Source organism: Lolium rigidum, chromosome 3 (genome assembly GCF_022539505.1).
Source record: "Lolium rigidum isolate FL_2022 chromosome 3, APGP_CSIRO_Lrig_0.1, whole genome shotgun sequence".
NCBI lineage: Eukaryota > Viridiplantae > Streptophyta > Magnoliopsida > Poales > Poaceae > Lolium > Lolium rigidum.
The window spans coordinates 213,376,166-213,448,254 of record NC_061510.1 but is presented as its reverse complement, the minus strand read 5'-3'; the positions used below and the strand labels follow the sequence as shown (position 1 = coordinate 213,448,254).

The 72,089-nt window shown below is 44.5% G+C and overlaps 2 protein-coding genes, 2 non-coding genes and 2 pseudogenes across 4 annotated transcripts; 4 read left to right on the top strand and 2 right to left on the bottom strand.

Annotated features, from left to right (window-relative positions):
* Nucleotides 1–18,896: 18,896 nt before the first annotated feature.
* Nucleotides 18,897–21,621, top strand: LOC124702972 (60S ribosomal protein L5-1-like). The gene is made up of 9 exons (XM_047235157.1): nucleotides 18,897–18,992; nucleotides 19,453–19,522; nucleotides 19,625–19,716; nucleotides 19,882–20,008; nucleotides 20,102–20,181; nucleotides 20,275–20,391; nucleotides 20,751–20,885; nucleotides 21,026–21,195; nucleotides 21,291–21,621. The coding sequence occupies exons 1-9, from the start codon at nucleotides 18,990–18,992 to the stop codon at nucleotides 21,403–21,405; spliced, it is 909 nt and encodes a 302-aa protein (XP_047091113.1). The 5' UTR covers nucleotides 18,897–18,989; the 3' UTR covers nucleotides 21,406–21,621.
* An 8,140-nt stretch (nucleotides 21,622–29,761) lies between these two features.
* On the top strand, nucleotides 29,762–29,833 carry TRNAP-AGG. Its single transcript has one exon. It is a non-coding gene; the product is annotated as a tRNA-Pro (tRNA).
* Nucleotides 29,834–29,999: 166 nt separating this feature from the next.
* TRNAP-AGG lies at nucleotides 30,000–30,071 on the top strand. The gene has a single exon. It is a non-coding gene; the product is annotated as a tRNA-Pro (tRNA).
* Nucleotides 30,072–46,927: 16,856 nt separating this feature from the next.
* On the bottom strand, nucleotides 46,928–47,277 carry LOC124696038 (annotated as a pseudogene).
* A 470-nt stretch (nucleotides 47,278–47,747) lies between these two features.
* LOC124696037 (BTB/POZ and MATH domain-containing protein 2-like) lies at nucleotides 47,748–48,812 on the top strand. The gene has a single exon (XM_047228824.1). It carries the CDS (start codon nucleotides 47,748–47,750, stop codon nucleotides 48,810–48,812), a length of 1,065 nt encoding a protein of 354 aa, XP_047084780.1.
* Nucleotides 48,813–56,376: 7,564 nt separating this feature from the next.
* LOC124696036 lies at nucleotides 56,377–57,465 on the bottom strand (annotated as a pseudogene).
* Between the last annotated feature and the right edge of the window lie 14,624 nt (nucleotides 57,466–72,089).

The window sequence follows — 72,089 nt, the reverse complement described above, 5'->3', positions numbered from 1 at the left end:
TATTGAAAGTGGTACCATACACAGAGAAATCATCCATAAATACTGCCATAATCTTTTCGATATAATCATAAAATATAGCATCCATGCATCTTTGAAATGAAGCAGGAGCATTGCATAAACCAAATGGCATTCTTCTATAAGCAAAAGTAACAAAGGGAGAAGTAAAAGTAGTCTTTTCTTGATCATCTTTGTGCACAGGAATTTGAGAGAAACCAAGATAACCATCAAGATAGCAAAAATGTGTATGCTTAGATAATCTTTCTAGCATTTGATCAATGAATGGCAAAGGATAATGATCTTTACGAGTAGCTTTATTTAACTTTCTAAAATCAATGCACATTCTATTACGTTGACCTACAAGTTCATTTTCCTCATTTGGAAGCACACCGATTCCTCCTTTCTTAGGTACACAAGGACTTACCCATTTTACTATCAGCTATAGGATAAATAATACCGGCTTGAATGAGTTTAATTACCTCTTTTCTTACCACTTATTTCATTTTTTGATGAAGGCGACGTTGGTAATCAACAAAGGGCTTTGCATCTTCCTCCAAATTAATCTAATGCATCCATAAAGCAGGATTTATACCTTTTAGATCATCAAGAGAATAGCCAATAGCTGGCCTATGAGCACATAACACTTCAAGTAATTTTGTTTCTTCATCTCCTGAAAGATTAGCACTAATAATAACAGGATATATATTCTTCTCATCAAGGAAAGCATATTTTATATCTTCATGTAAAGGTTTTAATTCAAAGCTAGGATCCTCTTTAGGTGGTGGTAGAACTCCTAGATTATCAAGTGGAATATGCAATTGCAATTGTGCTGGTTGTTGAGATAATATTTGTTCTAGTGCTTCTCTTTCTTCATTATTAAATGGCTCCTCTTGATAAAGTACATATCGTTCCACCGCGTCCGATGAATCAACTGCCACAGAAGCAAGAGTTTCCATTATATCTTTTTGAAACTTTTATTTTTCTAAATGCTTATTAGTAAACTTTGAAAAAATAAATTCTAACATTTATCCAGCAGATTTAATAAACACTTTCTCTCTTGCTAAACTAATTTCAGCACCAACAGTATGTAAGAAAGTTCTACCAAATATAATAGTACAAAAATTTGTTCTGAGGAGTTTCCATTACATCACAGTACATATTTCTTACAGTCACTTCGCTATTGCTCATTTGTTCTTCGTGGCACTCCTCATCCTCCAACATTGAGGATTCATGTATCTCATTAGTAGCATCGCCATATTCATAGAAATATTCCATCTCTAGTTCCTCACCAAAGTTCCCAAAATCATTATCTATGCACAAAGCCTCCTCAAAAAAATTATCATAGGTTTGAATCTTATAGGAATCATTACTAGAGAATGAGACGTCATGAACAAGGATACTATTTGTGTGTGGAAGTTTATTTTCAGAAGTAGGAAATTTAAGTGGGTGATCAAATCGTTCTGCTTTATTCTTGGTAAGGTAATCATCCATTAGCTCAACCATAGTCTTACCTTTTGATTTACCTTCCACTAGAAAAGGGAGTGCAACTTCTAGTGACACATTTTCATTACCAATGTATTCTGGTGGTTTAGGTGGAGGTTCTTCAGGTGGAGCTTCCACCTCATTCTCCTTTTGAGCATCCTTTGACTCCTCCATTACAAGTTTCATCTATTCAAAGATAGTCATCTCAGAAGACATGATTAGTGACAAAAGTTTTATAAATTTTTAGTTTTGTAATTTTTTTGTTCTTTTCAAATAAGTAAAAGCGATAAGATAAAAAATAGTAATAACTTGAATCTAGTAAACTAATAACTAAAGACAAAGACCTAAAATGGTTAGCTCCCTAGAAAAGGCACTAGAAAATAGCTTGATGTCTGCAAGTGCAGAGACTAATTGTAGCTAGTTTCGAAGTAAGAGTATCGAACCACGGAGAACTATTGGTATAGGTATTTATGCCCCTCGCTACTATTATCTAGAGAGTACTTGCAAGTTATTCTAATTCCAAGCTAGTGTATATAAATGTTGTTTGGTGTTTGAGAACAAAAGTAGAACAAAGAAATAAACTAATGTAACCGAGAGCAGTGAGAATGCTTGCGGGAACGACAATATGGCTAAGGTGTTCTCGGGGAGCGTAGGATACACCACTAGCATTGCTAGTAAGTATGGGCAATATAATCTATGTCTTTGGTTATGTTATGTATTGGGAGATCTTGGTAATAAGATGTACTAGTACATCTCCTGATAACCACTGAAATGACCTTCAGCAAACCACATGTTGATCCATCGCGATTAAGGGTTTCCCCATGGTTATCGATGCAAGCATAAAAAGTCCCTCCTTATGCCCTCTTCCATATGATAGTGTGTCAAATCACGCCGTACACAATATAATAGTTCAAGGGGTAGTTCCATCTCTTGTCCCGGAGGCAAATATTACGTGGTGCACTTCACATAACATCAAGAGAGAGAACTAACACATAATCATAGTACAAAGTTATAGATCACCTCTACTTCATATCATAATATAGCTAGGGTTTCTCCATCTCTCCACAAAAAACAAAGAGACTACCCACACATGAAGGGAATCAACATTATCTCAAATATATGAACGGAATACGTAGTACAATTGAATGCAAGATGAGATCCACACTAAGGTTTGGATTACAACCAAGTAAACAAAGGGAATCGGTGTTGGAGACGATGTTGATGATGAGGATGTTATAGATCGGCATTGAACCCTTCAAGATTCAAGTCCCTTCTCCTTTACTATGGTGGTGATAGTGGAGATCTTGTGGAGTCGGCGGTTATGGAGTGTGCAAGGCGGCAGGGCTCCGTCGTGGAGGTATGTGGTGATGTATCTCCTCTTCCTTGGATCCTCCCCTCTTTATATAGGTCTAGAGGGTCTCCAATAGTCCCTCCCACATTTCTTATGACCTAAGGAAGGTCTAGGAATAAACGAGGACGGATTCTGTGAAGAAACGTGTCCAGAAAGACATTTTTCGCGTGTCTAGTCCCGTGGTACGGGCGGATCCGCCTGTACCGTTGGTCACTATTTGTTATGTATGCTTTCGTATTTTGGCCGCTACTTCCTTATACGAAGTCCGATTTGAGTGTTCTTGGGCTCGTTGGACTTGTATGGACGAGAGCTACGACACCATGGTCTTAGATCTTTACTCTGAGATGATGGAAAATATCACATTTTTCACTCCTGAAATGACTAGGTCTAGTGCTCTTACAGATTTCCCTCTCTTGATCCTTTTGCCTTGATTTATCCATAGTTGTCCATAACACCTACATGCATGTAAAAGACAAAGTAAAAGCAATAAAGTCCTACTAAAACTAATAAATATGCAAAGCTTGAATGAAAGTGAACAAGACCTCGTAAGTACGCAAAATAGGCATAGTTGTAGCTAGATGGAGCATGAAATGAGTGACAATATGAGTAATTGTATACTTAAAAATCTCAGTAGAAAGTGTTAAAATTTGGAGCTATCAATGGCTCATCATACCAAGAAACCGACTCCTCATGTAAACTCACAAAGTTTCCGCAAGAATGAGCCGCTTGATTAGCCTCGTGGCGGATATGAAAAATGCTAAAAGAAACAAAAGATAAACCTAGCTCACTAATCTCATCTAAAACTAGTTTGATCACAGAATAATCTCCCAGTCTTCCCTGCCAAAAATAAACTAACTCTGCACAATCTATCTCAAAAACCACACTCGTAAAACCCATTTGCACACAAATACATCTCACGGTGCCAATGCTTCAACAGTAAAGGGCCCCACAATTCCATTGTAGGGCTTGCCCATGGCTCGCTGGAAGCCAGTAATATCTCGAGCAACAATTCCACACACCGCAATGTTCCGATCCATATCCAACGCATCATCTAAATTGATCTTCACTACCCCCTCGGGTGGCTTTTTTTCCATTTGCAACTACGACGACCTAGCTTAGGCTGATCCTTGTTCCAAGGCAATTCAAGAGTCTACAAGTTATCTTTAACAATCTTCATGGACTTGGATAGATTGTATCCCACCTCACCATGTGTTAAATTGTTCCTTCAAGTCTAAATAGAGTACATAACGGTAGGGATAACTGCTCCGTCTTTCAAATTAATCAATGGAGCACATAGAATATCATGCGCCCATGTCAAAGGATGTAATCTTGGTAGTTTAACTAGTAGTATTTTCTTAGCCGCCTCCCAAAACAACTTTGCATGACTACAATCAATAAGAGCAGACAAAAGGGTTTTAGATCCCGCTTTGCATATTCCATATGTACTGCTTTCCTTTATATGTCGCCCTGACAGAGTCCCGTAATCTAGTAATATACCCCGAACAACTCGCCACCAAAACACACGTACCTTAGGAACAACTAGAAGTTTCCAAAGACGCTTCCACATCTAGCCATCATTATCAAAAGATGAAAGAACATCGGCAGAACTAGCACATTCTTCCTCGTGTTTCTTTAATACTAGAGCTCTATAAGTTGACCGAACAAAATAATTTCCTGACTAATTCTTTGTCTAGCAAGCCAATCATCGCTTGTTGTATGTTGAAGAGGTATACATAAGATTGCATAAATATCAAGATCAAAGAAAATGATGCGAATCAGTGGCACATTCCGCTCATGATTCACTGTCAACAGTTCACTAACTTTAACCGGGCTTGTATCCTTCAAACGACCCATGGCCCATGGGATGCAATGTTCCATAGTTTGGGAGCCATCATCCCAGATGTTGATGGACTCTCCCGAGTCCACTCTCTTTATCAACCAAAATTTCAAGGCATCTCTACCTGCCAAAACTGCTCTCCATGTCCTTGAAGCTTCTTTTGGTGCTGAGACCGACATAATATCTTGATTATATATGTAAATATCTAGAGCTTAGAACCTGAGAGCAAAGTGAGTTTGGGCTCATCATAATCATCCAAATTTGTTTCCCCACCAAAGCCACATTGAAAGCTTACATGTCTCGGAAGCCCATCCCACATTGGCTTTTTGGAAAGGGTTTGACCTAGACCTGAAATTCGAGCCGAGCCAACTTAGCTTGGAACACTAAAGTTTGGTCAACTATCGAGTTAGCTTGACTTGACTCGTTAAGCAATTGAGTTTAGTTGTAAATCGCGGCTCGACTCGCTAAGCTCGCGAGTAACTCTTTTAAAACAATCAAAATGAACATGTATAATGTATGATGCATTTTCTTAACTATTTGGTAATACGTGATACAGAACAATCATTAGAAATATGGCACCACAAAATACAGCTGATAAAACACAACAATCAATAATTATATCACACGAATAATATTTACGGGTTAGTAGACATGGCATAAACGATATTTACAAGAAACATTGCACGAAAAGTCAACAAACCACAAGTGTACTTGAATTATCAAATAGAAAAAGAGGACCTGAGTCGGCGGGAGTTAGACACTTAGCCACTTGGGTTGGATTAGCTTCTTTAACTAGATTGCACGTCCTAATGTTGATTTTTACCGAGGTAAACGAGATACTCACGAGTAGGTGAATTTGACTCGTTTAACTTGAACTTGTTTAACGACAAAAGTTAAAACTCGGCTCGATTTGTTAATATCGAGTTTGAGTCGAATGGAGTTCGCGAGTTACTTGTTTAACTAGTTTTGAGTTTTAATTGGAGATCTAGTTTGACCACTTGTCCCCCGAGATGTTATGCTGTGTTTGGTTGCATAGAAATTTGGTATGGAATTGAATTGGACTAAGATTCCAAATCTAAGATTTGCTTCTAATTTGATTATGTTTGGATGTGTATGAAAATTGTTATTGGAATCAAAAGGGTGTAACCAATCCCAAATCCTGTTTGGATGAAACTATGAAATTTGATGTTTTGTTAAATTTGACAATTTAAATATGTGTTTTCATGTTGAGTTTATGTCTACACCTAGCACACACATAATAATTTTCTGGGTTTGTTTAGGTAAAAAAGAAATCAAACAATTAAAAAAAAAAGCAATTCACTGCCTCCACGATTTGGAGAGGCAGGGAGCTGATGACCCACAAGTATAGGGGTGTATCGTAGTATCTTTGATAAGTAAGAATGTCGATCCCAACGAGGAGCAGAAGATGTTGACAAGCAGTTTCGATGAAGGATTCACTGTAAATGCTCACAGACAAATATTCAGGGGGTTTTGATGTAACGAGATGAATAAAGTACAAGTAAGTAAAATGCGAGAGAAATAATTGCAGCGAGTGGCCCAATCCTTTTAGCACAAAGGACAAGCCGGTTTGTTTACTTATAATGACCAAACGTTCTTGAGGACACACGGGAATTTAGTCTAGTGCTTTCGCTTCATGTGGCTAAATAATCTTCATTGTTTTGATAAGTGTTATGTGGGTGAACCTATGCTAATGCACCGCCCTTCCTAGGACTAATACATACTTGTGATTATACCCCTTGCAAGCATCCGCAACTACAAGAAAGTAATTAAGATAAATCTAACCACAGCCTTAAACTCTACGATCCCGCAATCCCTCCCGCATCGATATACCAACGGGGCTCGGGTTTCGTCACTCCGGCAACCCCGCAATTGGCAAACGAGTACAAGATGCATTCCCCTAGGCCCATAAAGGTGAAGTGTCATGTAGTCGACGTTCACATGACACCACTAGAAGAATAACACCACAACTTAAATATCATAACATTGAATATTAACCAACCATAGTTCACTACTAACAGTTAGACTTCACCCATGTCCTCAAGAACTAAACGAACTACTCACGAGACATCATATGGAACATGATCAGAGGTGATATGATGATGAATAACAATCTGAACATAAACCTTGGTTCAACGGTTTCACTCAATAGCATCAATAACAAGTAGAAATCAACATCGGGAGAGTTTCCCCTATCAAACAATCAAGATCAAACCCAAATTGCTACAGCGGTGATGAGGTGCTGCGGTGGAGATGGCGGTGATGATGATGATGATGATGATGACGGTGGTGATGGAGATGATGTCCAGCTCGATGACGATGACGATGGCGTCGATTGTCCCCTCCGAGAGGGAATTTCCCCAGCGGATTCCTGCCCGCCGGAGAGCTCTTTTCTCTCTGGTGTTCTCCGCCCCGCAGAGGCGGTTGTGGCTCTTCGCGACGTACCCTCTGGAGCTTAGGTTTTCGGGACGAAGGAGTACGCGAAGAAAAGGAGGCGAGAGGGGGCCGTGGGCCCCCTCCTCACAGGGCGGCGCGGCCAGGGCGGGGCCCGCGCCGGCCGTGAGGGGGCCCATGGCGGCCCTCCTCGGCTCCCCTTCCGGCTCCCTTCGTCATCTGGAAAAATAGGAATTTTCGTGTAATTCCCGTCAATTGTTGATCTTCCGAAATATTGCGTTCCGACGATGCTTTTTCCAGCGGAATCCTCGGCTCCGTGCGCGATCCTCCAATAATCATGAATCATGCAAAATAGATGAAATAACATAAGTATTATCTCCAAATATGAAATATATCAATGAATAACGACAAGTTATGATATAAAATAGTGATGCAAATTGGATGTATCAACTCCCCCAAGCTTAGACTTCGCTTGTCCCCAAGCGAAACCGAACTCGATAAACGGGACCACATGTTTATGGAGTGAAGAGTCGATAAATAAAATACGGACAAGAAGCATCATATTCATTCACACAAGACATTATAGTAAACAACTTCCTCATATAACTCAACTTGAAACAAGTATAAGGTAATCACAAATAAAGGTGCATAGGAAATCATAGTTGGTGATGGCAAACTTCGTTCTTGGTCAGAGAACAATTAACAGGTTATACTTATCTATCGAGCAATGCTCTCATATTAAAATCTATATTGCACAACTTGCATACTCAATCATAATAGTCTCCTCATAATCATTGATAACTTGCAAAGCTATATTCATTCAGATAAAACTTGTACTAAACAAGGAAAAGTAAAAGACATGATGAAGTAAATCACAATATAATGGTTTGATCACAACAACCCAAATGCTTGCTCAAGATGGAGGGAAATAGGTTTACTGACTCAACATAAAGTAAAAGACAGGCCCTTCGCGGAGGGAAGCAGGGATTAAATCATGTGCTAGAGCTTTTTCAGTTTTGAAATCATATAAAGAGAATAAAAGTAAAGTTTTGAGAGGTGTTTGTTGTTGTCAACGACTGGTAGCGGGTACTCTAACCCCCTTGCCAGACAAACCTCCAAAGAGCGGCTCCCATGAAGAACGTTATCTCTACCAGCAAGGTAGATCATCCCTCTTCTCTTTTGTTTACACATGTACTTTAGTTTATTTAAGGATGACACTCCCCCAACCTTTGCTTACACAAGCCATGGCTAACCGAATCCTCGGGTGCCTTCCAACAATCTCATACCATGGAGGAGTGTCTATTGCAAAATTAAGTTGCTTACCGATGAATCAGGGCAAAACATGTGAAGAGAATTATTAATGAAAGTTGATTAACTGGGGCTGGGAACCCCGTTGCCAGCTCTTTTTGCAAAATTATAGGATAAGTGGATGAAGCCTCTAGTCCATTAGTGGAAGCTGCTGATACGTCCAATTTGCATCACTATTTTATATCATAATTTGCTGTTATTCATTGATATATTTCATATTGGGACACAATACTTATGTTATTTCATCTATTTTGCATGTTTCATGATTATTTGGAGATCGCGCACCGGAGCCGGGATTCCGCTGGAAAAAGCACCGTCGGGATGCAATATTTCGGAAGATCAACTGTGGAAGGAAATTATACCAAAAATCCTATTTTTCCGGATGACGGAGAAAGCCGAAGGGGGAGCCGAGAAGACCCAAGGTGGGGGCTGGACCACGGGCCGGCGCGGCCCATGGCCTGGCCGCGCCACCTTGTGGTGTGGGGCCCCACAGCCCCTTTCGCCTCCTTTTCTTCGTGAAACCCTTCGTCCCGAAACCTAAGCTCCGGAGGGTACGTCGCGAAGAGCCACAGCCCGCCTCTGCGGGGCGGAGAACACCGAGAGAGAAAAGAGCTCTCCGGCGGGCGAGGAATCCGCCGGGAAATTCCCTCCCGGAGGGGGAAATCGACGCCATCGTCACCGCCATCGAGCTGGACATCATCTCCATCACCATCACCATCATCTTCATCATCATCACCTCCGTCTCCACCGCAGAACCTCGTCACCGTTGTAGCAATTTGGGTTTGATCTTGATTGTTTGATAGGGGAAACTCTCCCGATGTTGATTTCTACTTGTTATTGATGCTATTGAGTGAAACCGTTGAACCAAGGTTTATGTTCAGATTGTTATTCATTATCATATCACCTCTGATCATGTTCCATATGATGTCTCGTGAGTAGTTCGTTTAGTTCTTGAGGACATGGGTGAAGTCTAAATGTTAGTAGTGAATTATGGTTGAGTAATATTCAATGTTATGATATTTAAGTTGTGGTGTCATTCTTCTAGTGGTGTCGTGTGAACGTCGACTACACGATACTTCACCATTTATGGGCCTAGGGGAATACATCTTGTACTCGTTTGCCAATTGCGGGGTTGCCTGGAGTGACGAAACTCGAGCCCCCGTTGGTATATCGATGCGAGGAGGGATCGCAGGATCTCGCAGTTTAAGGCCGTGGTTAGATTTATCTTAATTACTTTCTTGTAGTTGCGGATGCTTGCAAGGGGTATAATCACAAGTATGTATTAGTCCTAGGAAGGGCGGTACATTAGCATAGGTTCACCCACACAACACTTATCAAAACAATGAAGATTAATCGACCTGTATGTAGCGAAAGCACTAGACTAAAATCCCGTGTGTCCTCAAGAACGTTTGGTCATTATAAGTAAACAAACCGGCTTGTCCTTTGTGCTAAAAAGGATTGGGCCACTCGCTGCAATTATTTCTCTCGCATTTTACTTACTTGTACTTTATTCATCTGTTACATCAAAACCCCCTGAATACTTGTCTGTGAGCATTTACAGTGAATCCTTCATCGAAACTGCTTGTCAACACCTTCCGCTCCTCGTTGGGATCGACATTCTTACTTATCGAAGATACTACGATACACCCCATATACTTGTGGGTCATCAGCTGCCTAACAAGACTGAAAGATAAAACACCACATACTTGCTCATGAGCTATAAAACATTGACACAAATAAGAAGTAATAAATTTTGAATTGTTTAAAGGTAGCACATGAAGTATTTATTTGGAATGGCAGGAAATACCATGCAGTAGGTAGATATGGTGGACACAAATGGCATATGTTTGGGTTCAGGTTTGGATGCACGAGAAGCATTCCCTCTCAGTACAGGTCTTTGGCTAGCAAGGTTAATTAGCAAGCATAAGAGTTGAGGGAAACAAGCAAATATACATGTGATAGACATAATCATGCATCTTTATTGTAAGCACAAACAATTTTAACTTTAGAATAATAAGCTATGAGCTAACAAGAAAGGAAGACAATGAAACAACTATATGTATTTCTCTTTTCTACTTAAACCTCAAAGTCTTGTTGCTATTGACCAATGCTAAGTTTGCCAAAACCAAATAGATTTACTCAATGCTCCCAAAGTGGTACCAATACTAAAATCAAGATCAATCATATAATAGAAATTGCAAACTAAAATAAGGTGTGCAATATGTAAATGATAAGACTTCTCATTAATATTTCATAACGATAACTCACACCAAGGGATACATAGACAAACTAAAGAAGAGATACTTCCATACTGCAACCCATCTTATATGATAACTTCCCTACTCATGATATGACACTACTTGATAGTAAAAAGTAAAAGATAGTGATGATGTGATACCGCGGCACTCCCCCAAGCTTGGAACAAACCAAGGGGATGCCAATACCGATGATGAATTACTCCTTTGGCGGTGGTGGTGATGAACTCCCGTCATCAGACTTCCAAGGAAGAGGCTCTCCATCCAGGAACGACATCTTGGTCTCAGGGATCCCGAAACTAGCAGCACGGCTTATGTATTTAAACCTGTTTTCATACTCACGGTTCGATTACGGACGTCATAGAGTTGTGCTTGGAGTTTGTTGGTGGTGTCGTGAAGTGAGAGGATGTCACTCCATAGCTTTGCAGTTTCCTTCTCGTGTTCAGCAATGAGTTCAGACACAATCTTGTGGAAGATATCCACCTCACGCTCAGCCATCTTCTTGTATTTGAAGACCTCTTGTTCTAGCTTCTCCATCATGTCTTCCAAGCTTCCTTATCCTTTAGGACCTTGAACATCCCTGATCTGCAGTTCTCCCTCGACAAGCATCAACTCCTTTGGGTGCATCCTCAGCTCCTCCATGTACAAGTTACCAACATCCTTGCAAGAGCTGTCCTTCGGAGTTCCCGACGAAGACATGATGGCTCTAGATCTGAAGCAAATCCTGGCAGAAACAGCTCGAAACAAAACACGTCGAGAAAACGATATACAGACCTCCAGGGGTCCGGGGGGTTATATAGCAAAAAATTTCAAGACGAAAGGAAAGTACCAGGTCGAACAAGAGTCGGAGAGGGGCGACGAGGGGCCCAGCTCACAGGGCGGCGCGGCCAGGCTGGGGCCCGCGCCGGCCTGTGGGGGCACGCCCTCATGCGTCTCCTCCACTCCGTTTCGATCTCGTAATTTTTCGTATTTTCCAAAAACAGCAAAAATATTGTTCGGAAAGTAAATTGCGAACTTTTCATTACCAGGACTGTTACCTATTCAAAGTCGAGTTCTGGCGGACTGTCAATTTGTCCTTTGATGAAAGCCTCCGGTGTTTCCACTTGAATAATATCAACATCAACATTATAAGAATCACCCGAGATATAATGCTTGAGTCTTTGTCCATTCACCACTTGCGTAGCATTGCCTTGGAGAGAGCTAATTTTAATTGCTCTCGAACGATACACCTCCTCAACAACATATGGTCCTTCCCATTTCGAGAGTAATTTCCCTGCAAAGAATCTGAGACGAGACCGATACAATAGAACTTTATCCCCAATATTAAACTCTCTTTTGATAATCCTTCTATCATGCCATTTCTTAACTTTCTCTTTAAAGAGTTTAGCATTTTCATAAGCTTCACTTCTCCATTCATCTAAAGAACTTAATTGCAACAACCTCTTATCACCGGGCAAGTTTAGGATCTTTATTTAGTTCTCTAATGACCCAATAAGCTTTGTGCTCTAGTTCTAAAGGTAAATGACAAGCTTTTCCATAAACCATTTTATAAGGTGACATTCCCATGGGATTTTTATAAGCAGTTCTATAAGCCCATAGTGCTTCCTTCAATTTACTAGCCCAATTCTTTCTAGATTTATTAACGGTCTTTCCCAAAATAGATTTAATCTCTCTATTTGATAATTCTACTTGACCACTAGTTTGAGGGTGATAAGCGGAAGCAATTCTATGATTAATACCATACCTAGCAAGAGTTTTTATAAAACCTCCATGAATAAAATGAGAACCTCCATCAGTCATAATATATGTAGGAACTCCAAATCTAGGAAAAATAATATCTAAAAGCATTCTTAAAGAGGTCTCACCATCAGCACTTTTTGTGGGTATAGCTTCTACCCATTTAGTAACATAATCAACAGCGACAAGTATATGAGTGTTACCTTCTGAAGAAGGGAAAGGACCCATGAAGTCGAATCCCCAACAATCAAACGGTTCAATAACAAGAGTATAATTCATAGGCATTTCATTGCGTCTGGAGATATTACCAACCCTTTGACATTCATCACAAGATAAAATAAACTTCCTTGCATCTTTGAAGAGAGTTGGCCAATAAAAACCTGATTGTAGAACCTTTTGCGCGGTTCTATCTCCGGCGTGATGTCCTCCATAAGCACTACCATGACATTTACTCAATATTTCTTGTTGTTCATATTCGGGAACACACCTTCGCAGAATACCATCCACTCCTTCTTTATATAAGTGTGGGTCATCCCAAAAATAATGCCTCAAGTCATAAAAGAATTTCCTCCTTTGCTTGAGCTGAAAAGGTTGAAGGCAAGTACTTGGAAACAATAAAGTTAGAATAATCAGCATACCAAGGACTGTCTCGCGAGTTCACCTTTATTACAGCCAATTGTTCATTTGGAAAACTATCATTAACAGGAACAGGATCATAAGTAATATTTTCCAATCTTTATCAGCAACAGGATTATCAGCACCTTTCCTATCTATAATATGTAAATCAAATTCTTGCAAAAGAAGTACCCATCTAATAAGCCTTGGCTTAGCATCTTTCTTTGTCATAAGATATCTAATTGCAGCATGATCAGTATGAATCGTAACTTTTGAATCAACAATATAGGATCTAAACTTATCACAAGCAAAGACTACGACTAACAATTCTTTTTCGGTAGTAGCATAATTTCTTTGAGCAGACATCAAGAGTTTTACTAGCATAATGAATAACATTTAATTTTTTATCTACTCGTTGTCCAAGAACAGCGCCTACATCAAATCACTAGCATCACACATAATTTCAAATGGTAAGTTCCAATCGGGAGGTTCAACTACGGGAGCGAGTTGTTAAGGCTTTCTTTAGAGTTTCAAAAGCTTCCTTACAATCATCATCAAAAACAAAAGGTACATCTTTTTGAAGAAGATTAGTAAGAGGCTTTGAAATCTTGGAGAAATCTTTAATAAATCTCCTATAAAACCCGACATGACCAAGAACACTACGAATACCTTTAACATCCCTTGGATAGGGCATCTTCTCAATTGCTTCAACTTTAGCTCTATCAACTTCAATACCTCTCTCGGAAATTTTATGTCCCAATACAATTCCTTCATTAACCATAAAGTGGCATTTCTCCCAATTAAGAACAAGGTTAGTTTCTTCACATCTACTGCAAAACTTTATCAAGGTTTCGCAAGCAACTATCAAAAGAATTCCCATAGACGGAAAAATCATCCATGAATACCTCTACAATACTCTCACAAAAGCCATGAAAAATAGCGAGACATGCATCTTTGAAAAGTAGCGGGAGCATTACATAAACCAAAAGGCATACGCCTATAAGCATAAGTTCCATAGGGACAAGTGAAAGTGGTTTTCTCTTGATCTTTAGTTTTAACGACAATTTGTGAAAACCCGAATAACCATCAAGAAAACAAAAATGAGTATTTTTAGACAACCTTTCTAGCATTTGATCAATAAATGGTAAAGGGTAATGATCTTTCTTAGTAACTTTATTAACTTTTCGAAAATCAATGCACATTCTATACCCTACAACTACTCTTTGAGGGATGAGCTCATCATTATCATTAGGCACAACGAGTCATTCCTCCTTTCTTAGGAACGCAATGCACGGGACTAACCCATCTACTATCGGCAATAGGATATATAATACCAGCTTCAAGAAGTTTTAATACCTCATTCCTTACCACCTCCTTCATCTTCGGAATTAGACGACGCTGATGTTCAACAACGAGCTTTGCATCATCTTCCATATTAATAGCATGTTGGCAAATAGAAGGAGAAATCCCCTTCAAATCATCAAGAGTGTAGCCAATAGCTCCTCGGTGTTTCTTCAATATTTCCAATAACCTTTCTTCCTCAATCTCCGAAAGCTTAGAACTAATAATAACAGGATATATTTTCTTATCATCAATATGAGCATATTTAAGATTATCGGGCAAAGGCTTTAAATCAAAAACAGGATCTTCCTTTGGTGGCGGTGTTGTACCCAAATCTTCCACCTAGGTAAATCATGCTTGAGAATAGGTTGGCGAAGAAAAATTTCCTCAAGCTCATCTCTTTCTTTCCTAAAAACTTCACTCTCGCTATTCTCCAAATGTTGCTTTGCAAAGGATTATTAGGAACAAGAACAATAGATGCACACTTGCTCCATTTTAAAATCATTACTAGGCAAATCGGCTTTATAAGGAGTTTTGGTAAATTTAGAGAAGTTAAACTCATAAGGTTCACCAGACAAATTTAGTCAAAATTTTCTCTTTCTTGCAATCTATAATAGCTCCACAAGTATTTAGAAAAGGTCTACCAAAAATGATAGGACAATAATCACTAGCGACGAGAACCAAGTACCAAAAAGTCGGCGGGATATTTAATCTTACCACATAGAACTTCCACATCTTGAACAATACCAATTGGAGAAATAGTTTCTCTATTAGCCAGCTGAATAACCACATCAATATCTTCAAGTTCACAAGAACCAATTTCGTGCATAATCTCCGTGTAAAGCTCATAAGGAATAGCACTAACACTTGCACCAACGTCACATAAACCATAATAACAATGATCACCAATTCTAACAGATAGCATAGGAACACTAACTTGTTTGGGTTTATTAGGATGCGAAACAATATTAGAAGCATCTTCACAGAAAATAATATGACCATCCTCCACATTTTCAGTCACAAGATCTTTAACTATTGCAACAACGGAGTTCAACTTTTATTTGTTCTTCGGGTTCTATAGGTTTCTTTTCACTTTTATGAACCGCACTATTTATAACAGAGTACTCCTTCATTTTAGCGGGGAAAGGAGTTTTTTCAATATAAGCTTCGGGAATAACATGATCAACAGTTTCAACTACAACACATTTATTTATAGATGAATCAATTTTATCTTTATACGGTTCATGATACTTATCAAAGTTCTTCTTAGGAAATTCATAATGAGAAGCAAAAGCTTTATAAAGATTTGCAGCAACTTGAGAATCAAGGCCATAAGTAGCACTCATATTACGAAATTTATCAGTATCCATAAAAGCTTCAATGCATTTATAATCATAAATTATACCGATTCTCTATCCTTGTCGTTCTCCCATCCTTCGGTATTTTCTTGGATCCGATCAAGAAGGTCCCTTTTAAACTCTTCTTTGTTGCGTGTAAATGATCCAGAACAAGAAGTATCCGACAAGGTCTTGTCTTGAAAAGAAAGTCTTGCATAGAAATTATCAATAATAACATTACCAGGAAGCTCATGAATGGGGCATTTGAGCATTAAAGACTTCAATCTCCCCCAAGCTTGGGCAATACTTTCTCCATCATGAGGCCAGAAATTATATATGCGGTTCCGATCTTTGTGAATTTCACTTGGAGGATAGAATTTGGAATAAAATAAAGGCACAATGTCCTCCCAATCAAGAGAATCACCATTCTTCAGCAATTTATACCAATGCGCCGCTTTACCAGACAACGATATAGAGAATAATTTCTTTCTAACTTCATTCATAGCAATACCTGCAAATTTGAATAACCCGCATAATTCATGTAAAAATAGTAAATGATCACCAGGATGGACGGTTCCATCCCCTTCATAGCGGTTATCCATAACACGTTCAATAATTTTCATAGGTATTTTATATGGTATTACTTCCTCACTGGCGCCTCATCCACTACCGTTGCGGTAGTAGTAGATTTCCCAAATAGAAATTGAAGAGAAGATCTCTCCATAATGACTTATAGCAGCGAGACGAAATAAAATCAGCACAAACGGTAAAGGTTTTCCTTACCAATTCCACTTACCAATAGCGCTTCACTCCCGGCAACGGCGCCGGAAAATATTCTTGATGACCCACAAGTATAGGGGGTGTATCGTAGTATCTTCGATAAGTAAGAATATCGATCCCAACGAGGAGCGAGAAGGTGTTGACAAGCGGTTTCGATGAAGGATTCATTGTAAATGCTCACGAGACAAATATTCGGGGGTTTTGATGTAACGAGATGAATAAAGTACAAGTAAGTAAAATGCGAGAGAAATAATTGCAGCGAGTGGCCCAATCCTTTTTAGCACAAAGGACAAGCCGGTTTGTTTACTTATAATGACCAAACGTTCTTGAGGACACACGGGAATTTAGTCTAGTGCTTTCGCTTCATGTGGCTAAATAATCTTCATTGTTTTGATAAGTGTTATGTGGGTGAACCTATGCTAATGCACCGCCCTTCCTAGGACTAATACATACTTGTGATTATACCCCTTGCAAGCATCCGCAACTACAAGAAAGTAATTAAGATAAATCTAACCACTGACCTTAAACTCTACGATCCTGCAATCCCTCCTGCATCGATATACCAACGGGGGCTCAGGTTTCTGTCACTCCGGCAACCCCGCAATTGGCAAACGAGTACAAGATGTATTCCCCTAGGCCCATAAATGGTGAAGTATCATGTAGTCGACGTTCACATGACACCACTAGAAGAATAACACCACAACTTAAATATCATAACATTGAATATTACCCAACCATAGTTCACTACTAATAGTTAGACTTCACCCATGTCCTCAAGAACTAAACGAACTACTCACGAGACATCATATGGAACATGATCAGAGGTGATATGATGATGAATAACAATCTGAACATAAACCTTGGTTCAACGGTTTCACTCAATAGCATCAATAACAAGTAGAAATCAACACTGGGAGAGTTTCCCCTATCAAACAATCAAGATCAAACCCAAATTGCTACAACGGTGACGAGGTGCTGCGGTGGAGATGGCGGTGATGTTGATGATGATGATGATGACGGTGGTGATGGAGATGATGTCCAGCTCGATGACGATGACGATGGCGTCGATTTCCCCCTCCGAGAGGGAATTTCCCCGGCGGATTCCTGCCCGCCGGAGAGCTCTTTTCTCTCTGGTGTTCTCCGCCCCGCAGAGGCGGCTGTGGCTCTTCGCGACGTACCCTCTAGAGCTTAGGTTTTCGGGACGAAGGAGTACGCGAAGAAAAGGAGGCGAGAGGGGCTGTGGGCCCCCTCCTCACGGGCGGCGCGGCCGGGGGCGGGGCCCGCGCCGGCCTGTGAGGGGGCCCATGGCGGCCCTCCTCGGCTCCCCTCCGGCTCCCTTCGTCATCCGGAAAAATAGGAATTTTCGTGTAATTCCCGTCAATTGTTGATCTTCCGAAATATTGCGTTCGACGATGCTTTTTCCGGCGAGAATCCGGCTTCGGTGCGCGATCCTCCAATAATCATGAATCATGCAAAATAGATGAAATAACATAAGTATTATCTCCAAATATGAAATATATCAATGAATAACAGCAAGTTATGATATAAAATAGTGATGCAAATTGGACGTATCAGGAGCCGGTGAGGCCGCCGTTCCCCCTACCTCCATCGACCTCCATTCCCCTACCGCCACCCACCGCCGTGCCCCCTACCGCCAGCCCCCGCCGTTCCCCTTATCGCCGCCGTCGGAGTCGGTGAAGATGACGCCACAGAGAGGCTCTTAGGAAGGCGGAGATGGGGAGAGGGCGCCGCCACCGGAGACGCTCAGAGGAGGGAGGAGATGGGGAGAGTACGACGCCACAAAGAGGCTCGGAGGGGGACAGAGTGTCGCCGCCGGCGTTGACTCTCCCGCCGCCATTCTGGTCCTGCCCGCGAGCTAGGGTTAGGCCAGGAACGGGAGGGTGTGGAGTAGGGAGGCCTGGAGGGGAGGGCGTGGAGGAGGGAGGCCAGGGAGGAAAGGCGCGCCAGGGACCGGAGGCCGTACCGGCGCCGCCTACTGCAGCTCACGGTGGCGGCGGCCCGAGCTCGCGAGCTCGCTTTTCTATCGCAGGACGAAGGGGTATGCGAGCGAGGAGGAAATTCCGAGCGTTTCCACGGTCCCAACCTTGGAAAGATTGGAGCGAATCGTTACCCGCGGGTGGAGGCTCGGAATTGAGCCCAGTTTCCACGCCCCAATTCTGAGCGCAAACCAGGCTGAATTTGCTCATTTGGCCCCAATTCTAATTCCGAGCCCAGTTTCTACGCAACCAAACACAGTGTAATAACTGGGCTGAAACCGTTATTTTTTCGGAATGACATAATAGAAGCCCACGTTCGCATTTCCTAGCCCAGGCCTGTTCTGGGAATGAAGAAAAACTGTGCAGCAATCTGAACCGTCCACGCCCAACTCTCCATTCTATCCGTCCACCTGAACCCCTCTAGGGTTTCTGCCATCCGAATAAAGTCCCATCCTTTCCCTACCGTCCCCTCCCTCTCGCACGCCAAGAGCAGCCGCCGCCGCTGCTACCACCCCGCCGCGGCCGCAGCAGCGAGCGAGAATGGTATGATCCTCTCTGCCTCTCCCATTGATTCACCCATTCGTTATTTCGTTCCTCTAGATTCGTTTGGTTCGATGTTTTTTCTTATGATTTGCAAATCCTGGGAGTTCTTGATCTTGTTAGCTATACGTGGTAAGAGTAGCGTGTGGTTTTGTTCATTGATTGCCAAATAGTCGAACCTGTCATGGTAAGTTCTATCACACTGGACGGCTGGAGTTGGTCTAGTTGGATGAGGAAATCTGTCATGCTTCAGTTTTTGTTGCACCTCTCTCTTTGGAGATAACAAGTTCAGTTGCGCCCAGTGACAATAATACACTAGCTATTTTCTGACATCGAGTTTTAACCAATCACGTTTATGCTGAACTGTAGAATGTCTGACTACTTGTGTACGTGCCTGCTTTTAGTTTGCTGTTTGAGATTTCAAATCCATTCATAGTTCATTTGTTTTATCTTATTTTTTCAGGTGTTCGTCAAGAACCAGAAGACAAGGGCGTACTCCAAGCGTTTCCAAGTCAAGTTCAAAAGAAGGCGACGTAAGTTTGATCAATCCTGTGACATGGTGAATTTCGTACTATAGTCATCATAATATGACATTGTTTTTGATGGACTGTTTTCTTTTGTACATTTGTTTGCAGAGGGTAAGACCGACTACAGGGCCAGGCTGAGACTTACCAACCAGGACAAGAACAAGTACAACACACCCAAGTACCGCTTTGTTGTGCGATTCGTATCCTTCAGTCCTTCGATGTCTTGTGTGGCACTGTTTAATTAGCTTTGTTATGTTTATTATTACCGTAATTGGATCAGTAGAGGCATTTGCTCATTGTATGCTTATTATTACTCTAAATTGGTTAGTAGAAGCACATTGTATCTCTTAACAATACTAATCCAGACCAACAAGGATGTCACTGCCCAAATCGTGTACGCTACCATTGCTGGTGATATTGTGATGGCTGCTGCCTATTCCCATGAGCTGCCCAGATATGGCCTGACAGTTGGTCTCACCAACTATGCTGCAGGTAGAACATGTCAACTGAAGCAGAGCGCCTAATATGCCTCTTCTTGGCTTGATACCTGTTGTATTTAATTAACTGTTTAAACTCATCCTGTAGCATACTGCACTGGGCTTCTTTTGGCTCGTCGTATACTCAAGTACCGTGATTTGGATGCAGAATATGAGGGCAATGTTGAGGTACGCACAATCGTATAATTATTTATTTTAGCCTGCCATTATTTGATGCTGCTTTTGTTGAGCACATCTAAAGGTTGCTCTTTCTTTGCTCAGGCCACTGGCGAGGACTTCTCTGTTGAGCCAGCTGGTGAGAGGCGGCCTTTCCGTGCTCTATTGGATGTTGGCCTTCTCAGGACCACTACTGGAAACCGTGTCTTCGGTGCTCTAAAGGTACCTAATCCAATTATTGTATGATGACTGCATACTTGTAAGGTAGTTTTGAATGGCTGTTTGTAATTAGGCATACACAATTATGATAGTTCCTAGTCACATTTGTAATTGGATGCTCACATATTTTAAAAATGGAAGCTCATGTAGTCCTAATAGTTTGAGCTATTTGCATATTGAAGGTTTGCTGTTGCATTTTGTTAAGGCAACTGCTTATCCTTGTAGAGAAGCACCCATGTGCTATTGGAAAACCTCTTTTTACTTGTGCTCATCTACAGTTTGCATGAAACCATATGTCTTGTTCTGTGTTTTGAAGTTCACTCTTATCCCTGCAGAGCATTTAACATGGTTTGTTTTTTCAGGGAGCTTTGGATGGTGGCCTTGATATTCCCCACAGTGACAAGAGGTTTGCTGGTTTCAAGAAGGACGAGAAGCAGCTTGATGCTGAGGTTCACCGCAAGTACATCTATGGAGGCCATGTTGCAGACTACATGAGGGTGAGTGAAACCTTGCTGATGAAACTATTTTGTCATTTATTTATTGCATGTTCACACATGTAATATTTGATTGAGCAATATACTCCTTCAGATTTTTGAATACCAGTTTCTTTTCTGAATTTTGGTAACACATATTTCAGTCACTTGCTGATGAGGAACCTGAGAAGTTCCAGAGCCACTTCAGTGAGTACATCAAGAAGGGTATTTCGGCTGATGAAATGGAAGCAATTTACAAGAAGGTTCATGCTGCCATTCGCGCTGATCCTTCCATGGCTAAATCAACCAAGGAACAACCCAAGACTCACAAGAGGTATGTGTACGAGTATTTCATAGCTGTTGATTAATTTTCTTGACTGATTTCAGTGCCTGCTGTGATCGCATTTTAATTGGACTCCTTTGTTCCAGGTACAACCTCAAGAAGCTGACCTACGATGAGAGGAAGGCCAGTCTTGTACAAAGGCTGAATGCTCTCAATTCCTCTGCTGCTGCTGATGTTGATGATGATGAGGATGACGAGTGAAGAGTGTAGTCTCTGTAGTAGTGCTATCTTTATGATTGAGCTAAACTTGCTCTGTGTCATTCACCCCTTGTCAAAGTTGGTCGCTCCTAAAAATGAACCTGTTTCTTTCAGTTTTGAGGGTCATGCTGGAGTTAATAGATTATCTTATTTTGATCGTCCCTGAGTTTGTTGTTTCAGCCTTACCTATAAGTCAATCTTTTCTTGATTAGACCGTCATTTCCTTGTGCCTTGTTCTTCCGGATGCTAGTCTGGACCCTTAAGTTGTGATTCTCAACCTTTCTTACACGTCCTGATCGTTTTGACTGAAAATATTCTGTTGCCTGGCTTCATCTTATCTGTTTATGTCACCTAAAATATCTGGCAATATTCAGTGCATCTGCATCTGTTTTCCCTGTGCTGGATGCGTGTGACAAATCATTGCTGTAGTGGTTTTCAATGTAACCTGACCTAGTATGCTTGTGCACACTAAAGTCCTGAAATCCCATGAACTTGCAGCTAGGTTTCGTATATACAATGCCCTTTGACAGTGAAATGTACCCAAAGTGCCACCATGATGCATTCTTCGAGTGCTCTAGGATATCTGAAATTTTGGAGAATCTGAATGTTGCAGGTCTAATTCAGGAGGCAGGTTCTCAAGATATTGCCAGGTTGGCTGTCTTGGAAATCTTATTTGGATTATTCGATCTTGGTCTTCTAGAACTTTTTGCAATGGCCTGCTGGCTGCTGGTGGGAGAGGAGGCAGATCGATCGAGACTAAAAGTTGAAAAATGGCGAGAACTTCAGTCGATTTCATCCTTCATCCTATTTCAGAGTGCTGAAGAACACAGGAATATGTCGGCATGGATTGTAGAAACCAAGGGAAGGGTATAACAAGCTGAATGTAGATGCTGCATTCTCCCGTCCTCCTCCTCGGGTGCTTTGAGTGTGCTGTAACCAGGGATGATCAGGGTGTATTTCCAGATCTCCGGTGCTTTGGGTGTGCTGTACTCAGGGATGATCAGGCTGTTTTTCCAGCTGCCAGTTGTTGCGGGATACCAAACATTGGAGACGCCCCGTCAGCTGAAGCTAGAGCACTACGTGACCGTTTAATCTTAGCCGGCAACATTGGGTGTACCAAATTAGAAATCAGCAGTGATTGTGAGGAAGTCATCAACGTTAAGCTAGATGAGGGCAACTCTGTAGGACCAGCTGCAGAAATCTACGAAGAATGTTCTTTCTTAGATATGCGCAACTTGGACTAGCTGCAGCAATCCAGAGGAATGCTCTTTCTTAGCTAGAGGTTCTGCTCATGCTGAATTTAGGGCCACTTCTTTTCGGCTTCTTCGGTGGCTTACGAGAAGCTTCTCCCCACTAGCTTCTCTTAGAAGCCCGAATCCCAAATTTTTTTTGGCTTATAATCTAGTTTGATCTAAACTCGAGTATAAGCCAGAACAAATTTAAAATCCGAGCTTCTGGGAGAAGTTGGTAAGAAGAAGCTTTCCCCATAAGCCACCGTAGAAGCAGAAAAGAAGTGGGCCTTAGTCATAGCCCGAGGGAGAGTAATGTTGTAGCGCATACTTTAGCTAGTAAGGCTGCACCTCACTCGATTGTCTGGCTTCAGGATCCACATGACTTTATCGCTTGTGTTAGCAGAAGATGTAAGCTACCTCTACCTTATCAATCAAGAAATTGCCTCGATGGCTTTCCCTAAAAGAAGCGTGTCAGGCAGTCCAGTACGGCACCAAACTTTGCTTTCATTGTAAAAGAGGGCCATGCGCGTTATACATGTCCACTAAAATGGAAAAGGACATGTTTAGCCACCTAAATCTTCACATCAACTGACCAGCATGTACTCCAAAAAAACTGAAGAGATACACCCACAGAAGGATACGTGACAGAAGGTGAGTTGAAAATATGCTGAGTTTATCATAAGGAGGATACGGTTCGACAATTCAACGTTGGTCAGGCTCAGCCAAATGCTCAACAACTTTGAAGTAGGATCCGAGCGCATTGTCTATCAGTCGTCTGCAACTCAGGCGTAGGGCCATCAGTATAAGCAAATCATTCAACAGTCGAATGTACGAGTAACTAAGATAACTGAGATTATCGAGGGAAAAATATTAGAACTTTCTCCATAGTACTATCTTGGCTCTTCTCAATGAAAATATGTAGTGGGACATGGGTACTCATGAACCCTATAACTTGCCGGCCTTAAAATTCGTATTCTAGCGCTCTAAAAATTCTATTTTTTTACGGATAGAGGACGGAGTTTTTTTAAAACATGTGCGTGCCAATTTTTATACCCAAATTGAAAAGTATGTAGCTTAGGAAAAAACCACAAGTTTCAAATGAACGTCCTCCCGAATTTTCTGTAACTTGGTGGTCGGATAACTATGTAACTTAATACTCAGAGTAAGTTTAATCGGATTCAGAAGTACACATGTTTAAAAAATTCTCTTTACTGTCCGAAACTATAAAAACAACAAAAAGAGCAGAGAGGGAGAGATGCCACCCTGTCTTTGTCATTAAGTTCGGGTGAGTCCTCGAACCTGTCTTCTGGAAGGCTGGTGCCAACGCGGGCGGCAGCGCGGGCGGTACCGTCCGCCCGGAGGCGAGAGCGGGGCGAGAGGCAGGCGAGACGGCAGCGCGGGGCAGTGGATCCACCGCCCGGCGGTAGCGCCCGCTACCGCCCGGCTGCCGCCCGCGCTGGCGCCGAGAGGGGGGCGAGAGGAGGGCGAGAGCGAGGCGGTGCGCTGGCGGGTCGGGGCGAGAGGGAGGGGGCGATCTGATTCGTCCACGTGGAGCGAGAGTGGGGTGAGAGTGGGGTGAGAGTAGGATGAAATAACTTAATCTGAAAAAGAAATAGTGATGTGGAGGAGAGAGAAGTGAGAGCTGGCACTATAGCCCGTGCACTGGCACCGTGGGGTGAGAGTGGGGTGAGAGTGAAGGTAAAAGCTGACGTGGCGGGTGAGAGTGGGGTGATGCATTGGCACCAACCTTACACATGTCTGCGTCCCTACCACTCTGCTGCACAGAGGCGGAGGTACAAAAAAAACATGTGAGGGGCCGATGGAAGAAAACAATACTACTATTATACAATTATATCAATGCTTAACACAACAGGATGATTTTGTTTTTGTTTTGGAAAGGACGAAATTTATTATACAATTGGACTATGCGTGAAATGAGAAATGCCAAACAACAACTTACATCAATAATATGCATACAAATGAATAAGTGAAACAACTTTCCGTAGGGAAAATAAGAAACGATATAACTTAATCAGTATAACTACATCGATGCACTCAAAGGAAAACAGTAAGAATTCTCATGAAAATATGACATTCCCTCCGATTCATATTAATTGTCAGTAATATGTATGTATTTAGAACTAAAATGTGTCGAGATACATCCATATTAGCAACAATTAATATGGATCAGAAGGAGTACAACAAATATTCACATTACCGTATGGCTTCTGTAACCCCTAACTGCCAATAGCAAAAGCTAGCCCATGGAAGTACACTGGGCACTAAGAAAATTGAAAGAAAAAAAAAAGATAATTCTGGTTCTTCATTCATTCATATCTACTTGATCTATTGGTAATGTACAAGTAAGAAATACAAAGGAAGTACACAAACCTAGAAGGAAAATAGCTGCTAATCTACTTCAAATATGGCCAACCATATGTGTAATATGCGCAAAACAATTTCTGGAACAAAATTGAGTTGAACCTTAAAGAACTTGGTAAAATCTTTTTTTTGAGAGCAAAAGGCTGCGAATTATATTACTGTACCATAGCATCCGATACAATAAGGTCCGAAATACCCGTCGGAGGTACCTCTAACCAACGCCTATTACATTTATTCACGCAGCCTAACTTCGCAAATTCATGAGCAACACCATTAGCAGATCGACGAACTGCCTTGATTACCTTGTCTTCAAACCCGGATAGAAGACCTTTTATTTCCTCCACCAACTGGCCATGAAGCGATCGATCCCTGTCTTCCCTCTGAATCTTTGCAATCGCCCCCACAGAGTCCATCTCCAGTATAATCTTCTGAGCCCCAAAATCCTTCGCCAACCCCAAGCCCAAGCGACAAGCCAGGAGCTCGGCTCCTTCCGCGTCGGCAACATGGGGGAAAAAACGGCTTGCTCCTGCACAGAACTCACCGTGGCAATTGCGAACAACTGCACCGCCCCCTCCGTTGTTCTCCGCATGACGAAAGGCACCATCGACATTCACCTTGAGGAAGCCTCCCTCCGGGCGCTGCCAACACTCCACAACTCTATTCTTGGTCCCTGGAGACTTCGAATGGATGTCCTTCCACTCATAAGCACCCGCTAAGGTTTGGGCCACAATCACCGACGGATCTCTCATTACCATTGTTTCCCTCGCATCATTTCTTTCCTGCCAGAGGTTGTAGAGCAGAAAGAAAAACCAGGTCATCTGATCCCCATCGCTTTTTCCTATCCAGTCGAGAAGCCATCCTCGCAGATCAGCGTGACACGCCAGTCTCTTCGGCGGCGGCTCCCAATGAAGACCTGTCTTCTCAGACAACAGTGTCCATGCCTGAGCAGAATGGGGACAAAGCCAAAAACGATGCACAAAGCTCTCAGTTCTGCCGCACGCTAGACAGAAAACCCCGTCTTTTATCTTCATATGACTAAGCTCAGAACCCACCGCCAGGCCATTCTCCACCAAACGCCACACGTGAACTTTTATCTTCCCAGGGACTTGGGCCGCCCATAGGGCCAGCCACCCATGGTGCTCGCTGCAAGAATTGGAGGAACCAGTGTCCCCTCTTCTCTCCCTCTTCCTTTTCACCGCAAGATGGTAGGCTGATTTCACCGAAAAGAGGCCAGATTTTGTATGATTCCATGCCATCACATCACCCGAACCAGCGACAGCCAATCGGGGTGCGCAGGATGTCCGCAACATCTACATCATAGAACACTTCATTAAGCTTTGCTTCATCCCACGCCCCCTCGGGTCTAATATAGTGGCTGACCATATCCCGGCATTCTTGAACTCTCCTTCCCGGTGGAAAAGAGCACCACTCCTAGGAATCCAATTGTCTTCAAGGGCATTGATTGATTGCCCGTCGCCCACTCTCCAAATAATTCCCGCCCTTAACAGGTCTCTACCATGAATGATCCCACGCCAAGTATAGGAAGCGCGCTTCGGGCAGGGGGCCGACATGAAATCACAGTTCCTGAAGTACCTCGCTTCCAAAACTCTCGCGCACAACGAGTCAGGAGTCGTGAGCAAGCGCCAACCTTGTTTGGCCAGGAAAGCTTGATTGAAACACTCAAAATCTCGGAACCCCAAGCCCCCTTTCTCCTTACTCTTGCACATTCTTTCCCAGACAATCCAATGCACCGTTTTATGCCCATCCTTATCTCCCCACCAGAAATTTGAAGAAATAGAACTCAGTTGCTTGCACAGCTTCTTTGATAGCTGAAAACAACTCATCGTGTATGCCGGGACAGCTTGGAGAACAGACTTGACTAACACACTCTTCCCCTCCTTCGACATGCCCTGACCCTTGAGTCCTTTCACTTTTCCCCACGTTCTCTCTCTTAGGTTTTTAAAGCACCCTTCTTTTGAGCGGCCGACGACAGTGGGCAGTCCCAAATATCGTTCAGAAAGTGCTTCAGATGTAATGCCAAGAACTTGCTTGAGGGCCGGTTTTGCATCCTCCGCGCACCCCACTCCAAAAAAGACAGAAGATTTCTGCAAATTCACTCTTTGACCCGAGCTGGCTTCATAGTCCGCTAGAAACCTCCTCAAAGTCTGCAAACTGTCTGTCGAGGCCTCTAAGAAAACGACGCTGTCGTCAGCAAACAGGAGATGTGTAATATGTGGCCCCCCGGCTCCAAACTGCACTCCTCGCAATTGGTTGAGCTGCTGCGCCTCTCTGAGAAGAGTCGAGAACCCCTCGACACAGAAGAGAAACAGATATGGAGAGATCGGGTCCCCCTGCCGCAAGCCTCTCGAAGGAATAAAAGGAGAAGATAAATCCCCATTCAACTTAACTGCAAACCTCACAGACGTAACACATCTCATCACCATCTCCACCCAAGCACTAGCAAAACCCAATTTCAGTAGCATCTTCTCCAAAAAAATCCATTCCACCCTATCATATGCCTTAACCATGTCAAGTTTTACTGCACATAACGGGGTCTTCCTCTTCCTAGTTCTAATGGCTTGAGTGCACTCATAAGCTATAAGAACGTTGTCAGTGATTAACCGCCCGGGCACAAACGCACTCCGTTCTTCCGAAATTAGGATTGGTAAAACCCCCTTCAACCTGTTCGCCACCACCTTCGAGGCAAGTTTATACAACACATTACACAGGCTAATGGGTCGAAACTGAGACAGATTTTCCGGAGACTTAACCTTCGGAATTAGCACTAGGATGGTATCATTAAAATCATCAGGGGTACCTCTCCCCGCCAAGAAATCCCGGATCGCCGAACAGACAGCCCCCTTAATGTCGGCCCAGTGGCGCTGATAAAACAAGGCAGGCAGCCCGTCCGGCCCGGGTGACTTCATCGGGCCCATATGAAAAAGAGCCGCTTCAATTTCCGAATCCGAGACTGGAGCGGACAACTTCACATTCATAGCGTCTGTGACGAATCCAGTGATCCGATCCAAAATTCTATCCATGTTGTTAGCTCCTTCGGAGGTATACAGGTCAGCGTAAAAGGCCTGTGCCATATCACGCATCCCCTCGACAGTGTCACACCTACTGCCATCTCCTTTTAGAAGGAACTTGGTAAAATCTTGTTGATTAAATGGCTCCCTGTGGAGAGATGATGGCTATTCAAGAGATCAAACCAAACAGCAAACGGATCCAAGTTCGAAATCAGACTCACTTAAAAAATGCAGGAGCACCAACTATATTTTATTAATGGATCGCGGTTATGGTTCTATCATATGACCATTTAAGATAATATAATCTAAGGTGGAACATCACACTATCACAGCAATAAGTATTCCATTTTTTTAACACAAGGTTCCAACTATGTTTTGCAGATATCCTCTTATAGCAATTGACTAGAGTATCAGAAGTAGCATACATATATTTTTCTTAGATATGGGAGCATCGCCCCAGCCTCTGCATCAATTGATGCACATGGCTATTTTTATTAAACCAAACGTACGAAAGTAGTTTACAATAAGATCTGGATTACACTCATGATGAGGCTAAGGTCGATACATGAATCAACCACAGAAAGATGCAGCATAAAGACAACCTATCCATTTGCTAATCTATTAATGTGTCGCCATCCAGTAGCCCGGAAAAAGAAGTCCTGAGCAACCACTAGCATCCGGTTACATCCAGTAACCATATCCTACCGCTGTTCCATAGGGAGAAGCAAAACCCATTGTTGAATCCAATAAGCAGCGTGTCGGATAACCTGCAAAAAATTAGTCCCATTTTGTTTATTAAAGATGATATCATTCCTCGTCCTCCAAATGGACCAGCATAAAGCAGATACACCCATACGAATTTTGTGTTTATCCTCCTTACGTACCCCGTTAAGCCATTTACCAAACATATTAGTAACATTAGCTGGTGGAGGAATATTGTAAGTAAAATAAGCCATACGCCAAATAATCTTTGCAAATGGGCAAGTGATAAACAAATGGTTAACAATTTCAGTTGAATCACAAAAACAACATTTTTGACACCCATTCCACTTTCTTTTAGCAAGGTTATCCTTAATAAAGAGCACTTTGTTAGTAAGGAACCACATAAAGATTTTAATTTTCAAGGGGATCTTTAATTTCCACAAATATTTACGAAGGCAAATAGCATGTCCATTCATCTATGGAATATTAGCTATACATCTATGGATATTTGCAGGCACCCAACACCGTGAAGGCATATAACACTACTCAAGCAGGATACCATTTCTCGCTAATTGCGCTTTGATTTGGTTTCATCGCAATAGGCACATCATATGACAATGATGCAAAACCATAATTCCCATGTAATGCTATGGTCTAGCATATATGTTATTTTGACTACTTGGCAGTCTTCCTACGTGCTCTGTATAATGTTCCAGCTTGTAAAATGGTACGTTGCACATGTTCATACAAAAAAAAAAACCTTCACCTTCATGCTCTCCATTGAATTGGACAGAAAACCTGAATACAAAATAAGAAGTCTTGTAGTTATGACTATATGTATTGAAACGTTGGCAGTTTTTGCTGATACATTGGCACCAGGAAGTAAGTAATCTGAAGTGAAATGCAGTTGTTTCATCCTGAAGACAGAGATCAAAAGTAAACCCTATACATTTGGCATCTAGTGTGTTCTTGTCTGAAAGTCTGCAGGTGTAGCTGCAGTGAGGTAGCAGAGTTGGGGATTTAGTCTAGTGGTAAGATATTTGCTTAGGGAGCGAAAGGTCCCGAGTTCAATTCTCGGAATCCCCATGTTGAAAACCGTTTTGCCATGCATGGCAATGCTATATTGAGCTTTGGATGGTCTGAGGATAAGGTTTTGGACCACAGTTTTGATGAGGTTCAGAGTCTGTGTGATTGTCTAAAACCTGGTACAACTATAGGATATATATGACTTGAAAAGTATTATTTCAACAGAGGGTATTTGGTCTAGTGGTATGATTCTCGCTTAGGGTGCGAGAGGTCCCGAGTTCAATTCTCGGAATGCCCCATTTTTTTTTTCCTTCATTGTATGGAGACATGAGGTAGGCTTTCCTTGTTGTAGGCAGGCAAGCCTTGTTCCTTCGCGCATGTGGCGCCTCTTTTATATTTTTCCCGATCGTGTGTTAGCTAGACTGCCGAAAAAAAAAAACAAATTCCGTCTCCAGCTCAACACAGTGCGCCCAGTTTGCCGTCGCCCGCGGCCACGGGGACGCGAGCTCCTCCAGCGAGGAGGAAAAGGAGACGGCGGCGTCAGGAGGTAAGGAGAGCACGGCCGAAGGAATGAAGGATATCTATACTGGACTAGGGCCAGCTACGTTTCATGACCACCACGAACAATCCAGCTTCATCTTCACTCGGTCCCCCCAGCACCTTTTCTTCAGGCTAAAATTTAGCAGCCAGATGCAAACGGGCCCATGTATTCGTGGCGATCTATTTGTAGCCTATCTTCACCGTGGACATAGCGCGGACCGCGGACGTGTCCCCCCTGCTGGTTTAGGTCCGCATGGCAAAGTTTACGCCAACTTCACCTTATGTGCATCAATGCTGGTGGGGCGGCATCGTTGTGGCCATCTTCGTCCCGATTGATGGCCTCACTTCGCCTTCCGCACCAAGAATTGATGGTGAGGCGCGCACCCACACTTTTTAAAGCCCTGCAGCCCACACCATTGTCAGACTCCACCCCTTCTCCTCCACACCCGCAGAATGAAGCGCGATGGGCAAATCTTGGCCGTTCAGGAAGATAGAGAACGACCATGAGAGAGGGTCTCGCTCGGAGGCGGCCGGCGGAGGGACATGATGTACGTCCCCATCGACCATGCTCGCCATCTCTACAAGACGGAGAGCCCCGTGTCGTGGCCATACATCTATTTGTCTGCAGGTTGGCTGTTGAATTCACGCCGCATGTCGGTGCCATGAGGGGCGCGTGCGGAGCCTCAAAATCCCCCGGCGGCGGTTCATCCTCCACTGCTAGGAAAATGCTTATATGCTTCGAATTACCACCGACACGCCAAGAAAGAGAAAAGTCGGTGATATATTACCGCGGACACACGAAATAGTTTATGGTAATAGAAGCATTGATACATATAATAGAAGCATTGAGGAGATCATATAGAACATGCACAAAAGGGGGGAATAAATTAACGATTAACAAGATACTACGTGTAAATTATACTCCCTCCGTTCCTAGATATAAGCTATGTAGTTTTTTGAGAAAAAGTCTAGAATATAAGGTGTATTGCATTGTGCCAATTATATGTACAATATTTTTAGAAAGACTATAATATAAGGTGTATTGTGCCAATAAGGTGTATTGCGAAGTTTTTTATTAACTCATATTAATTGCCTAGGGTTTAATCCCCTTCAAACATGGTGTAATTTTTCAGAAATTTGCATTCTTTAATTTCCGTACCAGAAACTATATGCCTTATAATTAGGAACGGAGGGAGTATATATGATAAGGGGTGGCCCGATCTTCTCAGTAAGCGACGGGTGTTGATGAACACGTGATGGTAGCAGCGGATGAAATCGATGATGATGAGGAGGATAACTTGTATGACGCAACGAAGTCTCTCGATTGATTCCTGATGCCAATGCAACGACTCTCAACCCCGCAAGATATTCGCAACTCCACACACTTGCGCACGTAGCCGACGACCACGAAGCGGTAGATTGCAATCTTCTAATCCCCAATGGAACAGCAGATCACACAAACTTTCAGTAGCATAAAACTCCAGATCGCAACGAATTGGAGAGTTGGGGAACAATAGTTTTGCTTAGCAAACAACTATGAACTAGGGTTTATCTTAAACTTGGTCTAAAGCAGCTAGGGGGTCGTCCAAGGCACTTATATAGGCGTCCGGGACGAGTTCTGGTCGAAAAATACAAGTAAAACCGACCCATAATAGTTCTGGTCGAGACAGACTCGGACAGATCCGGTCTGAAATCCGGTCAACCGGGCCAGGGACCGGGCAGGCCGGCGTGGGATCCGGTCAACCGGTCGTCAACCGGAAAGTTCGCAAAATTCCGGTTTTTGCCCGGTACGATAAATCCCATCCGGTTGGCGACCGGTCAACCGGCCGAGGACCGGGCCGGCCGGTCCGGGAGGCCGGTCTAACCGGGTGCTGGACCGGCCTGGACGTCGTCTTCTCCTCTCGCGCATGCCTCCCGCTCCTCCCTCGCGCGTCCATGAGATATCTTCATGTCCAGCTCCATGTCCAGCTTCACGTCCGTCTTCATGTCCAGCTGCTCCTCTCCTCGTGCGATGCTCGTCTCCTCTTGATACCGATGATACATAAGTAATAGGACTTAGGCGGTATAAAGTTCTCATCAATCAAAGTATCGTTTAGAAACAAGTTCACCTGTTGTTTAAGTAGCTTCGCACGAGCTCTTGTAATTGGTCCAATCCGAACTTCATCGGACTTGAGCTTCACAACGAGGTTCATCTTCAATTATCAATGACGGAGGTAGTGGTGTAGTAGGGATGTCCTCATCATCTCCCCCTTCAAAAGGCGTCGACCTCGACGCTCCAAGGTCTTCTCCGTCATATGGTGTCAAATCAACAACATTGAAAGAATTCATCGACACCAAACTCATCAACTGGAAGATCTATCGAGTATGCATTATCATTGATCTTGGCAAGCACTTTGTAAGGACCAACACCACGAGGCTTCAACTTAGACTTCCGCAGCTTCGGGAACCTATCCTTGCGAAAATGTACCCAGACCATATCACCAGGCTTGAACAACATATCTTTACGCTTCTTGTTCATCCTTGCAGCATTGCTCTTGCCTTTCTTCTCTATCAACTCTTTAGTCTTCACATGGATTTTTCGCACAAAATCTGCCCTCTTGGATGCCTCCATATTAACTCTCTCATGTATGGGCAAAGGCAACAAGTCAAGTGGAGTAATAGGTTTGAAACCATACACCACCTCAAAAGGACACAGCTCCGTGGTAGAGTGTACCGCCCTGTTGTAAGCAAACTCCACATGCGGCAAACACTCTTCCCACTCCTTCAGGTTCTTCTTGATCATGGATCTCAACAGTTGTGACAAGGTTCGATTCACCACCTCGGCTTGACCATCGGTTTGGGGATGACAAGTATTATCGAACGCGTAGCTTTGTCCCCAGCCTTCCCCCAAAGTGTCTTCCGAAGTAGCTCATGAACTTCACATCACGATCGTAAACAATAGTCTTCGGGACTCCATGTAGTCGAACAATCTCCCCGAAAAATAGGTTAGCAATATGCGACGCATCGTCGCTTTTGTGACGAGCAATAAAGTGTGACATTTTAGAAAATCTGTCCACTACCACAAATATAGAATCATGGCCTCTTTTAGTACGCGGCAAACCCAACACAAAATCCATACTTATATCCTCCCATGGTGTAGTAGGTGCCGGTAACGGAGTATACAAACCGTGAGGCTTCAGCTTGGACTTGGACTTGTTGCAAGTAATGCACCTCTTCACATACCCGTCCACGTCCCGCCTCATCTTTGGCCAATAAAAATGATCAGCGAGCATGAGTAGCGTCTTCTCACGCCCAAAGTGACCCATCAAACCTCCAGCATGTGATTCCTGCAATAAGAGCAAACACACAGACGATTCTGGAACACATAGTTTGTTAGCTCTAAACAAGAACCCATCGTGTATGTGATACTTTTCCCATGCTTTACCAATAACACACAAGCGGTACGGTTCAGCAAAATCATGATCAGTCGCATATAAATCACATAACACCTCTAATCCAGGAATTTTAACATCAAGATGGGTTAATAACATAGTCTTCCTAGATAGAGCATCAGCAACAATATTATCTTTTCCCTTATTATGCTTAATAATGTACGGAAAAGACTCAATGAACTCAACCCACTTATCAAGACGCCTATGCAAAGTAGATTGGGCTTTCAGATATTTCAAAGCTTCATGATCAGAATGTATGATAAATTCTTTTGGCCACAAATAATGTTGCCAAACCTCAAGAACTCTAATTAAAGCATACAATTCTTTATCATATATAGGATGGTTCAACTTAGCACCGTAAAGTTTCTCGAAAAATATGCGATTAGGCGACCCTCTTGCATCAACACACCACCAATTCCAATACCACTAGCATCACATTCAATCTCAAATTGCTTATTGAAATCGGGAAGTGCAAGCAACGGTGCGGAAGTTAACAATCGTTTCGGCTCATCAAACGCATGATCTTGGGCAACGCCCACTCAAAGACAACACCCTTTGTAGTCAATTCATTCAAAGGTGCAGCAATAGTAGAAAAATTGGGCACAAAACGGCGATAAAAACCCGACTAGACCATGAAAACTTCTTACTTGACTCACATTCATGGGAGTAGGCCAATTTTGAATAGCGTCAATTTTAGACACATCTACTTCTACTCCATGCTTCGAGACAACATAACCCAGAAATATGACCTTATCTCTACAAAATGTGCACTTCTCAAGATTACCATAGAGTTTACTATCACGCAACACTTGCAAAACATGTCGAATATGTATAATATGATCAGATTCATTGCGGCTGTAAATTAATATGTCATCAAAATACACAACCACAAACTTGCCAATAAATTCACGCAAAACATGGTTCATCGAGCCTCATGAAAGTGCTAGGTGCATTAGTTAAACCAAAAGGCATTACTAACCACTCATATAAACCAAATTTTGTTTTAAAGGCGGTTTTCCACTCATCCCCTTCTTTCATCCTAATTTGATGATAACCACTAAGCAAATCAATTTTAGTGAAAACAACGCAGCACCACTCAATTCATCTAGCATATCCTCTAAGCGGGAATAGGATGACGATATCGAATAGTAATGTTGTTTATCGCTCTACAATCTACGCACATACGCCATGTACCATCTTTCTTAGGAACAAGAATAACAGGAACAACACAAGGACTAAGGCTTATGCGGATATAACCTTTGTCGAGTAGCGCTTGTACTTGCTTCTATATCTCCTTCGTCTCTTCGGGATTCATCCTATATGGCGCCCTATTGGGCAGCGATGCGCCGGGGATCAAGTCTATTTGATGCTCAATACCACGCAACGGTGGTAGTCCCGCGGGTACCTCCTCCGGAAACACGTCATGGAATTCCTGCAAAATATTAGAAACACCAAGAGGAAGAGGGGTCATGTCGTTAGAAACCAAAACCGTACCCCTGTACATGAGCACAAGAGGCATGGCTGTAGGATCCTCACAAAATTCTCTCATGTCTTGTTTGGTGGCTAATGTGACTAATGAATTCACTCTCTCACTTTTCGTTATATCACTCACGGCCTATCTATGGATGCATCCTCCAAGTTTACTTCAATCTTCTGACGAGACTCATTAACAATTTGCTGCGGTGACATAGGCTGTAAGTTAATTTTCTTGCCCTTGAACTCCAAGTGATATGTATTGGCGCGGCCATTGTGTTGCACAGAACGGTCATAGAGCCATGGCCGGCCCAACAGACAGGTGACAAACCGTCATAGGAACCACATCAAAGTCAATGGAATCCTTATACGGTCCAATCTCAAAATCAACACGCACCATGTGGCTCACCTTCATCTCACCATTATTGCTCAACCACTGAATGTAATATGGATGCGGGTGCGGTAGATACTTCAGTTTCAGCTTGGCACATAACTCTTTGCTTGCTAGATTGCGACAACTCCCGCCATCAATAATGACCTTGCAAGCCTTATCAGGACCAACTAGTGCCTTTGTTTGGAACAAATTACAGCGCTCGTGTAGATGCACTTGACCGCACATTAAGAACACGCTGCGAGACAACAATAGTTTGAGCTTTAGAAGGGAAAGCATCAAACCCATCACTGTCATAATCATCCTCATCTGGAGCATTTGGATCAACATCATCTCCAGCTTCATACTCATTGTCCTCATTAATGATCATAACTTTGCGGTTAGGACAATCTCGCTTGAAGTGACCCTTGCCACCACATGTATGACAAGCCATATCGCGATTGCGCGCTGTCGACATGTTACAACTAGTTCCACTTGCTGCAGGGGCGGGCTTCCTTGTGTTAGACACCGTAGAGACCGGCTTGCTAGACGAAGAAGGAACATCCGCAGGGCGCGATGATGGCGCCATGGAGGGCGGCGCGCGGGGTGTGTAGCGCCCAGCGCCTGTAGCACGGCCCTTCATTTGCAGTTCTTCAGCCAACTGTGACTCAACTTCTCTTGCATGATGTAGTAGCTCATTCATAGTAGTGTAGCTGTGATGACGCACAATGCCCTCGATATTAAACCGCGTACCATTCGTAAAACGCTGTAGTGTCATCTCAAGAGACTCACTGGACACGGGCACGCTGCATAAGCATCTCCATCTCCTTGTAGTAAGCATCAACCGTCAACACACCTTGCTTCAATTGGGTCAACTTGTCAAAGACGGAACGCAAGTAATTGGTAGGCACAAAACGAGCTCTCATTGCGGCCTTCATAGCACGCCATGTGATAATAGGCAGCTCACCATCTTCTTCTCGAGCACTCACAAGTCCATCCCACCAACGCAATGCATAGCCATCAAATTCAGAGGAAGCAAGCTTGATCTTCCTATCTTCGCATAGTCAGGATGTAAACGCCATAATCTCTCAATCTTTAGCTCCCATGTAAGATATTCTTCAACATCAGTACCTCCTTCAAATCTGGGAATTGAGAACTTGGGCTTACCCAAACCATCGTCTTGTTGTTGTAGAACACGTTGGGCTCCGACGGGGACAAAACCACGACCACGGAACGCATCTCCAACACCACGTCCAAGACCACGACCAACACCACGCCCTTGAGCATTAGCAGCTTCGGCATTGTCACCTTGCACACTGCCATCTTCATTAGGTGGTGGTTGTTGTTGCACCATTGTACGCATCTCACCAACGGCGGTTGTCAAAGCTTGTATAGATGCTTGAAGAGTCGTCACCGATGTTTGAACGGTATTAACCGTCGTAGTAGCCTCATCGACCTTCAAGTGTACACTCTGAATATCCTTGTCCAACACATCACTAGCAACTCGTATTTCACGTTGCATGTGATCACGAAGTGCCTCAAATTCCAGCCAAGTAACTGTCGTTGCTGGATCCTTTTTCTGCATCACATCAACATTCTCGGTAGAAGACATGATTAGTAGGTTAGTGCACTAAACAAAAATCTTTGGTGGTACTCTCACAACTCACTCAAAACCGATAAGAAAGGTAAATCTTACCGCTCCAAAGTGAATTAGTATTGCTTACCAACTTGGATTGACGGACTAGTGCACGGACGTAGCGAAGCGAATATCAAGGGTATAAGAACAAATCACACAACAAAGCAGGATATATGTGGGGCTGTAGGTGGGCTACCTATTTGCACCAATAACAAGCTCTACCGCTGACCGTAGACAACCAATGATACTCACACAAGGCGATAGAATGGGGCAATGTAACTATATGTAGGAAAGGTTGCAATGCACTAGAGAGACGCTAGCAAAGCTCAACGAGACAGGCACAAGATTGCTCAACTACGGGTGCAGTAAAGTAAACTTAGGCCTTCACTTGATTCAACTAGCACTTCACTTTTCTTTTTGGATTTTTCTTTTTGTATAACACACGCAGCTATGTAGCTCTTTTTGCTTCTTTTCAATTTTTTTTTTTGATTTTCTGACGCAACTCCTTGATAACACGGCCAACAGAAATATGCAAAGCACCGATAACCTAACGAGCAGCCTGTCGAGCGGTAAAACTAGTCTCTTCTGGAGAAGTTCCTAGTCACTTTATATCGATAGGCTGTGTCTATGGTTGGAAACAAGCACACTGTACGCTATGTGGACTCGGAGTAACAAAACTGACACCACGAGATAAAGGAACACAAGATGAAAGAGTAAACTCAAACCCTAAAATACTAGATGGAAAGAAAAGATACGCAAAAACAACTACGAAAAGCAACTAAAACTTGAAATTAGTGCAATCTAAGGCTATGGCAAACCCTAACCCTAACTTTTTATGGCTTTTTCTGGATAGGAAAACACTCACAACTCAACTATGGGGTGGATTGTGGATGGCTTACCGAGGAAAACTGGAAATCTGATACCAAGATGATAAGGGGTGGCCCGATCTTCTCAGTAAGCGACGGGTGTTGATGAACACGTGATGGTAGCAGCGGATGAAATCGATGATGATGAGGAGGATAACTTGTATGACGCAACGAAGTCTCTCGATTGATTCCTGATGCCAATGCAACAGCTCTCAACCCTGCAAGATATTCGCAACTCCACACACTTGCGCACGTAGCCGACGACCACGAAGCGGTAGATTGCAATCTTCTAATCCCCAATGGAACAACGAGATCACACAAACTTTCAGTAGCATAAAACTCCAGATCGCAACGAATTGGAGAGTTGGGGAACAATAGTTTTGCTTAGCAAACAACTATGAATTAGGGTTTATCTTAAACTTGGTCTAAAGCAGCTAGGGGGTCGTCCAAGGCACTTATATAGGCGTCCGGGACGAGTTCTGGTCGAAAAATACAAGTAAAACCGACCTAGAATAGTTCTGGTCGAGACAGACTCGGACAGATCCGGTCTGGAATCCGGTCAACCGGGCCAGGGACCGGGCAGGCCGGCGTGGGATCCGGTCAACCGGTCGTCAACCGGAAAGTTCGCAAAATTCCGGTTTTTGCCCGGTACGATAAATCCCATCCTGTTGGCGGCCGGTCAACCGGGCCAGGGACCGGGCTGGCCGGTCTGGAGGCCGGTCTAACCGGGTGCTGGACCTGCCTGGACGTCGTCTTCTCCTCTCGCGCATGCCTCCCGCTCCTCCCTCGCGCGTCCATGAGATATCTTCATGTCCAGCTCCATGTCCAGCTTCACGTCCATCTTGACATCCGTCTTCATGTCCAGCTGCTCCTCTCCTCGTGCGATGCTCGTCTCATCTTGATACCTGATGATACATAAGTAATAGGACTTAGGCAGTATAAAGTTCTCATCAATCAAAGTATCATTTAGAAACAAGTTCACCTGTTGTTTAAGTAGCTTCGCACGAGCTCTTGTAATTGGTCCAATCCGAACTTCATCGGACTTGAGCTTCACAGCAGGTTCATCTTCATTTATCAATGACGGAGGTAGTGGTGTAGTAGGGATGTCCTCATCAATATAGTAGTGAACGCAAGAATTAGTACTATTCCTTGGTCTATTCTTTTGGATTGTACAAGCTATGTAAATTAGTATTGCATAATATCATAAGCTGTGTCTTCCAACAACTTCAAAGATGAACATGAGCTAGCTCTTCTATTGCTTTTTTGCATCTGGAGTATTTCAGTTAGTTCTTCCCAGAAAATTTTAACGTCCGATCAACTGAAACAATCCTTCTGATCAATAGATATGGCAAGTTTATATAAACTTAACTTTCATGTTTCACATCTCAAAATAAAAAGCTTCCATGTTTCATGGATCGGCATATTTTCACAAATCTTCCAACGGCCAAGCGCCGCAACTCGTGCCATCATGGTGTTGTGTTGTATTGTATTGATGTTTTGTGGAGATAGATGCATTGATGCATATAATAGAAGCATTGAGGGGATCATATAGAACATGGACATGAAAGGGGAATAAATTAAACGATTAACGAGATGCCACGTGTAACAATAAGATAATTGATAGAATTGCTAGATCGACTAGGGTAGATCTAATGACGGGTACTATCTCTGTAAATAATGTTTTGGTATTGTGAGAGGGAGAGAGAGATGTACATGTACTTTGGGTTTACCTTCTCGTTTGGAGGAGGAACTCGCCGATCTGGACATGGCGATGACGGCGTGAGGTTGAGGGAGAAAGGTGGCGGCGGAGCTTCCCGTCGGCACTGCACTAACCCTAATCGGTGGGTCGTCTGGTGGGGCGAGTGGCAGCTCAGGGCAACCTCGTACCGAGTGCCACTGCCCCCACCACTCTATATAGTGCAGGCGACAGGGGCCCACCAACTAGCGAACGGTTGGGCGCCCCCGATCAGGGAGCGGACGAGGTCAAGGGGTCGTGCCAGAGCCGTTGGGCTCTGGTGCGGTGGAGATCAATCCTAACATTCTCCCCCTTGATCTCAACTCTTCTTTTAACTTATACTTTCACTTTATTCGTTTCATTTTGGATCAGTCCATAGGGCATGTTTCATTGTCACAGCTCTATTGCCGATAGAATCAGACAGCCACAATACACTTCTCTGTTTTGAAACAAATTCTTTTACTTTTGGGCCTCTTATGATCCAGGATAGGTAAGACTTTCCCTTAAACCCATGCCGGCTACGTGCTCCTTGAACACGCCGGGTGGTAAGCCTTTCGTTAGCGGATCCGCAAGCATATCTTTTGTCCTTATATGCTCGAGACTTATAGTTTGATCCTGGACCTTGTGTTTCACAACATAATACTTAACCTCAATCGGTTTAGTAGCATTACTTGACTTGTTGTTGTGAGCATAAAATACGCGTGAGCTCATTGTCGCAGTACATCTTTAGTGGTTTGTCAATACAATCTACCACTTTCAAGTCGGGTATAAATTTCTTTAACCATAATGCCTGCCCCGCGGCTTCATAACATGCTATAAATTCTGCATATATCGTGGATGATGCAACTATGGTCTGTTTGGAGCTTCTCCACGAAATAGCTCCCCCTGCGAGGGTGAATACATATCCAGATGTGGATTTTCTATCATCTTTATCCCCCGCAAAATCTGCATCTGAATACCCTCTTATTTCTAGGGAATCAGATCTTCTGTATGTTAGCATGTAGTTCTTTGTGCCTTTCACATAACACAATGCCTTCTTTACCATTTTCCAGTGTTCAAAACCTGGATTTTCTTGATATCTACCGAGTACTCCGTGATAAATGCTAAGTCAGGGCGAGTGCACACTTGTGCATACTGTAGGCTTCCAATAGCCGAAGCATATGGAACCGCTTTCATTTGATCGAGCTCGTATTGATTTTGGGGACTTTGATGTTGCCCAAAACTGTCGCCCTTGACTATAGGGGCAGGTGTGGCACTGCACTTATGCATATTATACTTACTTAGAATCTTTTCTAAATAAGCCTTTTGCGATAGTCCTAATACTCCATTGTTCCTATCACGGTGAATTTCTATGCCCAAAACATATGACGCTTCACCAACATCTTTCATATCAAAATTTGAGGACAAGAATTCTTTGTCTCTTGCAGTAGACTAACATCACTGCTTGCAAGCAGAATATCATCCACATACAAGATTAGGAAAATATATTTCCCACTTTTAAACTTTGCATAAACGCAATTGTCCTCAATATTTTCTTTAAATCCAAATCTCTTAATTGTTTCATTAAACTTTAGATACCACTCTCTGGAGGCTTGCTTTAATCCATAAATGGATTTCTTTAGGCGGCATCCCATTTCTTCCTTGCCTTCCATGATAAAACCCTTGGGTTGTTTCATGTAGACATTTTCTTCTAAATCTCTGTTTAGAAATGCCATCTTTACATTGATTTGATGCAACTCTAAATCAAAATGTGCAACTAGTGCCATGATGATTCTGAAGGAATCCTTACATGAGACCGGAGAAAATGTCTCATTGTAATCTATCCCTTCTCTTTGTGTAAATCCTTTTGCCACAAGTCGTGCTTTGTACTTTTCAGGAGGTGGCTATTGTTGCTCCCTTTCATGCTCAACAAATGGTTCATTCGGCTCCTGACGGACAGGTTCCGAACTTTCACTCATCGTTGTCATGGGTGGAGTCACAACAGGCGCTTGCACCACAATCGCAGGGATCATCGGTACAGGTGCACATGGTAGCGCAAAAAATGGCTCCTGAGTCATCGGATTAGGTGCATGCACCCTTTTCTCCTCAAGATCAATTTTCGGAGCTACCATGCCCCCCCTCATCATTTCGTCTTCTAAGAAGACAACATGTCTCGTTTTCCACAAACTTTGTGTATTTCTCTAGACAGTAGAAACAATAACCTTTTGACTTTTGAGGATAGCCAATAAAGTGGCAGCTGACTGTTTTGGTATCTAACTTTGCGATATTTGGATTGAATACTTTGGCCTCAGCAGGGCTCCCCCACACTTTCAGGTGGTTTAGAGAAGGCACTCTCCTCGTCCATAGCTCATACGGCGTTTTGGGCACCGATTTGCTTGGTACTCTGTTTAGAATGTGAATAGCGGTTTTTAACGCCCGAATCCACAATCCCAATGGTAGGGTGGAATAGCTCATCATACTCGCGCACCATATCCATAAGGGTACGGTTGCGCCTTTCAGCCTACCCCATTCTGCCGAGGTTCGCCCGGCATCGAGTACCGGGCGTCTATTCCAGTCTCCTGTAGAAACCTTGCAAAAGGTCCAGGGACTTGGCCATATGGAGTATGTCGACCGTAGTACTCCCCTCCACGATCAGACCTAACTATCTTTATTCTTTTATCATGCTGATTTTCAACTTCAGCTTTCAATATTTTGAATTTATCCAAAGCTTATGTTCTTTCTTTTATTGGATAAATATAACCATATCGGGAGTAATCATTCGTGAATGTTATGAACGAATCATAGCCATCCACACATTTCACAGGAAATGATCCACATATCTCGGTGTGAATTATTTCTAGTGTTGTTGTGCATCGATTTGCACCCTTTTTAATTTGCTTTACAAAATTTTCTTTAATGCAATCGATGCGCTGTTCTATGTCTGAGGATTCTAATGGAGGAAGAATACCATTTTTAACAAGTCTTTCTATTCTCCCCCTCGAAATATGGCCTAAGCCACAATGCCATATTTCGACGATTCATCAGTTCTTTTTTTTTTCTTTTGTTATTTGTCCAACACGGACAACACTTTTTCACTCACATTAGACACAGACAACACCCACATAAGCATTATTACACCATATGGCACACTTGTCATGTCCTTCCTGTCCATGTATACTTTTCTGTCACCAGTTGCTACAGCAGCTGGGTCGCACATATCTTTGAAGAACCAGTGAAATGGCTCTTTATTCTTTCAAGATACTTCCCTACGGAAGCACACTCTGCAATTGAGCCCACAATAGCGATCTCAATTGTGTTCTTTATAAATGGCACTTAGCCACCTTTTATTCCGCCATGCGACATCATTATCCTTGTCATTTCTGATCGGATCTTTTGGTCGAACCGGTTGTGGGAACCCAGTCCACCTCAAGCACAAATCGACCTTCTTTCTCCATTCGAGTGTAGTTGTCACCTCCGAGGGTTGGAACATCCTTGATGCAGCTCATCAAGTAGTACCCTCCTTTAAACCACAATGAAATGAGATCATAACAACAATTGCATGCAATAATCCAACGTTGGTCAAAATTAGAACATACAACTGTTTGTGCAATTAAAACTATGTCACCGTTGGGCAGAAATAGAGATAAATGCACTTCTTATTGCAACAAATCACGATCATGTCATTAATAACGTTGGTCAAAAAATAACACAACCATAATTATCACAATAATCACTTTAATCATTTTCTTTAAAAATTTGATTATTATCACTTTGAATCACAATAATCACTATTTGCATCATTAAAATGCATCTTTAACTATTTGCAACGGAAACTTTGAATTCATTAAACTTTAAAACTTTCAGAAGCATCTCTCTTAATTTTTAATTTCCTAAAACAAATATCTCGTTGGTTCAATTTGCTCGGAAAAAACTTGACAAAAATGCTTCTTTTACTATTGCAGCGGAAACTTTAACTTTTCAGAGGCATTACTGTTACTTTATTTCATTTCCTAAAACAAATATCTCGTTGGTTCAATTTGTTAGGAAAAAGAAACTAGACAAAAAAAAAATTGGCCAAAAAACAGCCAAAAAATTGCCTAAAAAGCCTCTGTAATTAATAAAACAGTAAAAACTGACTGTTACTCTACAGCGCGGCCCGCGGCCCACGCGGCCTGCTACGCACTGCGCGACGCGCAGCTTACGCGGTGCCCACGCTGTGCGGCACGCGGCAGGCAGGAGCGGCCCGCACGCGGTGCGGCCTGCTAACGCGGCCTGCTGCCGCGGCCTTCCTGCGGCCCGCCCGCGGCCTGGCCAGCGGATCACACGCGGCCCGCACACGGCGCCGACGCGGCCCGCACACGGTGCCCACGTGACAGGCACTCCTGGCCGTCCGATTCAATCCGACGACGGGCCTTTTTTTTCGCTCGGTATAAAGGCACCAAAACGGTTAGAAACCCTAACCCTAGCCATCATTTTCCCCCAGCGTCTCTCTGTAGCCACTGTCTGGAGGCGGCGGCGGCGCGGAGGAGGGCGCCCCTCCCGCCCGCGCGCGTGGCCCGGCGGCTCGCCGTCGTCGGCGTGCCCGCCCTTTACTGGCGCGCCCCGCCCGGCGCTCTCTGGCGGCCACGGCAGCAGCAGCACGCAACCGCGCCCCGCTCCTCTTGCCGGCAGCAGCCCGGCTTCCATGCGAGCGGCGGAGGCAGGCATCGGCGGCGCCCCCTGTACCTCTTGGCGGCGGCGCGTGCACCCGAGGGTGGGCGCGTTGCCGTCAAGCGACGCAGTGGTGGCGCTTTTCATTGCGGGCAGCAGCCGGTGTTTTTCGGCGGTGGCGGCGCGTAGCCCCACTGCCCCTGTTCTTGCTGCCCGGCGAGCCCAAGGCCCCGGGCAGTAAGCTTTTCTTTGCCCCGTCTCGCACAGCCGCCGCAGCAGCAAGTGGAGATGAGGTGGTTCTCCTCGGCTTGCCGATGCGCACCTGGATCGAGAGGAACGGCGCGGCCCTGCGGCGGCACATACTTTGCCGGCAAGCCCGAGGGCCTCGGCCGGTTCACTTTTCTTTCGGTAGGGCGAGCTAGGGTTTGTCTTTGATTTCTTTTCTACCCGAAAATGCACAAGATCTACACCCTAGATGGCTCTGATACCAATGATAGAATTGCTAGATCGACTAGGATAGATCTAATGACGGGTACTATCTCTGTAAATAATGTTTTGGTACTGTGAGAGGGAGAGAGAGATGTACATGTACTGTGGGTTTACCTTCTCGTTTGGAGGAGGAACTCGCCGATCTGGACATGGCGATGACGGCGTGAGGTTGAGGGAGAGAGGTGGTGGCGGAGCTTCCCGTCGACACTGCACTAACCCTAATCGGTGGGTCGTCTAGTGGGGCGAGTGGCAGCTCAGGGCAACCTCGTACCGAGTGCCACTGCCCCCACCACTCTATATAGTGCAGGCGACAGGGGCCCACCAACCAGCGAACGGTTGGGCGCCCCCGATCAGGGCGCGGACGAGGTCAAGGGGTCGTGCCAGAGCCGTTGGGCTCAGGTGCGGTGGAGATCAATCCTAACAATAATTACTAAAAGAGAGGATCATATATAATGACACCTAAATCAGTATACTAGTACTATTGTTGCCGATTTATATATAATGAGTCCGGACGCCATGTATGCATGTATATGAGTCTATCCTAATTGGCGTGCGCTAGCCGTCGGTCGGCGGATTGACGAGCCAAAGATCGGTCGTTCCCGCGCCCGTTGATTAGCCATTATACGGTAGGAAATCATTTGCTTTCTCCTCACGTGGACTGGTCCCTCCCGGATGCTACGTTGCGTCAGACTAGAGAGAAGACATGCCGCTTTCATGGCTGCTGCACTGCTCGCACGGTCATGAGGCCTAGTTGAAGTTGGCTGCTAGCTTTTGCATGCTCGCGCGAGTACACAAGCTTGTGCATGGCAGTGCTCACATGGGTGGGCTCCACATACGCTACGTGCCTGCTCTACTATTTAGGTAGCTAGTTCCACACTTAATTATTAGCAATAGTGGGTTAGTGTATCTAATAAAAATAAGTAATCTAACAAAAAGTTTGGTATTTTACAAAAATATCCAACAACGACTTCAACAAAAAAAAAATTTTAACACTAATAATTGTATGTGCGAAAATGTATATATACAACAGATCATTAATATATTTACAACAATAGTTAAAAACAAAACCAACAAAAAAAATTGGGTGTTCACAACAATAATCGACTACAATTTTAATAAAAACAAAAATTCCAATGCTAAAAATTCCCAAGCAAAAAATATCTTCACCACAAATCGTCGACATATTTACAACAATAATTAACAGTAAAACCAACAACAAAGTTTGGGTGTTTACAACAATAGTCTACAACAATTTTAACAAAAAAATAACAATTTCCACTAAAAAATTCACATGCCAAAAATATTTTACAACAATGCACCATAACATTTACAACAAAAATTACCAGTAAAAATAATCTTTTTTTGGGGTGTTTACAACAATAGTCGACTACGCAAAAAAAATTCCGGGCTCAAAATTTTCACAACATCTCATTGTGATTTACAACAATATTCCATAACTATCTTAGCTAAATCAATTAACTAATCCAACATTGGTAATATTCCCATTTCCACTAGTTACTCGTGTGTTTGCAGCAAAAGACAGATGAGACGCCGGTTTGTCAAAAATAATATATACATAAAATCAAAAAATCTAATTATGTTTTCACCACTAAAAATTTAACTAATCACTGATATTTTTGTAGCTGGGCAATTGAAAATACGATGGATAGCTATCTAGTGTTACAATCGTAGCCTCTCACTCACATTTATTTTGCAGCCCCTAGGCTAGCACACAACAGATCGCAAGTAGTACATGAGTAGCAAAAAGGAAGAGCAGCGCAGAAGTGGTCCAAGCCACGTGAGAAAAGTAAGTTGATATGAGCACGCCATCTAGGCTCTGGCTCGGGTACGAAAAAGGAGGAGCTCCTGTGAGCTAGCTCGGCGGGACCAGCGAAAAGTAAGCGCGCAAGCAAGAGTGTGACGGAACGACCGATCGCGCGACGCTGATCGGTCGCCGGATCCCAAGCATTTTCCATCCTAATTGCTTAGTCGTCGAAGAGGCTAAACATGTTGTCGTCCTCCTCTTCCTCCATCTTCTCCTCCGCCTTCTCTTCCTTCTTATTCTCGGCAGCAGTGGCGCCCCCGGAGGAGGCGGCGGGAGCCGAGTCCATACCAGCACTGCCGCCAGTAGGCGCGTAGGCGAACTTCTCCCTGCCGGCTGCGAGGAGCTCGAGCACGTCCTTGCCGGCTTGCCCTCGACCTCCTTGAAGAGCATCTCCATCTTGTCTTCCTCCACCTCGGCGCCCACCGAGTCGAGGATCTTGCGGACGTCGTCCTTGTTCGGGCTCGGGTTCCCAGCCAGGCAGGCCAGCAGGTACGCCGCCACGAGCTTCATCTCGATCGCCGATCGGAAACTCGACAAATCGATTCACTACTCGCCGGCGAAGATTGTGCGATCGAGCTGGTCGATAGATACCCTCGACGTAGCGGGATATTATGTCTACGTGCACGGTGCACGGGTAGGACTCTTTTCCGGAGGGCCGGAGCTATACGACTACTTACCAGCTCATAAACAACTATGGGGTTTTGGGACACCAACATGGTAGTATATGTACGTATCTCTGAACTCAGCACAACGGGTCACGATCGATCCCGGGCACAACGCACTTGAACGGGAGGCATCTGCGATTCTGCTTTCAATAGGGTAACACCTATACCATACTCGTATTAATTTCTAGCTGCTTACATGCCACGCACTTTATATACGGAGTACTCCGATTGATTGAAGCAGAAAACACGGACGCGTTTGTTTGCGTAAGGAACAGAATTCTTTCCTTGCTCTCAAGGCCACACAGTTTTGGATCTATGTCCAGCTCTTCTAGATCTGTCCATGGCGGCGGCGGCAGCCGCGTCGCGCCGGCGCAGCAGACGACGTTGTCAATCATCTCCAAGCCATCGGCGTCGGGTTCGTGCGCGTTCAAGATCGAGGGCTACTCCAAAACCAGGGCGCGGATCGGCGTGGGCAACAGCATCACGTCCGACGTGTTCGTCGTCGGAGGCCACCGCTGGCAAGTCAAGTACTACCCAGACGGCTCGGTCTCGGGGGCCAATGGATGGATATCCATGGCTCTGCTGCTTGTCGGCACCTATGCTGCCAAGGTCGAGGTGAGGGCCACGTTCAGGTTGCTCCACGACGACTCCAAGCCGTCTGGCTCTGGCTCTGACCGTGACATAATATACACGACCTTGCCGAAGAACTGTTCCTTGTGGGCGACGAATTTCACGACAGAAACGGAACTGGTCAAGTCTGGCTATCTGAAAGATGACAGCTTCAAGTTCATGTGCGATATCGCCCTCAGCAAGTTTGTTGCGGTGCCACCTTCTGACATGCGTCACCAGTATGGCGAACTCCTATCATCAGGCAAGGGTGCGGATGTAATGTTTGAGGTCGGCGGTGAGACCTTCTCCGCACACAGATGCGTCCTCGCTGCCCGGTCGTCCGTGTTCATGGCGGAGCTCTTTGGTCCCATGAAAGAGCACACTGCAGCACGTGTGCGTATCGACGACATGGATGCCAGGGTTTTTAGAGCTATGCTGGACTTCATCTACACCGACGAACTGCCCGAGATAGACGACGGGTACGCCATGGAGATGACTCAACACTTGCTTATAGCTGCGGACAGGTATGACCTCGAGAGGTTAAAGTTGATTTGTGAGAACAACTTGTGCAACTATATCAATACCAAGACGGCGGCCTCTATGTTGACACTATGTGAGCAGCATGCTTGTTATGGGCTTAGAAAGGCATGCTTCAAGTTTCTCGAATCTGTGGCCAATTTACAAGCAACCGTGGTGACAGATGAATTCAAGCATCTCAAGAGCGTCTGCCCCGACATCCTAGACCAGCTGGTTGACAATCTTCATGGATGACTTCTTCACCTTCACTTCACTGCAACAGAATTCGGATATTATTGTATAGTTTTCAAAAATAATTTTAGATTCCAGGTATTTCAAATTATGGAGACATATAATTACCATGCTACCGTTCTGGATTGGCGACGACGACCTATAGAGCAGCGGAGGAGGCGACTGGGAGCAACATGCTGATCTGATTGGTGAGACGTGAGACTGTGAGAGAAGGGTTTGGGAGCAACACGTGATTGACTCAGGATGGTAATTTAGTCCATGTACGAAATAAGAGGTGAAATATATCAAATGTTTTTTTCATAATTGTCTGAAACGTTACGCCCATATTCATAGTATATGCAAGACATTATGGTGAACCTAATTAAGAATAGGGTTTGTCTATATCTTAGTTGACTGAGATTTTCTATCTTAGAAAAATGCAGCTGCAGTTCAAATTTCAAAAATAATACAACTCGATCTAGTAACACTTTTGCAGCAGAAAAATACAATTGCACTTTTTCCGCAGAAAAGTGCAACAGAAATATTTTTTTGTGGATGACTGGGAGACTGAGGACATAGAAAATCCATAATAGTATTCCCTTCGTTTAAAAATAGGTGTCTCATACATCCGTATCTAGATAAAAACGAGACAACTATTTTTAAACGGAAGGAGTATAATAACTAATTACAAAACAGGAAATGCTTGAATCACGTTATTTCTATTGTTCTATGCACTGAGCAAAAAACTATTTTCTTTATATAAAAGGTGTTATTATGCTAGACTTTAAATTACTAAAGACTAAGTGTTATCGTCGGATGTGCCAAATGGATCATACAAGAACAAGAAATCCGAGATTCGTTAACGCAATTCAATGATCAAGGCCTACATCCCCAAGTACTTATCATGGTATCGTTGATGATAAGCTCGCCGAGGTGTACATACACATCAGATCTACAAACAGTCACACTGGTCCAACGTCTCTGCCACATGTCTAGCCTACAACTAGCGTCTAGTCTATTTTGGCTGCCCACGGTGCCTTTATATATTCTACCAGGTTACAAAGTTCGACTTCAACATGTAACCTACCACTAACTATAAGTCCAATTATAGTGATATTCATACACATATTAGACACATATCTCAACACCAATATTCCCCATTGTCGTTACATACTGTGATATACAACTTAGCCAATGTATCAAGATGACAACGGACCACAGTAACGTGGATTTGATATCAGCATAGCGTGCAACTACAGTTAGCCTATCAAGAGTGGGTAGGATTGATCTCTAAGAAACAAGGGGTTACCATTTTAATATAAGTGGTCTCACTCTCATTTTGCACACACATGTAAATCATGTCGGTACATTTGTTTACTTCTGGACGAAAAAGCTACTGGAGACGAGGCTCAGGGCTAGGAGCACTCTCCTCTGGTACCATGCGCCTCACACTAACTAGTAATCGTGTACGTGTAACACACGTGTAATTTTGAGAAAGTTGTAGTGAGTACTATAACGTATATGTTGTTTGCTGGACCTATTTGTATAGTCTTTCTTCATCTACATCTTCTTTTAGTTCCAAACAAATGCTAAAATTTGGGCCTAAAGGAACCACTCATCATTTATTTTTCTATGCAAGCAAGCCACAAATTTAATTAAAGAAAACCTATAGGATAACTGTTTGAAGCAACATACGATATCTGTTTCTGCATCTTGCATCTTGTAACCCGAAAACTCATAGATGAAGAGAGAATTGAAATGGTTAGCCTAAATCTGATAGGAAACATGTGTACGAAAGGTTGATGAGAATCTTTATAACAAGGACAACATCGCCATACACAATATGGCAAAAAAAAAAAAAGGTTTTTGACCTTGCTCCGATGTGGCTAAATACTGATATAAGCTACAAGCTACAACATCACCATACACAATATGGCAACTGATATAATCTACATCCGAAAATATACACCATTTTTATGTAGGTAATCAGAATCATTGCCATCACATACATATTTATTGTTACAAGAGATTCCTCCTTGTAAACGTCAGAACTCTGGCCCTTGAAACTCGGAAGAACATGTAAGCTAAACAAGATGAGTCATGCCTACAAGCAGATTGCAGAACCAACATGAAAATATCTTATAACAATTTGCAATCAATATATATGCCTCTTTAAAGAACAATACCTTCTGCAATGGGATATTTATTGTGGTTGGGTGGGTACAGATTATACTATAGCCGTTTGTGGGGCTACACAATACTGTACTGTCCAACAATAGACATGATGATCAGCGCAGCCACTGGTAGAAAAAAGGCCATCAGTCGCGATGCGCAACTGCCATTGGTCGCGGTTGCGCAACCGCGACCAATTAAGCGCGACTAAAGGCCCCCCCTTTAGTCGCGGTTCCTTAAGAACCGCGACTAAAGGCTCCTCCACGTGGGCGCCAGGCGACCGTCGGGGCGGAGGCCCTTTAGTCGCGGTTCTTCTGGCCGACCGCGACTAAAGGCCGCCGCAGGTTTAGGGTTTTAGGCCCCCCCCCCCTAAACCTGCCCCCCCTAAACCTGTTTTCTGTTTAATTTGTATTGTTTTATTTCTTTTGTGCTTTATTTGTAATTTTGAAGGAGTACGTTTCACATATTCTACGGTACTACATACATGCATGCATATGAATGTACAATTTCAAACAAATTTGAAATTAGAACCAAAAAGAATTCAAGAGGAATATACAATATATATTCAATATCATCGGATGACCATATACAAGTTTGAACAAGTTTCCATACATAATTTAATGTATGTATAGTTCTACGTTCTCTACGTAGTGTTGTCCTGTAGGATCGATGACTTCCCTCGCGAACCATCCAGCTAGTTCCTCCTGAAGTGGTCGGAAGCGAGCTTCTAGACTAAGCGTCTTCCGGAGGTTATTCCTCTTGATGTTGAGCTCATCCGACTGGGTCCCGCTCATTGGTGTATCTCCGGATCCTCTCACAAACATAGTATCCACATAGATTGGTCCCCGGTGGCTGAATATCACCGATCGTCCGCACCGCCCTTTTAAAATGTAGCTCTTTTTTGAATTCACCGACCTTTTGATCTACGAACCGTCTCCAAACCCTACGAGGCAAAGAAAATTAAATGAACAAGAGAGTTATTAATTAGTTACTTGATATTAGGAAATGATGAACGAAATAGGCCGATCGATATAGAGCGCAAATGAATGAAAACAATTACTTTTGCATCATTTTTCTCATGTCGGCCCAAAGCGCCGCATCCATATTCGGAGAGTCGTGGACGAGAACTGTGGAGGTGTGAAATTACCATCAGAATCCAGTGGAACTCTGCGGACACGATACATGCACGGTCATGCATATATAACTCATCGATTAGCCACATACCATGCATGGAGTAAACAAAAGAGAATGTGCTCAAGACAGAAACACTCACCCAAAATGGTAAGGAAATAGAATATCACTTTTGAGTTCCTGTTTTCTAAGAAACCGCCACAGATCTTCCTCCACGTCGGCGGGGTGGTGTTCTAACACATATGAATTAACGATGTATGGGTCAATGAACCCAACATCATGGATGTTCCTTATTTGCATTTCCCGCTTCTTCATTCCGCATAATAGCGTACACAACAAGATAGTTAGGACAATATATAGTGCAGGCAATGAACGAGATGGGGTAGAAATTAATAAATCACTTACGTAACGTAGCAACCGATGATAGATTTGTCGAGGTCGCGCAGATTGAACAGCTGGAACAATTCACTCGATGAACCGCGATATAGTAATGTTTGAAGTGATGCTCAGCTCTAACTTCCGCATAAATATAGTCTTTGGCGTTTTTAAGTTTTATGTAACTATTGTACCAATTTAGCAGACCTTTCATTTGTCGAGGTAGATCCTCTTCCTACGCAGGCTCGACGAGAGGGCCATTCTTCACATATGTAAATACTACGTCCTTCATTGGCGCCTCATCAAGGCCTAACAGTGCACGAAGTGTGATACCTAAGTCGGCCGCTTGTTCTCTGGCACTCGTTACAGTCAATCCATGTGCTGCCGCAGCTGCTATGATATCGGGGGCATCCGGACGGCGGCTTGCACTATGAGCGGGGCGATCGATTGTTTACTTTGTTCCCCGAGCTGGGCAACTTCTTTCCCCCTTTCTAATTTTTTCTCGGCCTCCTCCAAGGCTTTCTTCTCCTGCTTCTCCGCCAAATCTTGGTTCCTCTTGAACGCGAGTGCTTGCCTACGAAGTTCACGTGCATAGTCGTCGAGCGGATTCTTTGCGGCTTGGGACGGTGTGTTCAAAAATGACTTAGCCCACTTCTTTTGCTCATCAGAAAATACTGGCTTGGGCTCGCCCTCTATTTTCTTCTTGCAGCTCGCCTTCCATTTCTCTAAATCAGCTCGCCCTGAACAGACGTTTCAACCGTGGTATTATAGGAGCATACCACATCACCTTGGCGGGAACCTTCTTCCTGGGTTTCTGGCCCTCGACATCGTCACCAGGGTCATCGCCTCTGATCTTATAACGCAATGCCGTGCATACCGGGCATTCATTCAAATTCTCGTATTCACCGCGGTAGAGGATGCGATCGTTGATGCATGCATGTATCTTCGAACCTCTAAACCTAGAGGGCAGACAACCTTCTTTGCTTCGTACGTACTCGGAGGGCAACTCGTTATTCTTTGGAAACATATTCTTCAACATTTTCAGCAAGTTTTCAAATCCCGAGTCAGCTACACCTTCCCGTGCCTTCCATCTCAGCAAATCCGAGTAGTGCAGCCCAGCTTTTTCAGACCATTATCGCATCCTGGGTACAGCGACTTTTTGTGATCCTCTAACATGCGATCCAAATTCTCCCTCTCCTTTTCAGTTTCGCAGCGACTCCGTGCATCAGCAATGGTCCGACCAAGATCATCAGCGGGCTCATCACGTGCCTCTTCTTGATCACCTTCCCCTTCACCTTCCCCACCTTCGAGCATCCTCCATGAAAGTATCACCGAAATGATCAAGATAGTTGTCATCGATGATATCATCCTCTTCCATTATAACCCCTCTTTCTCCATGCTTGGTCCAACAATTATAGCTTGGCATGAAACCATGCCGAATCAGGTGCAGGTGAACTTCCCTTGAGGAAGAGTAACCCTTCTGATTCTTACAGCCAACACATGGACAGATAACAAAACCCCCTGCTTGTTCGCATTAGCCACTACGAGGAAATCTTTCAAACCCGTAGTGAATTCGCCGGAGAGTCGGTTAGCATACATCCATTGCCGATTCATCTGCATTATTTTAATATAAAATATATAATTAACCATCATGCATTTGTTAGCGACTAAATAGAAATTAAACAATTAATGAACTACACACATGCATATTTTATCAATGACACATATGAAAGGTTCAAGTTAATTGCTAACCGCGATCGAGGAGGAAAAAATAAATGAGGAAGCTCGATCAAGTGTGGCTCCGACACTTCATATCATGTTGGTTTCATGCTCTTGGGGCATTTCATCAAACACCTTGTGTGCATAAGAGGAGCCAAAAGCAAACCAACACCCCCTTGTGAAGTTTGTGAAGAGAAGTGGCACCAAATGGCTAAGTGTTGTGGGCTGGTCGGTATTTATAGGGGAGGGGCTTTAGTCGCGGTTGGCCAGGCAAACCGCGACTAAAGGCCCCTGAGGACATTTAGTCACGGTTGGCCAGGCCAACCGCGACTAAAGGCCCTCCCGTCCACCAGCTGGCCACCGAGCGCGCTGGGCCCAGGCCTTTGGTCGCGGTTCGCTTCACGAACCGCGACTAAAGGGCCAATTGGTCGCGGTTCTTGCATGTTCGCGACTAATGGGGCTGGACGGAAGGCCTTTTTTCTACTAGTGAGCTTGAAGGATGGATTAACAGAATGGGCATTACAAAAACTAACAGAATAGGCTCTCGCGGCGCTTGGCGGAGCGGAAGCTCAGCGGACAGTCGGCGGGCGGGATTTCACACCGGACGGAGGCAGGCGCGGCGGCGTGGATGCTCAGCGGGCAGGCGGCACACGGGCTTTCGCCCCGGACGGAGGCAGGCACGGCATTGGTGATGGCGAGGGTGAAAGTTTGCATCCTCGACGGTCTCCTGGGAGGGGTGCGGCAGGAGCCTAGAAGGAGCGGGAGGGCTATGGCGGTGATGGAAGGGTGCGGCGGCAATTGGGATGGCTATGTCACCTGGGATGGAGAAAAACTGCTCGTTCGCTAAACGTGCGTTAGCGTGGATTTTTTTAAACTTACCTTAGTGGGGGAATCACCTAGTGTGGGTGTTGTCCGTTCGCATCACTGAATAGATTCGATGCGTTGGATATGTTGGGTTAATGGCTGAGATTTGTTGGATGGGACTCTCTGGGTGTAAGATTGGATGTGGTTGGTGATGTGTTCAGGGCTGGTGAGGACCATAGTCAAAAAAGAAAAAGAAAAGACTTGCCATGAAAATATCATGCAGAAGCTACAATGGGCGTGCAACAACAAGCAATATCCTTTATCCTTGAAATACATGAGTAAAAAGATTCTTTGAGAGCATTACCTATAAGTAGAAAGCAACACAGAAACACCGTCATCTCCATATTCATCCATCGAAGGCCAGGGATGGGTTTTCATCTTGAATATCATGTCTGAAAACTTCAAGTAGTGTCTTCTATAAGGAAACGACGCAAGAAACCATGGTCACCAAGTACATCAGACCAGTGACGCAGCCAGAACATTAACCATGTGTAGTCATGTTAAAGCTGTGTAGTTAAATACATATATTTGCATAATTTTTTAATTAATTTTAACACACTTTAAGCTTGTATTGCCAATAAATTGTGTTTTCAAATGACTACACGGCCAAAGGGTGACTCTGCCACTGCATCAGACTAAGATAAGATCTAGGGCTTCCACGCCGTAGCACTAGAGCGGTTACTCTATTAGCACCACCGCATCGAAGTCCTCTTGTGATGTTGGCTTATTTTCTTACCCAGTTAGGCCATATATCGTAACCTTGATGACGCCTAATGTTCGTTTGCCCCATGAAGCTATATCGAGGACATCATGTTGAGTCCACGATTAAAAAAGCCACTGCTCCAAAATTTTGGATACAATGGAATCTGGGAACTTCGACCCTATACATGGAATACAAACTCAGATACACCTGTTTACACAGGGTCCTAACATAAACATCGCCACACCACGACCAATAAGACATGAACACATAAAGATAAGATGCTGACCAGCGATGCAAAAGAATGATTCAATGTCAGGGAAAGACATGAGAGGGCCAGAGGGGGTTGGCGGAGATAATTCCCTTCATCTCTAGACGAAGGACTTTTTATCAATGCTATTTGTAAAATTATGGAAAACATATGAAATATGAAAACACTAAGTTCTGGAAAAAAATAAGAGACCTCTAATCTCACTGTCGTAGAACAGGGTTACCAAATATCCAACAGCATGATACTTGATAATTTTTCCAGAAGACAAAACAAGTTACTAATTATCATGTTCAAAAAAAAATAGACAAGCCCAAGATAAACTCCAAAATTAAAGTGCTCTAAACCCTATACGCTAGCTAGTCAGCAAGATTGGCATCCAGATTCTTGAGGAGAGAGGGGCAGCTCCTGGTGAGATGCTCAAACCCATCGCTGGCCATAAGTGCGTTGAAATTCTCCCGAGACCCAAGGAACTTCAAGCACGCATTCTTGAGCCCGCCACAACCATGTTGCTCGGCCAGCGTCAATGTAGTAGCCACGGTGCTTGTATCGATGTATCTGTGCAGCATGTCCTCGCAAATCAACTTAAGCCTCCCGAGATTATATCTATATATCCGCCAACACAAGCAAATGTTGAGCCATGGCCATCTCATCTCCCACATCTATGTGCGGGAACGAGTTGGTGTAGACAAAGTGGAGCATCGCCTTGAACACTCTAGCTTCTATGCCATCGAGCCTGATACAGTCGTCGGTCTTCTCCTTCATCGGTCCGAAGAGCTCCGCCCTGAAGACCGAGGACCGTGCTGCAAGCATGAATCTGTGCGCCGGAATCATCTCTTCCCCCACCTCGAACGTGACGTCGGCCCCCTCCCCGGTGGAGAGGAGCTGGCCAAGATGCTGGAACATCTCATGCGGTGGCGCCATGCCGTCAAACGCCGGTATGGGCTCTGTGTACACCTTCTTTGGCACTGTCATGTCGCACCGGACACTGAAGATGTCATCCTTCAGGTAAACAGATTCCTCAGTTCCGTCGCCCTGATGAACTGAACGAAACCATACATCATGGTTTTTCTTTTCTTGGAGAAATCGCACGTCCTGCTGACCTTGGTGTACTCTGGCACCGGGTTCCCATCGTGGTCGAGCAAACTGATCTGGAACTGCACGTTGACTGGGTTCTCATCTTCGGAATCGAGGCAAAGGTAGAAGGATATCCACTCGGGATAACCGTAGAAACCGTCGGGGTAGTACTGGAGACGCCAGCGACGGCCTCCGACGCCGAACGCCTCGGACGCGATGAAGTTGCTGTTGCCCAACCCCTTGCTCTTGGAGTAGCCGTCTATCTTGAGATCGTGAAAGCCGGAGACGGGCCCGGCCCGCGCCACGATGGCTGACGCGGTCCGCGACCTGTGCTCGCCGCCGCTGGATGAAAACGAAGAAGAGTTGGCCATGGCAGCTGGCGGCGACGAGACGGGGATCCTACGAAGAAACGGAATTCTACCGATCTTAAATTGGCAGATCGGGGTTGGAGGAGCCGTCCGGACCTTTTTCTTTACTTTTCGTATAGAAAGAGGACTTTTTTTTTTTAGAACAACTGCATATTTCATTTGCCGAAAAACAATTTACATGAAGTAACACATGTAGAAACTAAAAGACAAACCGGGATAAAATGGTTATCCTGAGTTTGCAGAGAAAAATCCTAAATAATCGAGAAATACAAGACGATTCCTAGGGTATCCTGCAACCACCATAGCCAGTAGCCGTCGACCAACTCCAGCGCTGCCGAGACGGACACCGAAAGAGTCGTCAAGCCTCCACCATTGTAAGATCCAAAAAAACATTATCGCCAACGAGGCTTTGTGAGTCGATTAACAGGACTACTGCAAGCAACGAGACACATGTCGCTGTGGCATTTCGACCGGGGGACGTCCCTGTGCTATCTTGGACCAAGATCTGTTGCCTTCCACCAACGAAGTCGGAGAAGAACGACATATCCACCACCTCTGGACCAACATCATCTCTCCAGAAGAACCAATTCGCCTGGCCGCCAGCGTCGTCGCGGATAACAACGATACACGGAGAAATTGATCTCGCCAGATCTGAAGAACGGCGAGAAGACCAAGATGCCGATCCGAAGGACTGGCTAGCACACGTTGCCGTCAACTCCGAGACGCCGCCTAGAAGGCCATCGCCGCTGACGTGGGAGTAGAGTTGAGGAAAATTTATTCGCCCAGACGCCGCTCCCACCACCCTAATGACGCACCACAGTAGACAAAACCTAACCCTAACTACTAGGCTAGAATTGAGGAACAAGGTGCCCCTCCCAATGCCACTGCCGGAGCGGCAAGCAGAGAGAGAGAGAGGACCAAGACCAGCGTCCTTGCCGGAGGTGATGGAGATCTAGAGGAGCTATGCGCCGCCGCCTCGTGAGAGAGGACGAAGATGCGAGCCGTTTTTTTTATAGAAAGAGAACTTAATACCGAGGAGATGAGGCATACTAAATAAATCGTTTCAGGCTATTTCCAAAAAATCTTGAAAGATTTTGAACGCACATAACAAAATCTGTGTCTTGGGGATCTTTTTGTTGGAGTATACATTTTTTTGGCGAAACACACTACAATCATAGACGTTCACATATACGTACATACACTCATCCCTATAAACACACGCACACCATACCACTATGAGCACCTCCGAGAAACTGCGTCCAAGAATCTGATCCGGTGGATCTTGAGAACACGATACCTCATCTCTTATTGTCATCCTAGCAATATATTTTAATTGTGTTAATAAATAAAGACATGTGATAGAATAGAGAAAATTATCTTCTTTTGTTTTTTGTATAATAAATTACACGATGCATCATCTCTTATTTTCATCCCCCTAGTTGCTAGGATGAAAATAAGAGATGAGCCATCGTGCAATTTATTATATTGCATTATGTGAAGAGCTAAGAGAAGACTCGCAATCTGCACTATTGTACATGTCCTAATACATAAGGGGGGTCGCGCGTCTTTGATCATCCCGCTCGCTCCCATGGACCCAACATGCTCCCCTTCCTGGCTCCTTCCTCCTTTTCTTCCTCGGTCCTCCTCCCCCCCCCCCCACATTCTTTCCTATCGATCCCCTTTTTATTATTCTTGATACTAGCACATCTCACCGTTGCCCCCCCCCCCGCGTCGGCATCCTGTACGATTCCTGGTGCCCCACCATCGCATGTATGTCATCACGATGCCGTCGCTCCACCTCGTTGGCTCAAACCGATGCGCATCTACCCAAACTTGCTCTCTCTAGGCGCATGGAGCCGTGCTATCACTGATGAGGCCTAAGGGCTAGGATGTGCCCAGATCCCACGAATTTGACCAAGTTTGTGGATGAATGAGGTGGGAGAGGAAGAAGAACACAATATCCAATACAAACATACACACACACACACACACACAACCCAACACAAACCAAATTTACTCCCTTGGTAGGTTAGATCAAGCCAATCGAACCACTTCTTGGAGAGACCCTTGGGTAGAATCTAACAAGTGGGAGATTGGTGATGGAGATCCAACTAGAACTTGGATGAAAGAGGTAGAAGCCTTGAATCATCCATGAAGAGTAGAGATCCCTCAAGAGTGCATTGATACAAAGAACATAGTTCTAGGGAGACAAAGCTCAAAGTAGTTTAAGCCTAAATCTTGTCTAACCCTAATTTGGGGAGAGGGATGAGGTACTTATAGGTCCAGATTCGTACAGGGGTAAAATGGGCATTACAATAAGTATCCTAGTCCATAGATGATAAATAGACGGTCTGGAGGAAGTCAACTTGGGTGGGGCCAGCAGGGCCGGCCTAGGTCTTTGTCGCGTCATTAGTAGGTGGGGCCTGACATAGGCATCCCAAATGGGCCTGCCAAAGATAGTACCCGGGGTTTAATGAAGGCCCACTACCCGAAGAATAAGAAGGTTCGAGAGCCCAAGATATATTAAGGAAAGTAGAATTGTAATAGGAAGTGTTGTTTGTAATCCGGCGGGATGAGTTAGAAACCGTCCCGACTCGTAACTTGTACAAAACGAAACCCTCGCTCCACCTCTTATATAAAGGGGGAGTCGAGGGACGAGGAGATCATCGAATCATTGTCTGCAAACCCTAGTTTTCACAATCGTCGAGTACTTTTCGGCTGAAACCTTCGAGATCTACTTGCCCTCTACTTCTAACTAAACCCTAGCCTACAATCCATAGGCATTGACAAGTTTTTCTCTTCTTCGGAAGCTTCAGCATCCCAGGAGTAGCGGCGTTGAATTTTTGCGTTTCCGTCGAAAGGAACTATGTTGTGTTCCACGGAATTGGCACTTTCTTCGTGTATATAGAGCCACCTTTTGCGCCATCCTTGGACAGAAGTCAGAAATTTGACGTCGAAATAATCGACGTCGGTGCGGACACAGTATAACAACACCACCTATGTTGTAGGTGGCGTTGTGAGCGCCATTGCGGCGGAGTGCAAAAATGCGTTTCCAAAGAGCCCAATTAGGAGCGACTCTAAGGAAGCATTCGCAAAGCGTGATAAAAATAGAAATATGAAGGATGGAATTGGGGTCACCGGTGCAACTGAATCCCATAGACAAAGAGAAGACCGCGGAGGAAATCGTGGATTGGGGTAGAAAGGCCGCGGATGAGATGATCAACGAAACTAACCCGATACTCCATCGGAGGCTTGGGGTAGCTTTCTTCGCCGGGAAAGCGGATGGCGTCTTCCTTCTTCATCAGTGCCAAGCCTCTTCAAGCATATTGACATCTTGGTTGGAGATTTTGGATCTCTCCCACTCAAGATCCTCGCCGGCCATCTTGGATTCCGGAGTGCCGTGGCGGGTGAGTCGCGTGCGCGGTGGCATCAAAGGCACCGAAGAAGCAATGTTCGTGTGCGCGAAGATCGAAAGAGATGGGCGCAGGGGAGTTTTCGCAGAGGGGAGCAGATAGCGGCGCAAGCGAAGGAGTGGACGGAGGTTGAAGAAAGGTTTATATAGGCTTCGGGAGAAGTAATGAACCGTCGGATGAAGAAATCGTGTGGTGAAAAGAGATCCAAGTAGATAAGAGGGTAAAAAGGTATTTTTATGGAGATAGAATGGAACAGAGCGTATCGAACGTGCGCCAGGAAAGCGGAGGACGTGTGTCCCCCACTTGCACGACGTGTCAACGTGGTGGGAACAATGGACCCACAAGGCAGAAAAATTTCGACTATTAACAGAGCTGAAGAGAATTTGACAAAGTAAAATATGTCGACAAGAAAAATAAAAGGAGAATGGCGACAGGAGAAGTTATTTGAATACTTCGGGAGCCTTTGGTCAGAAACAAGTTTTTGCCCAAATGCTCGGGGGCTACTTCGATAAAAGTAAAATTTCGACTATGGCAAATATAGAAATTGTGGGAGCCTACAACCAAGCACAAGTTCTTGGTCGTAGCCTCGGGGCTACTCCCATCGGGAGCGCCGTACGCGCACCCGAGATGTAAAAAGTAGAAGAAAGAAAATAGAGAATATCGGGAAATAATGGCAATATAGCGACATGGAGGACTAAAATGTTGAGCCTACAACCAAGCACAAGTTCTTGGTTGTAGCCTCGGGGGCTACTCCCATCGGGAACGCTGTTCGCGTGCCCGATGAAATGAAAAAAAGAAAAAGAAAGAAAAATAGAAAAGCAAGAGAGTATATTTCGAGTTATAATTAACTCGCATATACTCCCATCGGGAGATTAATATAAGTCATATTTGACTCGATAAAATGTGCCATTCCAACAGCCGGAAAAGCACTCGACAATATATTCTCGTAACGCCAATGTTGCGATCTATTTCTGAATGCCGCAAATTTGCGAAGGTAAGACCCCGCATCCATTCTGCCGGGCGTGGCATCGCCGAAGATCGCGCTCGTTACTTTTATCCGTATCAACAGATACGAAGAAAAATCCTAACGGACGCGTTAGGTACTCGATAAATTTGACCGGGACTCGACAGAATGGTAAGACCTTAAGCGGCACCCGTCGAAGTTTGCACCAAGTATCCCGAGATCATGTCCAGGGACGTGATCTTGAAGTAGGTTTTTGCGGATTGCCACTAGAGCAGCTTAACTAGTACCTGATCCGTCGATGAACTAGCCCCAATTACCAATATCCCCGTACAATATAGAAATTTATATAAAGAAATATAGAAAAAGTTTAAATTGTTAAATAAGAATAAGCAAGTGGAGATTTTCCCCGATTCTACGATTCAAGCAAAATCTCGGGGCTATCGACATAGGCATCCCAAATGGGCCTGCCAAAGATAGTACCCGGGTTTAATGAAGGCCCACTACCCGAAGAATAAGAAGGTTCGAGAGCCCAAGATATATTAAGGAAAGTAGAATTGTAATAGGAAGTGTTGTTTGTAATCTGGCGGGATGAGTTAGAAACCGTCCCGGACTCTGTAACTTGTACAAAACGAAACCCTCGGCTCCACCTCTTATATAAAGGGGGAGTCGATGGACGAGGAGATCATCGAATCATTGTCTGCAAACCCTAGTTTTCACAATCGTCGAGTACTTTTCGGCTGAAACCTTCGAGATCTACTTGCCCTCTACTTCTAACTAAACCCTAGCCTACAATCCATAGGCATTGACAAGTTAATCCCTTGTCAGGGCCGGCAGTGCCGGCGGCTGGAGGCCGACAGTGCCGGGGCGAGCAGGCCGACATTTCTGGCGGATTGGGGCCGATAGTGCCGGGGTGAGCAGACCGGCAGTGCCGGCGTCCTGGGGCCGGCAGTGCCGGAGTGTCGAGGCCGGCAGCTCCGGGGTGTCGAGGCCGGCAGTGCCGGTCCTAGGTGATTGTCTCCGGCTGGAATTCTTCTTCTCCTTCTTCCTTGTCCAGCATCGGGTGTCCTGCGACGTACTTCTCTCGAGGCTCAAATCTGATAACACAAAGCATATCGACATGAGGTAGCATTCCATCCAAAGTAGTTCCAAGATCGAGCGTCGAGAGGATTGAGTTCACCTTTTCATGTAGGGCTTTCACCCGAGCTCGAGTCATAGGTCCACTTGGGGAAATGGTTGGTCTTGATGTAGTGTTGTCCTTAGGCGGGGCTGCATCATCTCCCCCCCCTTGGGAGAGAGTCGTCCTCGACTCTTGTTCCTCCTCATCTCCATGATAGGGTGAGAGATCCGAGATGTTGAACGTGTTGCTCACCAAGTACTTGGAGGTTGGTATGTCGATGATGTAGGCGTTGTTGTTGATGCGCTTGTGGACCTTGAAAGGCACATCTCCTCTTGGATTTAGCTTGGAGTTGCGTTCATGAGGGAACCTTTCTTTCCGAAGGTGAATCCAAACGAGGTCTCCTTCTTCAAATACCCGTTCCTTCTTGTTGGTGTTGAGGCGGGTAGCTTGGCGAAACACATGCTCTTGTATGGTTGCTCTAGTGTCTTCATGTAGTTTCTTCATGGCGGTGGTGCGCTTGTCGAAGTCCATGTTCGTCCTCTCATGAAGAGGTAGTGCGAGGAGGTCAAGTGCCGTGGGCGGGTCGAAGCCGTAGACGATCATGAACGGACACCGTGATGTTGTGGAGTGCTTGGCTCGATTGTAGGCGAACTCCGCGTGGGGTAGGCACTCTTCCCATGACTTCAAATTTTTCTTCACTAGTGTGCGTAGAAGAGTTGAGAGGCTTCGATTGACCACTTCCGTTTGTCCGTCCGTTTGCGGGTGCGAAGATGATGAGAACAAGAGCTTCACTCCAAACTTTTCCATGAGCGACTTCCATAGATAACTCATAAACTTGACGTCTCGATCCGACACAATGCTTGCCGGTATTCCGTGTAGGCGAACAACTTCCCTGAAAAACAACGAGGCAATGTGTGAAGCATCATCAGTCTTATGTCATGGTATGAAATGAGCCATTTTATAGAACCTATCGACTACCACAAAGATCGAATCATGCCCAAGTTTTGTTCGTGGTAAACCTAGTACAAAATCCATGCTTATATCCGACCAAGGTGCATATGGAATAGGCAACGGTGTGTAAAGACCATAAGGGTTGGTGGTGGACTTAGCTTGAAAGCATGTAGTGCAACGGTTGCATAGGCGCTCCACGTCTCGCTTCATCTTCGGCCAATAGTAATGAGTTGCTAGCATCGAAAGTGTCTTATCACGTCCAAAGTGTCCCATGAGACCACCTCCATGTGACTCTTGCAAAAGCAATTTTCGAAGAGAAGACTCGGGTATGCAAATTTTGTTAGCTTTAAACAAGTAGCCATCATGCAAGTAGAAATCATCAAATCCTCGTTCAACGGAACACTTCTTAAATATGGGTCCAAAGAAAGAATCGGAAGGATAGAGTTCTTTGATCTCCTCAAGACCCAAAACATGAAAATCCAAGCGAGTGAGCAAAAGGTTGTTCTTGCGGGAAAGAGCATCCGCGACCACATTGTCCTTTCCCTTTTTGTATTTTATCACATAAGGGAAGGACTCAATAAACTCAACCCACTTAGCATGTCGCTTGTTCAAATTTGTTTGACTTTTCAAGTACTTCAAAGACTCATGATCGGAATGAATAACAAACTCTTTTGGCCAAAGATAGTGTTGCCAAATTTCAAGAACACGAACCAACGCATAAAGTTCCTTGTCATAAATAGGATAGTTGAGGCGTGCGCCATCCAACTTCTCACTATAGTAGGCCACGGGTTTTCCATCTTGCATAAGAACTCCACCAATACCGAGTCCACTCGCATCACACTCAATTTCAAAAGTTTTTGCAAAGTTCGGAAGGACGAGGAGTGGTGCCTCGGTAAGGCGTTTCTTCAATTGATCAAAAGCATTTTGTTGAGCCTTGCCCCACACAAACGGAACATTTTTTTGGTAAGCTCATTTAAAGGGCAAGCAATGGTGCTAAAGTCTTTCACAAAGCGGCAGTAGAAACCGGCAAGTCCATGGAAACTTCGAACTTGACCAACGGTGGTAGGCGTGGGCCAATTATGTATGGCGTCAACCTTCAAAGAATCTACTTCAATGCCATTGGCGGAAATCACAAATCCAAGAAAAACCAATTTGTTTTGGGCGAATGTGCATTTGGGAAGATTTGCATAAAGCTTTTCGTGGCGCAAGATGCATAAGACTTCTCTCACATGTTGCACATGGTCCTCAAGATTTTTGCTATAAATGAGAGTATCATCGAAATAGACAACTACACTCTTGCTAATGAGAGGTCTCAAGATGTGGTTCATAAGGCGCATAAAAGTTGATGGAGCATTTGAAATACCAAATGGCATGACAAGCCATTCATAGAGACCAAGTTTGGTCTTGAATGCCGTCTTCCATTCATCACCAATTGCCATGCGGATTTGGTGGTAACCACTACGCAAATCTACTCTAGAGAAAATCGTGGCACCACTCAACTCATCAAGCATGTCATCTAAATGCGGAATGGGATGGCGGCATCGAACGGTAATGGCATTGATGGGGCGACAATCCATACACATTCGTTGCGTCTCATCCGGTTTAGGAACAAGAATCACGGGAACCGCACAAGGACTAAGGCTTTCACGAACATACCCTTTAGCGAGGAGATCTTGTATTTGGCGTTGAATCTCCTTTGTGTCTTCGGGGTTGGTGCGGTAGGCGGCGTGGTTTGGGAGCGGGGCGCCGGGTATGAGGTCGATGCGGTGCTCTATGCCCCGAAGCGGTGGAAGCCCATGAGGTAGCTCGTCGGGGAAGACATCTTGAAACTCCTTCAAAAGAGACAACAAAGACGAAGGAATGTTGGTTAAGTCGTTAGTCGTCGACGATGGTCCCTTGCAAATGAGCACATAGTGCAAAGTGGTGGATGGGTTTTCTTGCACTTCTCTCCACTCTCTTTTGGTGGCTAGGAGGACACTCTTTATCTCACTCATGTATAGCTTGTGGCGCTGACTCTCTTTTTGGTGGGTCGCTCCCTCTCCTCTCAACTCACTATGGTGGTTGTGTTGTTGTGCCCTCGCTAAAGCCTTCACATTGTCCGCGATGATTTGGCTAGGAGTCATTGGGCGAAGCTCAAACTTCTTATCCTTGACCGTGAAGGTGTATGCATTTGAGTGTCCATCATGTATAGCCTTCTTGTCAAATTGCCATGGGCGGCCAAGCAACATGTGGCACACCGTCATGGGCACCATGTCACACTCAATAGTGTCTTTATAAGGGCCAATCTTGAAGTTGACGGTGACGGTATGTTGTATCTTGACGTTGCCCTTGTCGCTCAACCATTGGACATGGTAAGGATGAGGGTGCTTGAGAAGCGTGAGGTTGAGCTTCTCACACAACTCGGTGCTTGCGAGGTTGTGGCAACTTCCTCCGTCGATGATGACCTTTATTGACTTGCCCCCAATACCGGCGCGGGTTTGGAAGATGTTGCACCTTTGGTCTTCCATAGCTTGTGGTTGAGCTGTTAGCACCCTTGTGACCACAAGCGAGGGGCTAGGGTCATGCACACATAAGAGAGGGTCTGCTCCGCTTTCTTCGTCGTAATCTTCTTCATTGGCGCCGGCGGCTTGGACAAGAGCTTCATATTCACCTTCACTTAGCGTCTCTATGTCACCATTCTCCATAGTGATCATGACTTTGGTATTCTTGCACTCGAAGGACTTGTGGCCTTGTGTGCCACACTTGAAGCAAATGACATTAGAGGGTCCCGTAGAGGCCTTTGAGGAGGCGGTGGAAGTCACCGGTTGCTTCATGCGACTTTGGGTAGCCGTTTGCTTGGATGGTGTAGAGGAAACGGAAGGCTTGGCACTTGTTGGAGGATCGGTTGTAGCGAGCTTGGAGGTGAAGTAGGATTTGGACTTGGAGTACTTGATGTCCTCTTTCACTTGACGCTCGGCCTTGTAAGCTTGGTGTACCAACTCAACCATGTTGGAGTATGGTTGGAATTCAATTATCCTCTTGATTGGGTAATTGAGGCCATTAAAGAACCTCGCAATAGTTTGGTTCTCGGATTCTTGGATGTTGGCTCGCATCATAGTTAACCCCATCTCCTTGAAAAACTCCTCGGCGGTCTTGGTGCCTTGCTTCAATTGTTGTAGCTTGTTGAAGAGATCGGTCTTGTAGTGGGTGGGTACAAAGCGAGCTTGCATCTCTTCCTTCATCTCTTCCCAAGTGTCGATTTGATCTTCACCCTTTTCTTCCCTTAGAGTGACTACTTGCTCCCACCAAGTGTTGGCATAATCTTCAAATTCAAGAGATGCCATGGCCACTTTCTTGGCACCGGAGTAGTTGTGGATGCGGAAGATCTTGTCGACCTTGAGTGCCCATGAGAGGTAAGCTTCGGCGTCGTCTTCACCTTTGAACTTGGGAATGTTGAACTTGAGCTTGCCATACATGTTTTCTTCATCTTCCAAGTTTTGTCGGTGAGGGCGGATGCCTTCATCTCTTGCGGCTAGAGGTGGTTGAGGAGGTCTTCCACGGCCAACCATAGCATTGGGTTGGTGTTGAACTTGAACACTAGCTTCACTTGGTTCGCGATGATGGTTTTGTCGAAGATCTTGAGGAGGTTGTTGACGACATCCATTGTCGGCGGCCTCCTCTTGAGCCATGTCCGGGTCTCCTCTTCCATTGTGTTGTTGACGAGGATGATTGCGGAGATCACGTCTCGGTTGTGCTTGATGACCTTGGTCTTGAGCATCAACATGTGGCTCACGATGAGGTGCCGGTTCCATGTTGTGGATGATGTTGTCGTGGGGTCGGTCGTCACGCCCATGGTGGGCATGGCGATCCACTTGATGGTGGTCATGGTGTAGAACTTGTTCTTGTGGAGGACGTTCATGGGGACGAGCGTGGCGATGAAACTCTCCTCGCCTCGAGTTGGAGCGAGAGTCTTCATGACGATCATGTGGGCGACGAAGTCGATGATGGTCTTCATGCCTTGAGTTGGAGCTTGAGGACGTATGACGATCATGAGAGTAGTAATCTTGCGCCGAGCTTGATGATGAGGAAGTAGAGCGATGTCGGTGTCGGTGACCCAAGTTGTTGATGGCGCGCTCGAGACTATCCATGCGCCTCTCCATGTTCGCATCATTGGCCGCCATTTGGCCATTCAAGTTGTCCGTAGCTTCTCGAAGTAGGGTCATATCTTGATTGACGATGGTGAAGTTGTTGGACACCTCCTCATATTGCTCGTCGATGCGTGTCTCGAACAAGGCGAGTTGCTCCTTGAACTCTTGGCGTTGAGTCCATAGGTTGTGTTGTGTAACCAACCGCTCGTTGTTGTGGAGGACTCTGTCGTCCTTCGCTTTATCTCCGTTCCTATCCATGAGATCAAGGCAAGAGCTATATGGTGGTGGTTAGTGGAGAAACTACCTTCGGGTCTTACCTTGAAGTGATGGAATTGGGTCGACTAACAATACCGAGAGCAAATCGATTTGTGTTGGGGTACTCACACAAAAACACACGCAAAAGCTAGCAAATATGGTGGTAGGTTAGGATGGTGGAAAGCCAAATGATGAAATCCAAGGTCAAGTTTATTGTTAAAAGTGGGTAAGCTTCAAAAATCAAATGTCCAAATGGTGATAACAAAAACACAAAATATGTTGAACACACACACAAGATGATTGGGGTTAGTGCGACCAAGGAATGAGCGGAAAAAGGAAAAACCCCTTAGCAAGGGTGCTCGGTGTCACACTTACACAAGGAGAGGCAAAGCTTTGGTTGCCAACGAAGAGACAACAAGATTTACACGCGGCCTCTCTTCTCGTTTCTCTCTTTTGCTTAAAAGCTTTTCCTCTTTTGTATTTGGTGGCACTAGACACTCTTTTTCTCTTTTTGTGTTTTTGCAGCTTATTCTCGCACTATGTTAGTGTTAGCCTCGCTTTTGCTATTTTGCCACACGAGTTTTGCTTATAAGCTTGACTCCACACTACACACACACCTCACAACAGGGACGCTGCAATGTCTCGCAACACTTGACAAGCAATGCTCGGGAGGTTTGGATCACAAAAGGAAAAGGGATTTGCAAGTTATACCTAGATGTGGTGTAGGCGGTGATGATCACGCAACTTGCAATATGGTGGTGGGATCAAGAGTACGTTTGCAAGTTCGGGGTGCCGAGAGTGTTGTCGCTTGCTTCGGAGCTGTGGGTTAGTGTTACACAAAAGGCACTCAAACCGGAACAAGCAAACACAAGAGTGAAGTCATGGTCGAAATGGAGCTGGGCAAGCTTGGCTTGTCCTTGGCGGCAGTGCCGGCCTGGGCGGTAGTGCCAGCCTTGTGGTGGCGGCAGTGCTGGCCTGGGCGGTGATACGCGTACAGCACGCGTCCGTTGGGAACCCCAAGAGGAAGGTGTGATGCGTACAGCGGCAAGTTTTCCCTCAGAAAGAAACCAAGGTTTATCGAACCAGGAGGAGCCAAGAAGCACGTTGAAGGTTGATGGCAGCGGGATGTAGTGCGGCGCAACACCAGGGATTCCGGCGCCAACGTGGAACCCGCACAACACAACCAAAGTACTTTGCCCCAACGAAACAAAGGAGGTTGTCAATCTCACCGGCTTGCTGTAACAAAGGATTAGATGTATAGTGTGGATGATGATTGTTTGCGGAAAACAAGTAGAACAAGTATTGCAAGAGATTGTATTCAATGTAAAAGAATGGACCGGGGTCCACAGCTCACTAGAGGTGTCTCTCCCATAAGATAAATAGCATGTTGGGTGAACAAATTACAGTCGGGCAATTGACAAATAGAGAGGGCATGACCATGCACATACATGATATGATGAGTATTGTGAGATTTAATTGGGCATTACGACAAAGTACATAGACCGCTATCCAAAGCATGCATCTATGCCTAAAAAGTCCACCTTCAGAGTTATCATCCGAACCCCTTCCGCATTAAGTTGCAAACAACAGACAATTGCATTAAGTATGGTGCGTAATGTAATCAATAACTACATCCTCGGACATAGCATCAATGTTTTATCCCTAGTGGCAACAAGACATTGATGGCGTGTATTTCACACGTTCGTTGGGCAACCCCAAGAGGAAGGTATGATGCGCACAAGCAGCAAGTTTTCCCTCGTAAAGAAACCAAGGTTTATCGAACCAGGAGGAGCCAAGAAGCACGTTGAAGGTTGATGGCGGCAGGATGTAGTGCGGCGCAACACCGTAGATTCCGCGCCAACGTGGAACCCGCACAACACAACCAAAGTACTTTGCCCCAACGAAACAAAGTGAGGTTGTCAATCTCACCGGCTTGCCGTAACAAAGGATTAACCGTATTGTGTGGAAGATGATTGTTTGCAGAGAAAATAGTAAAAACAAGTATTGCAGCAGATTTGTATTTCAAGTATTAAAGAATGGACCGGGGTCCACAGCTCACTAGAGGTGTCTCTCCCATAAGATAAAAGCATGTTGGGTGAACAAATTACAGTCGGGCAATTGACAAATAGAGAGGGCATAACAATGCACATACATGACATGATAAGTATAGTGAGATTTAATTGGGCATTACGACAAAGTACATAGACCGCCATCCAACCGCATCTATGCCTAAAAAGTCCACCTTCAAAGTTATCATCCGAACCCCTCCAAGCATTAAGTTGCAAACAACAGACAATTGCATTAAGTATGGTGCGTAATGTAATCAACAACTACATCCTTGGACATAGCGCCAATGTTTTATCCCTAGTGGCAACAAGACAACACAACCTTAGGGGTTTCGTCACTCCCCGTGTGTCAATGCGTGCATGAACCCACTATCGAGCATAAGTACTCCCTCTTGGAGTTAAAAGTAAAAACTTGGCCGCAGCCTCTACTAGAAACGGAGAGCATGCAAGATCATAAACAACACATGTATAATAACTTGATAATTAACATGACATAGTATTCTCTATCCATCGGATCCCGACAAACACAACATATAGAATTACAGTATAGATGATCTTGATCATGTTAGGCAGCTCACAAGATCCAACAATGAAGCACAATGAGGAGAAGACAACCATCTAGCTACCGCTATGGACCCATAGTCCAGGGGTAGACTACTCACACATCACACCGGAGGCGACCATGGCGGCGTAGAGTCCTCCGGGGATGATTCCCTCTCCGGCAGGTGCCGGAGGCGATCTCCTCGGATCCCCCGAGATGGGATCGGCGGCGACGGCGTCTCCGGAAGGTTTTCCGTATCGTGGCTCTCGGCACCGGGGGTTTCGTCACGGAGGCTATTTGTAGGCGGAAGGGTAGGTCAAGAGGCGGCACGAGGGCCCCACACCACAGGCCGCGCGCGCCAGGGGGGCCGCGCCGCCCTAGGGTGTGGCCCCCTCGTGGCCCCTCTTCGTCTCTCCTTCGGACTTCCGGAAGCTTCGTGGAAAAATAGGCCCCCGGGCTTTGATTTCGTCCAATTCCGAGAATATTTCCTTACTAGGATTTCTGAAACCAAAAACAGCAGTAAAATAGCAACCGGCACTTCGGCATCTTGTTAATAGGTTAGTTCCGTAAAATGCACGAATATGACATAAAGTGTGCATAAAACATGTAGATAACATCAATAATGTGGCATGGAACATAAGAAATTATCGATACGTCGGAGACGTATCAGCATCCCCAAGCTTAGTTCTCGCTCGTCCCGAGCAGGTAAAACGATAACACAGTATAATTTCTGGAGTGACATGCCATCATAATCTTGATCATACTATTTGTAAAGCATATGTAGTGAATGCAGCGATCAAAACAATGTGTATGACATGAGTAAACAAGTGAATCATAAAGCAAAGACTTTTCATGAATAGTACTTCAAGACAAGTATCAATAAGTCTTGCATAAGAGTTAACTCATAAAGCAATAATTCAAAGTAAAGGTATTGAAGCAACACAAAGGAAGATTAAGTTTCAGCGGTTGCTTTCAACTTGTAACATGTATATCTCATGGATATTAGTCAACATAGAGTAATATAACAAGTACAATATGCAAGTATGTAGGAATCAATGCACAGTTCACACAAGTGTTTGCTTCTTGAGGTGGAGAGAAATAGGTGAACCGACTCAACATTGAAAGTAAAAGAATGGTCCTCATAGAGGAAAAGCATCGATTGCTATATTTGTGCTAGAGCTTTGATTTTGAAA

What these genes read in the sequence shown, in the direction of transcription:
- LOC124702972 (XM_047235157.1), top strand. An exon ending in TCTCACCAACTATGCTGCAG is followed by an intron (nt 20,009 to 20,101) that starts GTAGAACATGTC and finishes CTCATCCTGTAG; the next exon opens with CATACTGCACTGGGCTTCTT. An exon ending in CAACCCAAGACTCACAAGAG is followed by an intron (nt 21,196 to 21,290) that starts GTATGTGTACGA and finishes CCTTTGTTCCAG; the next exon opens with GTACAACCTCAAGAAGCTGA.
- LOC124696037 (XM_047228824.1), top strand. Translation starts at nt 47,748, where the DNA reads ATGTCCAGCTCTTCTAGATCTGTCCATGGCGGCGGCGGCAGCCGCGTC.